The sequence below is a fragment of the Episyrphus balteatus genome, chromosome 4, assembly GCF_945859705.1.
Source record: "Episyrphus balteatus chromosome 4, idEpiBalt1.1, whole genome shotgun sequence".
NCBI lineage: Eukaryota > Metazoa > Arthropoda > Insecta > Diptera > Syrphidae > Episyrphus > Episyrphus balteatus.
In genome coordinates, this window is record NC_079137.1 from 35081766 (window position 1) to 35153854 (window position 72089).

At 30.5% G+C, this 72089-nt stretch overlaps 1 protein-coding gene across 1 annotated transcript; it reads right to left on the reverse strand.

The window, feature by feature from the left end:
- Nucleotides 1–13758: 13758 nt before the first annotated feature.
- Nucleotides 13759–51551, reverse strand: LOC129918633 (nephrin). Its single transcript, XM_055999259.1, has 19 exons — nt 51397–51551; nt 26968–27327; nt 25092–25244; nt 23115–23291; nt 22816–22969; nt 22610–22746; nt 22351–22518; nt 22133–22264; nt 18339–18475; nt 18111–18264; nt 17901–18038; nt 17587–17751; nt 17146–17445; nt 16698–16979; nt 16023–16446; nt 15492–15876; nt 14415–14541; nt 14066–14292; nt 13759–13929 (listed from the first exon to the last, which is right to left on the reverse strand). Exons 1-19 carry the CDS (start codon nt 51446–51448, stop codon nt 13921–13923), a joined length of 3681 nt encoding a protein of 1226 aa, XP_055855234.1. The 5' UTR covers nt 51449–51551; the 3' UTR covers nt 13759–13920.
- Nucleotides 51552–72089: the final 20538 nt, after the last annotated feature.

The following is a 72089-nucleotide window of genomic DNA, read 5'->3' on the forward strand; positions in this document are numbered from 1 at the left end:
TTTTTTTTTTGAATAAAAAGAAGAAGATTCATACTTTTTTTTTTCTTCATCTTCACAAAAATAACCCCATGGAGAAGAAGTTCAAAGTAATTATAGCAACGCAACGATATTGTATGTATGTTTGTGTGTGTGTGTTGGTTGTATTTATATCTTTTGTCGTCGTCGTCGTCGTCGTCGTCGTCTTGGCTTGGGAACATTCACATGATTTTATTTTTATTTTGATGTGTGTTTTGTTTTTGTTGTTGTTGGAAACACATATTTGCGGGATGAAAATGATTTCATAATCTTTTTCTTCTGGAAACTTATTAAAAGCTGATCAAGAAGTCACTCTGGGGGATCATCAGGGTTACAAGTTATATTGAAGACAAGTCTGGCATTTAATTTTTTTGGTTTTAAACTTTGAAATTTAAGCATAACCATTGTTTTAATTTGTTTTTATGTGATGCAAATTTAATTATAAAACCATTTAAGATTTTATTGAAGTTTCTAATCAGAGATAATTCAATTAACAAATACAATTATTCACAATCGTGTAAGGTCGTATCGAGCTTTTTTCATTAAATTTTCGTAAATTCCAAGAAAATCTTGAATTATATAAGATTTTAACTTAAAAAAATACCGTAATCCCAACTTTAAAAAAAAAAATTAAAACGCATTTTTGTTGTAATCACTGAGACCATTACCAATTTTGTAGAAATTGTTACAGCCGTTTTCGAGAACTTAGCAATACCTTAAAAACCTCATAGTAGTAGAGTGACTAATGCTAAAAAAATGCCAATATTAGGGAACCCGGCCAAACAGCTCTGATTTTGATGATCTTTTTTTTCAAACGTCGGTAATTAAAAATACTTTAAAGTCTATAGATTAAAATTTGCCGCTGTTGCCGTTTTGATTTTTTAAATTTAATTGAAGATTTTTGTGAACAAAAAAAAATTTGTTTCCAAAAATTTTGCTTAAATTTCATACATTTACTAATGCCAAAAGATTGTCTAGGCAATTTAAGGAAAACAACTATATGGAAGTGTAAAGTGTAAAGTAAATTGAGTAAAGGGTTTCTGAAAAAACGTTAACAAAACTCAGATTTTTGAAAAAAAAAAAATTATTGAAAAAATTTAACATGTCCTTTTTAAAACTGTTTCGTAACATAAAATGCATTTGTTTTTCAAATTATTTAGGCCACATTTATAATGATATTTAATTATAAAAGAAATGTCAATATGTATTAGGGCGTTCGTTATTTAGGTATATTTCGGGAATCAAGTTCCTAAGTGAAAACACTGTTTTTAAATAATAAAAAAAAAATCCCCTAATTTTTTTAAGATTTTTATTTTGACCTAGATGGCGCCCCAAGAGGGTTAAAGTTTTTCCCATTTTTTTTAGATACCCAAAAAAGACATACCTACATGTCATGGCTAAACCCCTAGTCCTAGAAATATGGTTTATACCTTTTTGAAAAGGGTGTTCATTCAGTAGCCCTTATTGTCGAAAATTAAATAGCAAAATTTTAAAGTTCTTATTTGCCAAAGTCTTTGAGAAAATCAATTATTTCTATGCATAAATTCAGTTTTTATCGAAAAATCCAATGAAATTGGAGTAATTTTTTTTTTTTTTTTTTTCAAAACTATCATACATATTACCTTTTCTTCTTCGGAATTTAACTAATCATATCTATGGCCAAAATATTTTTAAAAATAAAATCATATTTTATTACGAAAAAGTTTGAAAAAAAGTCATTTAAATTTTTTTTAATGAAATTTTTTTTCAAAATTCTGAGTTTAAGAACCATTTTTTTAAAAACTATTCATTAAATTTGTGGATTTAAATTTTGTAGATTGTGTTGTGTTGTGTTGTGTTGTGCTGTGTTGTGTTGTGTTGTGTTGTGTTGTGTTTTGTTGTGTTGTGTTGTGTTGTGTTGTGTTGTGTTGTGTTGTGTTGTGTTGTGTTGTGTTGTGTTGTGTTGTGTTGTGTTGTGTTGTGTTGTGTTGTGTTGTGCTGTGTTGTGTTGTGTTGTGTTGTGTTGTGTTGTGTTGTGTTGTGTTGTGTTGTGTTGTGTTGTGTTGTGTTGTGTTGTGTTGTGTTGTGTTGTGTTGTGTTGTGTTGTGTTGTGTTGTGTTGTGTTGTGTTGTGTTGTGTTGTGTTGTGTTGTGTTGTGTTGTGTTGTGTTGTGTTGTGTTGTGTTGTGTTGTAGACTGTGTAGATTGTGTTTTTTAATATTGTAAGTGTTGCCGTTGTGTTCAAAATAATTTTTTTTGTGTTTAAAGTCAGTTTGTTAGAAAATTCCATTTATCGCTTAAACGATGGAAGATTGTCTGTTACTTCCATATATATTTTTTCCTTAGAATAGAAACTTAGAGAATATTTTGGTACCTATTATTTACTTTATGAAATTTAAGCAAAACAAAAATGATTTTGTAAAAAAAATTTAATTTTAATTTAAAAAACAATACGGCAATTTTTAACCTATAGACTTTAAAGTATTTTTAATTACCTCAAACGTCGGTAATTAAAAATACTTTAAAGTCTATAGGTTAAAAAAAAAAATCATCAAAATCAGAGCTGTTCGGCCGGGTTCCCTAATAATTTGCTTTAGTTACTGCACTACAGTGAGATATACGTTTAAAAGAAGACATTGAAAAAAGTAAACCAACAAAAAACAGACAGACAAACAATCAGAAGTAGGAAACAGTTACTAAACAGAAAAATGACTTCAGACAGCAGTATGGCTATTTATGTCCAAAGTAATCACTTTACTCAATAGAAAACCATAAAACAATTTACTGATCAAAGTCTATATGTAATTAGATCAATATTTTTGTACCTATTTCCGACTGAAAGTTATTGTAGGTACTTTTACCTACCCACGTTTCCTGAACTTACTCTAGGTATATCTATATTTAATTTTTAAACTCTCATTCATCAATAGCTTAGAACGAAAGTTAAAAAAAAATTCAATTACTGGTTTTATTAAAACATTTTAAGTTAGAGTTTTGGTATGTTCTAATTGGCGTTTTCAATGCAATTGATATTAAAGCTGTTAAAAGCCTTTTTGACTTAAAAACTTCAAATGGTTAAATATTAATACAGTAATTTGCATATTCATAATTTAAATTTAAATTAAAGTGCACTGGTAACGAATTTCATATCCATTTGCAAAGTTTAAACCAGGTCACTGGGGTGTATGAGTAATATTTCGTAAAACATTTTTCTTATGATAAAAAATTTTTTGCCACTAATAATTTTAAAATGTTGTTATTTTGTAATATTTGTATTAACATAAGCAAATGATATTTAAAATATGAAATGATGGTTATTGAAGACTTTTCAGACTTAGGGCCACGTATCAATTTACACACTATTATATCAATAAACAACCTCATTTATTAAGTTACTCAAAAATATTATTTTTTTAATAGGTAGTGAATTCATAGAAGCACTTGAAAACTTAAAAACCTAATTAGCGCAATTATTTCTTGCTATTTTTTTTAGAACTAACTTCTTACAATTAGCTATTATAAAATCCTCCATCAAACCATTGAATCAATTCATAGAAAAAAAAAAAATAAAAAACTGATGCAATATTATATAACTGTTATCACTATGGTCGATAAATTTCCAGCGAAAGACTCGCCAATTAATTTATAATAATAAAACAAATGTAGAAAGTTTTTCCTTTATTATGTGGCAGAACAATTCATCAAGTTAGAATGTCAAATGTTTTAATTAATTTCCGATAAAGTAAAATTTGTTGTGCGGCAAAGAGCCACCATATTTGGTGCAGTTCAATAAAATACAAAAATGAATATATTTTTTTATTTTTTTTTTTTTTTAGTTTTCATCTATTGATGAAAAAATTTCCATGAAAATGACTATACTGAATAAACTTTTCATACAAAATACAATCTACCTACTTTTCCTCTAATATTTCAGAATGAGTATTTTTGGTATTGTTTAACAAGAATAAAAATTCCAACTATTTGCCGACGCAATGTTTTGTTTTTTTTTTTTTTTTTTGTATGTTTTAAGCCAAATCCTATTTTTTGGTGGGAGATGAAAGGAGTTTGAAGAAGAAGAGTGGTGTTACACTAAAGTAAACACTAAATACCTCTGTGATTTCTGATGTTTCGGAGTTCGAGTTTCACAGTTCAACTGGCGGAAGAACTACGACGACGATACTAAATGTGTAACTGTATATATGTAGGTATTTGTATGACATTTCCCTCCCAAAACTATGCACATTCTCTGGAGCAAAAACTATACACATTTATAGCTACAAGCAAAAACAACTATACTATAACGTGCGTTTGTTCAGTGCTTTAGACTTATGCTTGTTTGCATGGATTAATTCAAAGCTGTCGTACAAATTGGCACAGATGCAGGAAGCATACCGTTTCAATAGCGGTTAGCCAATAAGCATAGTAGAATGCCATCATAAGCTTACTCTGAATTCGGAGGATCTCGCATTGGTTGTATATAGACTTTTGCAAACCGCCATTAGATTAGCTTACCTTTAGTTGTACCTATATGTAGTAGAGTCGTCATCGGCAACATAACAAGACGTTTTGTCGATTTTTGGGGGCAAAAATTGACCAAATTCGCCAAACGACAGTCAGTTTGTCAGATGGGTGTCGTTCTCGTCCTGAATGTTACGTTTAATTAAAATCCACTATCAACAAGTGACAAAAAATAAAGTGTTATAGTTTGAGAAATCCTGTTGTAAGCCCAACTGACAAATTTTAAGAACTTTAGAACAAAATGTGTCCCTCAATTATATTTAAGAATTTAAAGGAAATAAAGTAAAAAAAAAAGTTGTATTAATCTGGTCTGGAAATTCTGGCCATAAATTCTATAGAACTCTTTTGAAATTTCTCGTGAGAAAAGTTGCTGAAAACCTTATGACAGTCAAAAATTAGCTGCTGCATAAAGAGTGAGCGCTTAAACAATATAAGCAAAAAAGCAAAAAGTGTCACAAAAAAGTACTAAAAATGTTCTAAAAAAGCAAATAAGTTTACTGTTTTCAGCCAATTTTTATTTTTATTAGATCGAATGAAGTTTTTTTTTTCTTTTCATTTTGATTATGTATAAAATATTTGATTCGGATTATAAAATAGTTTAATTCTGTGCGTGGTGGAATCAAATCTTATAAATATTGCTTGCGTGGTGGAATCATGAAAAAAAAATAATAGAAAAAATGTTTAAATTAGTGATGGGAACTATCGAATAAAAAGTATAAAACTATCGATAGTTGTAAAATATTCATTCATTCGATAGTTTGAAATCATTCATTCATTTAGTTACTATTTTCATTCGAATAGTTTTTTCATTCGATAGTTTAGTTACTATTTTCATTCCAATAGTTTTTTTATATGATAGTTTTTTTCATTCAAATAATTTTCTTAAACGATAGTTTTTTCATTCAAATAATTTTCTTAAACGATAGTTTTTTTATTTGAATAGTTTTCTTAAACGATAGTTATTTTATTTGAATAGTCTTTTTATACGATAGTTTTTATTCGATAGTTTATTCGATAGTTTGTTCGATAGTTTTTATTCGATAGTTTTTATTCGAATGGATGAATGAATGAACTATTCGATAGTTCAAATCATTGGATAGTTCCCATCACTAGCTTTAAATATGTTTTTAAATTTATTTTTTGATTGATATTTCTTTGTTGTTTTTTATACTGATTGACATTTGAGAGTGCACGAGTGTATTTGTTTCATTAAAATAAAACGTCCTGTCTTTTTTACACAACCGTCCGATTTTTCAAATTAAAAGAGTAAAAAAAAAGAAGTATTATACAGGCTTTACAACTTTAATTTAATTACATATGTTTAAAAAGTATACCTTGAAGAATAAAGGTGTTTATTGCAGTAAAACGGAAATCTTCAAAATTTCCAAAAAAAAAATGTGGGATCCAAATTTTCTGTGTTATTCTATCAATTTGTTTGTTTTACTTTTTGGATTTAATTCGTAATTATGTATATGATTAAACAAAAATTTTAATTTTTTTAAGTCATAAATTCAAACATTTTTATCAATAGAAATGTATACAAAAAGTGAAAGAAAAACATTATTTTTTGTTGAAGGTTATGACAGTTTAAACTTTAAAAGTCAAAATCGTGATAGATAGCTACCTTAATTTTTTTTCAATCGAATTAATTGCAAATCAACGGTTTCTGAAAGTTTATTTTCCATTCAAAGTTCGATAACTCAACGGTGAAGTATTTGAACAAGTTATAGGATCCAAATAGTGTTAGGTAAACACATGTTTTACAAGTTTTTAGAAAAAAAAAAAATCATGTGTGGAATTCACACGTGGTTGAAGTTAAACCTTAAAAATCATTTTTCTTGCAAAAAAAAAAATCGAAAAAATATCACTTTTTTGTATTCCATCACTTTTTTTATTATGACAACTTACAATACATTTTATACCATTTGAAAGCTTTATGTTTCAGCTCAAAATATTTATATCGACCATGTCTATACAACATCTACAAAAAAAGCTAGAATTTTTCTAACCCAATTAGTTTTCATAAAAAAAGCAAAACAATCAATCTCTTTTCTCTTCTAACGCCATTTAATCCATTTTTTAAATGACAACCTATAACACATTTTATATCATAATTATTTCACCTTTTTTGTGAGTCTTCAATCATATTTCTACCATGCCTACCAAAAAAGTAAGAATTTTTTAAACCCAACCATGTCGAAATTTAAAACCGAGATTACGGTACTTCCTACACTGGTGGTGACTGGTCATCGGCAACAGATCTTCACAAGTTTTTTGAGGTATTTTTCAAGTTTTTCAATTAAAGATTATATAACTTGTAGAGCACTTACCATTATGTGTGATATATCAAATGAAAGGTAATATTATCAGCATGCTTATTAAAGTTAAATAAATTTGTTCTGTGCTCTAAATCAAAAGATATAACGTTTTTAGAAAAAGAAAATCTTTCATCACTGTTATCTCAGAATTTTGAATATGAAATTAATTGAAATTTTGCATAATTTTTTTGATCACCTATCTACTGTATAATGTTCATTCATTTATCTATTAAAACAAAAAAGTTATGATCAATTGATTTTTCATGTCGCTTTTTCGTTTCATCTTGATTCAAATCACTACGATACTAAAGAAGTTTTCACTTCAAAGAGAACCAAAAAAATGTCATTATTCAATAGGATTGAGTGCATCAATTAAGATGGAACTTGAAAAATGCTTCATAGTAAGAAACATTAGGAAAATTCGAAGATATAACGAGTGTGAAACAATTACTTGTTTTTTTACTTGCGATATAGGTACTATAGGGCAAGTTTAGGATTCGTAAAAAAAATCGAACTCGAGATAACAATTTTACATGACATTACGATGATGGAGAATGCCAAAGTAGGTCCGGCAATTCTGTCTGTCTGTCTGTCTGTCTGTCTGTCTGTCTGTCTGTCTGTCTGTCTGTCTGTCTGTCTGTCTGTCTGTCTGTCTGTCTGTCTGTCTGTCTGTCTGTCTGTCTGTCTGTCTGTCTGTCTGTCTGTCTGTGTGTCTGTCTCTATCTGGAGCTGCAGCCTAAACGAGTGAAGTGATTTTCTTCAAACTTGATAGTTAGCAGTTTTTGGTGATTCCCTAGAGGGGAAATTGAATTTTTTTTTTTATGACCAAAACTAACGGTACCTGCCATATAACGGAAATAGAAAAGTTAATTTTTTTCAAAAACGGCTCTAACGATTTTGATTAAAATTTTTGTGTGTAGTACAACACATAAGAGCCAACTTTTTAAATAAAAAAAATATTTTTTGTACCGTTATTAACGGTACCTGTCATAGAACGGTTTTTTTCGTTTCAGAATATCTCGTACAACATTAACCCGATTCAAATGAAAATTTTTATACAAAAGTGTGTAAGTAAAGATAATATTAAAATTTTAGAAAATTTTCAAAAAACGCATTTTTGGTTTTTTAAAAAATATTTCAAAATTTTTTTTTGAAAAATCAATTTTTTGAAAACGGATTAATGAAAAATTTTGAAATTTAGTTTTAATGTGTAAATTAATTATTTCTTCAAAATGGCATTCCAACTTTTTTTTTGAAAAATGTTAAAAAATTTTTATATATAAAAAACTATTTTTTTAAAAAACGGCTCCTACAATTTTCGAAAAATTTTTTCTAAAAATACCTTTTTATACAAGAAATAAAATGGCATATTTTTTTTTATTTTAAGATAATTTAAAACGGAGTTTAATTAACTATAAAAACAGATTTAATTTTTTTATACTACTGATGAAATTTCTTCAAAATATCAAATTTTAAATTTCTTGAATAAAAAGCTTTAACATTATAGTTACTTTAAGCATAAGAGCAAGTACGTGTGACCCCAGTCGTGCAATTTATTTTATTTCTGATTTGTGTAGGTACTATTCACTTAATAAGGTATTCAATAGCTTCAATTCATATTTAACTGTTAAAATATTTATTAAATTGCATTTTGTTAACCAGTTTTGTAACGTCACAATCTTTTAAGATTAAGTGTAACGGGTGTGACACTAGAAAATCGATTCAGTCTTAATCGGCGACTTTTAGAAGTCAATGTGATAAGCATTTTTTGAAGGAAGTTGTATTTTTCTAATAATTTAAAAAATGTAACAGAATGTGACATATTTTTGTAATGGGTGTGACATTGTGTGAAAAATGTTTTTATACACTTCTTGATTTGATGACTTTTTTTTACACTTAATATTTTTTCTATTATGTATTTAAAAAAGTAAAACAAATATTTAATCTACAAAATAATTTTAAGGAAAAGAAACATTATTTTTATTGTCCAATAAAATTTAATTTACCTTAGGAATCATTTAAAATCTTTAATTACTAGGTTGAAGAAGTTTTCGCATTCTTTATCATCTAAATTCTGGCCCCCCTAATACCTATTTTACGTTGCATTTTTCCGTTCAGTGCACCTATTATAAATAAATTAAATTAAATCTGACCATAACTTCAAAAAGAATAAAAAACACGTTTGTAAATATTGTTTATAGTGCTAGCATAAAATCCTTAATTAAACGAAAAAGTCCTGCTCCCTTTCAAAATAACTAGTTAAAGTATTATCTTGTTCATTTCTAATTCGTTGTAGGTATGTGATAATTCACTTATCAATTAGCAACGTCAGTTCCTGGACTAGTTTGCACAAAAATATTTTATTCTAAAATTATACTAAAAGCCAAAAAAAAAAAAAAACAAAGTTCCAAAACATGAAATTGCAATCATAGTATACTTTTTATTAATATCTCTGTGCTTCCCGGAAAAAGGTGAAAACCAAGTTAAAAAAATTCTTCTGCTATTTCTAGAGCGAGAGTTTGAAGCATGAGCATGACTTTGAATTTGAGTTTTTGGTTTGGTTTATATTGCAGCAGGTCACATCTCAGATCTCAGTCCAAGTCCAACATATTGCACGCATTCGGGGAGAAAATAATTGGACTGAAGTTTTTATCATCCCTCGCGCCCTTGGAATTCTGTCTCTTGGAGCAGAGCCATTGCATACACTATATACACATAGCTTTGACAGTGGAACTATTGCTGGACGTAAAACATCTGTTGGCCACATTTTATGTGTTTGTGATGTTTTACTTTTTCATCTTTTTTTTCTGTTTTTTAATCTCGAAAAATCTTCTTTTCTGTGAAGTGACATTTTTGTGGATATTCTTTTTTTTACTCCATTTTGCATGAAGCATGAGATGCAACAGCAATAGTTCCAGCTACCAGAAGCAGTGGCAGAAAGCAAAACACATACTATAACTTGGGGAAGAGAGGAAGCTTGAGATGTTTTGATGTTGATGGCCTCGGCTAAATCGTGGGAAAGTGAATTACAGTTTTTTACTTGGGTTCGTGTCAGAGTCATTTTTATATATCACAAGGACTTTTATATTTTGTAATTTTTTTTTTTTTTTTTTTTTTTTAATTCTCGTATATATGAAATTTACCTAATTGAGAGTGTTGGCAGTACTGCTTTCGAGTTGGTTGAGTTTTTGAGCTAGTAGTGTATTTGTTTAATTGAAAATTTATACGAAACTCCCTTTTTTGTTTGTAAACAAACAGAGTAGAACATTTTAATTACTTGTTAGACGAAAAAAAAAAACACATAGAAGATTGCTTTTACAAAGCTTATTCGTCAAATTCATTTTTAGTTTATTACCTTGGGAAGAAATTTAGTTTTCAGTTTTTTTTGTGAGGTTTTTGGATGCAATGTAGAGAGTTTTTGTTTTTGAATTTTTTTTTATTTTTGAAAAGTTATTCTCACGTTTCTGTTATTATGAATAGTTTCTCTTAGGATGAACATGTTTTTGTTGAAAATTTGTCACACATTTTGTGAATTGACAAAGTAGATTTTACTACTTTGTAAAAGAAATTTGAACTCGTACATTTGGTTTTGATTTGTTTTGAAAGTTTAAAGGATGGAAAATAAAAAAAAATTATACTGTAATTGCCATCATCAATATTGATCAATATTGGGAGATGTCTCATGGGAAATGTCTCATGGGAAATGTATCAAGGAAATGTCTCATGAGACATGTCTCATGAGAAATGTCTCATGGGACATGTCTCATGGATATGCCTCATGGTAAATGTCTCATGAGACTAGTTTATGAGACATGTCTCATGGGACATCTCTCATGAAAAATGTCTCATGAGACATGCCTCATTTGAAATTTCTCATGAGAGATGTCTCATGAAATATGTCACGTGATACATATCTCATGGGACATTTCCCATGAGACATGTCTGATGGGATTAAAGTAAAACATTAATGCATAAAAATAACTGAAGAAACGTATTGAGGTCTTTTCAATATGAAGATGTCTAACATGACAATCTTAAAATTTCGAAGAGGCAATTTTGTCTCATTTTTGGAAACTCAAAAAATATTTCTTCCTGTTTTCGACATGGTTATAGATTTAGGTATTTGGAAAAACTATCTAATAAAACTTCTTTCGATGCGTGGGCAAAAGATTTAATTTTAGGTATATCATCAAAATTCATAGATTTGTTTTTATTAAAAAATTATTGTTGAATTATATTAAATATGCTAAGTCATAAACAAATTATATCATATATGTTAAAAATTCAAAATTTGAACCCAAATTTTAAGATTCCTTACCTTATACACATCATATAATCTAAACAATTTGCATGATTATCCAATTATGATTCTAGTTCTAAGTAAGAATTGAGTTTATTTTAATATATTTGTTTAAAATAAAACCATAAAATTTATTGTTATGCTAGGTCAAATATTTTTTACGATTTTTTTTTTGTTTAACTGTTGATAAATACAGAAACTGAGAAAAAAAACATAAATGGCAATAAGATTTCTTTCAGATTTTAATTGGACAATTTTATGATGCCTGTCACGACTCCTACGCGCATGTGTGATGAAGATGTTAACTTAAAAGTTTTTGATTAATAAACACGATGTTTTTTTGTTTTTATTTTTTTATTTATTTTTTTGGTTATGACTGCCACCGCTTTTGAATATGATTTGTGTTATTTTTTTGCGAAATGAAAATTAGAGTTGTCAAGTCGTTCCAATCAGCAGCGGATTAGGATTGGAACTTCGTTTGTTGAAGTTATCAATATTTGAATCATGCATATGGCATATATCCAAGTCTCATTTATGATTTCCTGTCTTGTTTCCAGTCCAAAAACATGGTAGTTAAAGAATTTTATTTTAAATAATTGCTTTAATGGACTACACATACACAGTGGAAATTTTGCACTATCGGATTGCTTGTCTTGTGAAGCGTACATACCATTGGGGAAATCGAGTGTCTCACTCGATGGGTTTAGAAGAAATTTTTGTAAATACTAACACTTTTTCGACATATTTGCCGAGCTTTAACTTTTTTCGGAAATTCAAAACAATGGTTTTTGTAATTCAAGATTAATGTCTAAGACTTAGGGAAAATGACACAGCAAGAAAAAACAATGCGTTTTGGGAGGTTTGTGGACGCGTTTCGGACGCGTTTTGAATACGTTTTTGAGGCGTTTCGGAAGCATTTTGGACGCGTTTTTGACGCGTTTAGGACGCGTTTCAGACGCGTTGTGGACGGGTTTCGGACGGGTTTCGGACGGGTTTCAGACGCGTTTATGACGCATTTTGGTCACGTTTTAGACGCGTTTTCTACACGTTTTGGACGCGTTTTGGATGCATTTCGGACGCGTTTTGGACGCGTTTTGGGCGCTTTTTGACGCGTTTTGGGAGCGTTTTGGGCGCGTTTTGGACGCGTTTTGGACGTGTTTCGGACGGGTTTATTAATTACGTTATACTTTTCCTCAAAAAATGTATGTTTCAGAAACAAATGAAATGCTAAAACTCCGATTTGGAACACTGATTTGTTTTCTATTAAATCGGTATAAGTTAATCTGCAAACAGATTTTTAGAATTTTGAATTTTTTCCTAATTTGAAAGTTAAATTTTTGAACTAACTTGCATTTACAACACATTGAATATTTTAAAAAGTGTTGAGCTGCAAATTGCGGTTCTTACGCCTAAAAAACTACAATTCCGGGCAGAATAAAAAAATATATTTAACAAAAACTCTAAAAATTTTTCCACTTTCTGAGCAAACCAGAAATGCATTTTTTTTAGTTCAAAATTGAAATATAGGATATAAAAAATTGGTTATTGTTCTTTAAATCAGCATTTCACTAACGTAATAATTTAGCAAGTTATCTTATGGAATAATTATGTGGATCTTAGATTTTAAGCCACAGTTAAGTTTGGAACATACTTTTTACACTATGAAAGCTTCGAAGTATCCAAGTGTTTACTACATTTTTTACACTCGTTATGTTGGTCTTGATACACAGAAACAAAAAACTATCGCAGAATGCACAAAAAATGGTATTCAGCAAAATTTTTAATAATACACATTTTTGGGGGCACCTTTATTTCAAGGCCCTGCTTTTCAACTTTATCAATAAAGCCTAAAGAGTCTCTTTTGATGTCTCACTCAATGGATTTTGGCAAGGGGTCCAGGAACTCTGGCAACTCAACTTCCGCCTGGTTTTTTAATTTATATTAGGCACAGGAGAAACGAGGTAAAAGGTATCGAAGAATTAAAGTTCGATTTCAGATAAAAAAAAACCGCTTACCATTCTCTTTTAATTTTACCAAACTTTTGTTCTAGTAATTTTGTCATCTTTTTTTAGTTCAGAAAATTGAAAAAAAAAACTCAATGAATTTTACTCATTATACATATATTTTTTTTATTCAATAAAAAAAGTCTTAAATATATTATTCATAGATAAAAAAATGTCGTATCGCTATTTTTTTTCTTTTTGCAATATAAACATGCAAGCTTATTTTTTGTTTATTATTTAATTAGAATTACATTTTTTGTTTTTTAAATATTTCGAATATGAGAAATGTATTTATTTTTAACTTATTGTCGTTACATATATATATTTTTTTCTTTTTAAAAGCTTAATGTTAAAAATTTTAATTATTTCGATTTAAAATACGTTTTACGCACTAAATAATAACTATTAATTAAAAAATATTTAAAATATTTAAAAAAAAGATTGATATCGGAAAGATAATTAAATGTACAAAGAATTAAAAAAATGTTCGTCGTATCGAATGGAATCGAATGTGAGTATTAATTTTTTTTTTTATTTTTTAATAATAAATAAATATTGTATCAATGATATCATATAACAGGTACATATCACAGCCTTTTGCACAGAACTTCTCTTAACGATTGTTTTTTTTTTTTATTAAATCTTCTCTGAATCTGTGCATCCAAGGGCAATTTTCTTTTTCGTTTTTTTTTTTATTTGTGTTTGTCAGTCTCTTCTTCAAATTAAAATGCTCATTCGCATGACACCCTTTGTTTAAACGTTTATTTTGTGGTTCTGACATAATTATTTTAATAAACCTGAAATGACAAAAAAAAAAAAAGAACACACAAAAATATGAAAAAAAAGGAAACAATTATGATTGATTTTGTTAAAGTTCTGTTTTTTTTTTTTTTTTTTTGTTAGATTGAATAAAAATTATGACATCACCCTTACCACTGGTGGATACGATAAGTATTTATCGCTCATGTTAAAATATGATCCATCAGGCGGTGGCGCCGGTGACGGCGAAGAGATATAACTCCCTTTGATGACCAATGACGAAGCTGGTGATGGCGAAGGAATATATAATCCATTGGACACCAACATGTGATCATCCTTTGATCGATTGTCATTCATAATCTTAGCATGACGCTTTGGATTTGGCAGTGTTTTGGTATAATCTGTAAATGAATTGGTTCAATGTTGTTGTGTTTGACGAAGCAAAATGATGGTTTATATGTGTGTTGTTGTTTTGACTTTAGATTTGAGGTTTTTCAGGGATAGCTAAAGACTTTTAAGTTACCTGCATTAATGGTGTAGGGGGGAGAACTTAAAGAACTCTCTTGATATTTTGGTGGAAATGATGCTGATTGAATGATGTCCACATTTTCTACTAAATATGTTGAGGCAGCTTTTTTGTGATTTTCACCCTGAAATCGGAGAAAAAAAATTAAAACAATTTTATTAGCGTTACAGAATTTTGGAATAATTTGAGCGTGACTCAAAGTTTAGAATGTAATTAAATTTTTGATAAAATTAACCCAAAAATTTAAATGAATGGACTGATTGGACAAAAATTTGTAGTCTCAATTTAACCTGAATTGTTTTTTAGAGCGTTACTCAAAGTTTAGAGTGTAACTCAATTTTTGATAAAGTTAACACGAATGGCGCGATTGGACAAAAATCATTTGTACCAAATTAATTCAACTCTGAATGGTTTTTGTCTTCAGCCCTTCATATAAGAAAAGTTTAGAGCGTTACTCAAAGTTTAGAATGTAACTCAATTTTTTGGTAAAGTTAACGCGAATGGCGCGATTGGGCTAAAAACAGTTATCCCAAAATGACTCTACGGTGAATGGTTTTTGTCTTTAGCCCTTCATAAGAAAAAGTTTAGAGCGTTACTCAAAGTTTAGAATGTTACTCAATTGTTGGTAAAATTAACGGGAATCGCCAGATTGTTAAAAATCTGCATAGTCCCAAATTAACTAAGCGCTGAATGGTTTTTTCTTTAGCCCTTCATATAAGAAAAGTTTAGAGCGTTACTCAAAGTTAAGAATGTTACTCAATTTATGGTAAAATTAACGCGAATGGCGTGATTGGATAAAATGAATGGCGCGTTTGGGCTAAAAATCAGCTGTCCCAAATTGACAATGGCTATTTGTTTTTTGTTTTTAGCCTTTCTTTTTAAAAAAATTTAGAGCGTAACTCAAAATTTACAGTGTAACTCAATTTGATCTATGTCTCGATTGGAAGTAAAAAATGCACTTCACCCGTTTGAAAATTAAATTGTTTGTACAAAAACTATTAGCACGATTCGACAGCAAAAATGCACTCGACAGCTTACCTAAGATAAAAACCCATTTCACCCAATTTCACCTACCTTATAATCCGACTGGTTGTCATCCTTTGAATATGCATCATCCGTCTGATGTTCACTTTCCGATGAATCCTTATTCTGTCGTCTAATCACAAACCATGCCACCAATGCAGCATTCAAGATAAGCAAAATCATTGCTGCCGACGTAATACCAATGATAACCAAATTGGGCATTTCACTTTTCTCCGTAGTTTCTGTTGCCGTAATAGCTTCTGATTTATTAACAGAAATAGTGACTTTCATATCTGGCAAGAACTTTGATCCACCAGCTTCATTGGCAGCCATAACCGAAAAGACATAAACCGTATTCGATTGAAGTCCAGAGATGGTAGCGTTTAGGAAATTTGGTCTAGCTTCAACGTACTTGTATTTATCCTCATCCAATTGCCTGTGACGAAAACATGAATTCAAAGAAAAAAAAAAAAAAGAAAAAACTTTATAACGAACTCCACTTCAAAGGATCAAGAGGATATTCTCTCGATGACGACACAAAGACACAAAACAAATGACTCTCTAAAAATATTCCAAACTCACCTATATCGTATGCGATAGTAAACAGGCAAACCACCATCGAAACCAGCAATCCATGATAGCACAACACTATTATCGGTCACGTTATTAATCATCAACTTCTGAGGACTTTCGGGTCGCGATGGCTTGTTCAACTGTATTGCAGCACTTGACTCGCCATGCATGTTCTTTGCCACACATTCGTACACACCGTAATCGTCGTTCAGCACCGACTCAATAAACAACCTTGATCCAGATGATAGTTTGTCAATTTGAAATTCTTCACTCCTAAACTTGTTCCGGCGATACATCTTAATTTCTTTGCCGTTTTTCCGCCAAACGAACATGGGTGCTGGAGCACCTTGAGCCGTACATTGCAGTATACCACGTTCGCCTAAACCTGCCGCAAACCGCGTTGCTGACGGAAATTTATCGACTTTTGGAGCAGCTATATATATATATAGGTAGAAGAAGATAGAGAGAAAGGACCAAAAAGGTTCATTACACACACTGAACGATACACGATTGGGAAAACTCATGAATTCATGCTTCCTAGGAATTGGAGAAATATAGGTATAGTATAGAACTGGAGGGGGTTTTTGTGTGAGAGATTGAACCGAAACCCAATCCCAAACGAAAAACCAATCCAAACCGAAACCATACCATACCATATCACACCACAGAGCCATTGATACTCACATTCAACAATTAGTAGGACATCCCGCTGTGCCATAGCACCCCTCTGATTGTCAACCATGCACGTAAAGTTGCCAACGTCAGAGTGTTGGACATTTTTGATGTGCAAATACGAGGTTCCGTTGACGAAAGCTGCCGTAGTTCGAGTAGCCATATCGTAGCCAGATCTCTCCCATCTGACATGGTCTTCGGTTAATGGTTTGCCATTAATCGAACACGAAAGTACTGCATCCTGTCCGGGAGCAAAAATGTTTCCATCCGATATTGATTCGATGTCTGGTGCATCTAAAGTGATAAAGTACAAAAAAAAAGAGGGGGAAGGAAAAAGAGGTGTGAGTGAGGCCATTATATACAATTTGATTTTTATTTTTTTTTTGTTATGTCCTTTTTATGATAAAAAAAACAACAAAAACAAAACTATACTGCATGTGGAAGTGGATGGTATCCTTACATTCGACAATCACATGGACACCCATTGTCGTTGTTCCCTGTGAGTTCATAGCTTCGCAGGTATATCTGCCGGCATCGGTTCTCTCCAATTTGATTATGTTTAGAACAGGTCCTTCCGCAAGAATTCTCTCATTGCTATTGCTAGCAATTCTGTTGTTGTTCGATGAAATCGGAAAGCCATCCTTAGTCCAGGTGAATGACATTGTCATTGGATTAGCAGTTGCCACTAATGGGATTTGTAGTGGTTCGCCTTCCACCCCCGTAAATGTCACTGGCTGAGATGTGGCAAATTTAGGAGGATCTAAATATATAATAGAGAGAGAGAGAGAAATGTAGAATAAAAAAACGAAGAAGAAGAAGGTAAAGAGAAAGTCTTTATGATATTAGGAAAAAAGTGAAAAAATGAAACGTTTTTTTTTTTAAAACCTATATTGACACTAACATAAAATGTCCAGGGAAATTGTTTCATGCACGCTACGCTGCAATGCTTCATTTATACTCTGGCAGGTGTATATCGAGTCGTGCATCTCTTGTGTGATATTAATGAATAATTCCAGCGTCGACACTGCGCCACCCCATAAACCGGAACGATTTGAAGGATTTGCTCCTATAGAAATGGTCATGGTCAGGATACATAGACAACGACGACGATGAAAAATAAAAACAAAAATACAAAATTGTACGTGTGAGTAAGATTTTGTCCTTTGTATGGCGCATATTTTCAGAAAGATAGAGAGTGTAATGAAATTATTTTACCATTAACAGGTATTCCATCCTTCCACCAGGACACCATTGCTGGGGGATTGCTAGAACTGGAGTCACAAATCAATTTGGCTGTTGTTCCCGGATGGAGATCTTTTGGTTCGATTCGGATTTTGACGGTTTCAGGTGGAACTGTTTGAATGATAAGAATATAATTTTTTTTTTGTTGAAAAAGAAAAGAAAAAGTTTGTTTTAAGAACTCACAGTAAACTTGTAAGGTTTTCTCTTCAAATAATGGAATATCACTAGCTGGGCTTTCTACGTGACATTTGTAACGAGCTTGGTTATCTGATGCGTTAGCCAATATTGTCAATTCGGAGATAACTGTATTTCCATTCAATTTAGATGCAGAGTTTAACTATTGGAAGAGGGAAGGGATAGAATTTGACTTTATGCGTGACTTTTTAAATTATAAAGTTTTATAACTTTTACCTTTTTATCATTTTTATACCAAATTAAGGATGGCGGTGGATTGCCACCAGATGACGCACAGGTGAGCTTTTGAATTGATCCGGCGACGATTATTTGGCCTTCGGTGTATCCTGTTAGTGATGGGGCTGATGGTGGATCTGAAGAAAGAAGTGAATATCAAATGGTTATCTGATTGAATGTCTAAGGACTCTTATAAACAATAGAATTAACGAATTCGAGTTGACTTAGCTTAATTTAAGATTTGCAGAAAGATTAGAAGTTTAATGGAACCCGGGTGAAAACTAAGCACAAAAAAGGAATCAAATGGAGGAATGAAATGAAAATAAAAAAATAAACTGGCGCCCGGTTGAAAACTTTTTTTTTCAAAATGCACTTTTTTTCATTAAAAATGGCGATGATTCTTCATCTAAGAATTAAGGGTCGAAAATACTTCTTTTAATTTAGATCAAAGTTGAAGAAAAAAATGGCGCCCGGGTAGAAATTTTTCTTTTAATATTAATTTTTTTTTTTTTATAAAACCAGCACTCATAATTGGTCCTTAAAGTGAATTTTAAGATAAATGGTGCCCAGTAATAAGCCTTTTATTACAAAAAATAACGTTTTGTATATTTAAGGTGCCAAAAATATTTCATTCTAGAATCATAGGGTCAAAAAGAAAAAAACTGTTTGTCAAACAAATCTTAAATAGAATTTAATTTTTGGGTTGTGGAAAAAAAAATAATAGAAAAGTGGCGCCCGGGTAAAGTTCAACTTATTCAAATTTTTATTTTTAAGCATAAATTCGAACTTTTTCTTAAATTTTGAAAGGCTATGAAATTTTTCGAAAATGGCGCCCGGGTAAGGGGAATATTTTTTTAATCAAAAATTGACAATTGGTGGGATTAAATTATTATTATTATTTTTTTTTTAATGCGTTTTACTATCCCAAAGCAAAAGACAATTTTTTCTTTCATACCAGAAGACAAAAATTTAATAAAAAATTGTTCAAAAATGGCTCAAAGGTAGGATTTTTTTTAAATCAAAATATTTCAACTAACAAAATCAAGAAGTAAGTATACATATATCTCTCGTACTAAACCATTTTTTAATCGATTTAAGAAGCATTGAGCAAATAAAAAAAAATACAAAAAAAAAATTCAGAAAATGTTTGAACGAACTTTATTAAACAATGAACTTAAAAATGCCCAATTTCCGTTCTGTTTTGCCCTTCCGAAGCATAAATTAAGTATTTTGTTTTTCTTTTCTCGATGAATTGGTGAAAATAATTTATGTATTTTGCATTTTTAATCTGTATAAAAAAAAAATAATTGCGTAGTTCTTCCTCTATAAATTGTGATTAAAATTTTAATCCAGCTTCATTCAACCACAAAACAAAACTTTAACCGGTTACCAATACCAACATTTTTATTCACAAAAGAAACCTCTATACAATTGATTTGGACTACTTTCCACAAAGAACATAACTCTCAATATTTCTTCCTTTTTTTTGCATCAATTAAACTTTCATGTGTGTCGCCCCTTTAGTAGGATTGTGCATTTATATTTATATTATCTTTATTAAAGGCAGAAAAATCGAGATCATTTCCAGTGGGGACTCTTAAATTCTACAAAAGCCTTTCAAAATTGTATGACCGTATTTTTTTAACCAATTTTTTAATATAATTTTGCACTGCCAATTTTTCAAAGTGATACAACGGAAATTCAGATTTCCCTGGTGAGTAATCCACTGAAGCAGCCTAGAATTTCAGTACAAAAATAAAAATACTAATTAAATAAAAAAAAAAAAAAAAAAAAAAAATACAACAAGCATAAATCTTTATCATGTTCATATCTCCAATTCTCACAAATAGCCACTCTACCTCCTTCTATACCCACTTTTTTTTTAACAATCCATACGTGTCGTAAGCGTTCAAACATACCCTTATATCAATCTGTTAATAGCTTTTATTCTATCTAAATAAATATATTCTTCGGTCAAACGATGCTGAAAGATTTTTTTTTTTTTTTTCAAAAATACATAAATGTGTGAATGACTGTGTGTTTGTGTATGTGTTGAAGGATGTACTAGTTTTTTATGCAATCAGTCAAAACAAACAAGTAAAAAAAAAACATACCTGCATTTATTATAGAAGCTTAAATGGTTTTTATTTCCTCTTAACAAAAAACTGAAAAAAAAAAAAAATATCCCAAAAAAAAAACCGATAACGACTATCGAAAGAACTCTATCTCTACCATCTGCATTATATAGAAATACATCAGACATATCACTCTTCACTCTCAGCAATATCCGATTCGCCTTTTTACAGATTTTTATTGTAATTTTATAGTAGAACGCTTTCACAGGTCATGTTATCTGGCACTGATTTCGATTTTTGTGTGTATGTATATGTTTGATCAGATACTTTTACTTCGTTTAAAACCCTAAAGGCTTTATTTTTTCAAAAAACAAAAAAAAGATATTCTCCAACTACCCCTTCATTTTTTTTTTTTTTTTTAATTTAATATTTGCATTCTACACCCCCTCTTTCGTTTGTTGACTATATGACAGAAACAGAACCCTAAAAAAAAACAAAAAAAAAAAACCCGAATTAAATGTCAACGAAAGCTGAACGATTGATTAATCACAATCCGTCGTTTTTATTGATGAGCACGCTTACTGGAAGTTTAATTATTGCATTAATTGCATAGTCCATATCTCTCTCTTCATATTGTTTCAGAGCAAACTATATAGGGTATATATTTCCCTCTCCGACAAAAAAAAAAGAACATGACTACCCGACAATGTTTTCCCTACATTAGAGCGTGCACTGCATCACAGATTTTCATCGAAATTCCATGCAAACACTGAATCAGAATTTAACAAAAAAAAAAAAAAAAATAAAAGAAAATCAACTCAACTAAAAAAAAAAAAACATATAAAAATAAAACGAAAAAAAAGACACCCTGTCAGCTTCAGCGACAACATTTTCACTTCAATTAGCGTGACGGGTATATTGCTGTTAAATTTCCGCATCCAGGAGACACGGGCGGACATTGCTGCTCGGTTCGCTTTTCGCTTTTAATCTCGATGTGTATGTATGCGCCTCCTATAATGTCCGTCCGGTTAACGTTCATATAGGTTTGTTTTATAAGATTTATAGACTCATGTATAGTTTGAGTGGTCAAGTTATCAAAATATGTAATTTAGTAGTAGTTATTAGAGTGTTCATTCTGAATCTCTATCGTCAAAATCAAAATAAAAGATGAAATTAAAAAATTGGCGCCCGGGTGGGGACTATTTATGTTTTTTTTCTTTCTATTACTTTACGGTCTTATACGTTGTCAAAAGACATAATTCTGTAGAAGTTATTAGAGTGTTCATTCTCAATCTCTATCATCAAACTCAAAATAAAAGATAAAATTAAAAAAGTGGCGCCCGGGTGGGGACCATTTTTGTTCTTTTTTCTATTACTTTAAAGTTTTACATATTTTTTTTTCTTGCTAATAGGAAAACTTAAACCTAAAAATGGTCAAAAGGTACTAAACCTTAGAGACCTCAGTAGGATAGGGTGAATGCTTGGCCAAACCAAGAACCGTTTTCAAAAAAAAAAAAAAATCAAATTTATCGAATTTGAATAGTTCCATAGATTTTTTTAAAATCAGAACGATTATAACTTAGATCCAAAATGGCAGCCATGTATTTTTTTTTTTCACCAATCAAAAATACAACACTAATTCTCAGACTATCAAAACGTATGTTAGCCCCATAATAGTATACAAAACAAAAGAGAGCATACCGAGATGATAATACTTACGCAAAATATTTATTGTATGCGTTGCCACCACTGCTTCTGTCAAGGCTGCATTAAATCCATGACACACGGCAACCAGGAATCTTTTATTTGAGCCAATGGTCACTGATAAGTTTGATACTGTTATCCAACCACCTGAAATGGATGAATGATTGATTGCCATTTTGTTCCCTATGATGGTTGTTGTTTTGTTCCCTTTTTCCCCCCACTCTTCTACTTACCTTCAGGGCTTTGTTGGCTTTTCGAATTGGTGGCATTCATTTGCTGTCCATCTACACTCCAACTTACCTCTGCAATTGGATTCGATGGTGCAGAAGAGCACGATAGCTGAACCGTTTGTTCGGCTAAGGCTTCTGTGGGACCCGAAATAGTCACTTCAGCTGGAGAAACTACATATACAAATGGAAAATGGAAATAATTAGCATTTCTGGATGTGTGTGTGGGTGTGACAAGTTGTGGGATTTTTCTTAATTAACTCACATGTCACAGACAGTTCAAGATCGGCCTTTAGGGCCTTTTCCGAAAGAATATTTTTCGCCTCACAACTTAATTTCGCTCCATTGTCACTTGAGTCGGCTACAAATTTATAGACATTCTCCGATAGACGTCCCATGTTCCTATATTCAAATTATTTCATCATTAATTTTATTTTCTATGTATTGGTAGGTATATTCATTCATTCATACTTTTGTGGTGAAACAATTGGCTGGCCATTTTTATACCACAACAATTGGGCAGGCGGATTGCCACCTCGACTGCGACAAGCAATTTCGACATTTTGTCCTCGTCTCAAGTTTTCCCCAGTGGAATAGCCTTCGAAAAATGGTGCCCCTGGAGGATCTGTGGAATTTTTTTTGTATTTTCAATTAAAAACAACCAACAAAAGTAGTAGGTATATTCAAGAGTCAAACAGAAAATCATGGAGGATGAAAAAAATCAATTTTTGTGATTTCAATAAAATAAAAAAAAAAAAAAATCAACATACACAGAACAGATAGATGAATATTGGCACGCATCGGGACATCTGGGGGTAGAGCGCGGTGTTTTGCTTGACAGGAAAAATCCTTGTAGTCATCGTCGGCACTTGGACGAATGGTAATTGTCGAAGTGGTGGTAAAAGTTTTCAATTGTGTTTCTTTCACTTGCACTTCCGGTTCATAAGCTATGAAATTAATTTACATTCATTATATTACTCTTGTATATAATATTGGTTTTACAACAGGGTGATTCTTGATATAGTGATGCAATAACAATAACAAGAAGGCTGATAGTATTTTTATTGCAGGATTGTAATGTGTTTTACATTTTATGAGATTTTTCACTCATGGTCAGAATTCCGTATACAGAACAAATAACAAACATGAATATAAAACATTATGGAACGTATTTTTTCTATTTTACGAGTGGTATTTGAACAAATATTTAGAAAAATTTTGATTGAATCAAAGCTTTCTACAAAATATAATTTGAAACGCAGACTTGGATAGAAAATGGAATTTAAATTAATGAAAGTAGTACCTAGGTATTAAAATTTACAATCCACAATGTTAATTTTGAAGGAAAAAATTGATGAAAAGAACAAAACATATTTATCTTACGCGGTGTGTTTTATCTTAAAAAAAAAAATTGATAAATTTCCAAACCGAAAAATTTAAATAACATTTTCTCAAATGTGTGATATATTAAGTTTTTCTACTATAGGATTTTTGTTTTCAGGCGTTTTTTCGATGAATTTTATGTAAATGAAAATTACATTCCACAAAAATTTTGAAGAATTTTTAATATTAACTGCTTTAGTTTTTCTCCGAAAAAAAGTAAAACATAAAATCTACAAGTTTGTGGAAGGTATTTGTCATATTCATATTAGGAAAATAATCAGTTTTATAGCTTATTTTTTTTTTGATAGATTTCTGATTCATTTTTAATTGGTTTTTGTATGTGGAACTTGTTAATTTTTTCTTTTCACATAGGTACCTCGGAAAAGCTTTGTGTGTGATTTCTCAATCTAAAAGTGTTATGCAAACAATTTTAATGAATGTTTCATTTTCACTTAAAATTAAAACCTATTAAACACTATACCTAGGTATAGTGATAACAAAAATAAAAAATACATCATTTACATTCCACATGTTCTACAAATGAATTTTTTTTTTTGCAAGCTTTCCAATATTATCATGAACTTTTTCTCTTCCAATTACAAAATCAGAAATTACGAGTTCAATCGTGACACATTGTGGAATGCATTCAGTTCTTGAAAATTTCACGTTGATCTGTTTCTGTGAAAATTTTCAATTTTATCAGAATTTTTAGAACTTTTCACATGAGCCCAGTTGGTACTAGTTTGAAAGTAAATATTAACGAGCAACAAGCTCGATATACGATTTTTTTTTGTTGGAATAGAATATGTGGAACCTAAGTGTTTTTTTACACGTTTTTTTTTTTTTTTAATATGAGAGTTTCAGGGTAAAAATGAGAGTATCACGCCGACGAATTTTTGCAAAAATTACATATTCGATATGACTTTCTTTGAAAACTTAATTTGAAAAGTAAGCCTAATACGTCCCACAACAAGTTTTAAGAATAATTAACATGTTTTCGAAATAGAAATAGAAATTTCAAGCCGATTTTCTATGAGTTCTTTAGCTTCAACGCTTTTTATCACGAACAAAATTTTCTAGCAGCTACACTGGGAGAAAATATCTTAAAATTAGGATCCACAAGGCTTTTTCACTGGATGTTGTGAATTTTTCAATAATTTATTTGTTTCGCTTATCTTGTTTATATAACAAGATTTAGTATCTTATTATTTTTAGTATTGTTGTTTTTTTTTTCCACAATTTTAAGCCGTGTGATATTTCAGATTCTAATATTCTCAATTTTCTTTAAATCTTGAATCCATCTAATTCGAATCACCCTGTTATTTATATCCAAAAACAACAACTTAAAAAAATAAAATCCATACCACTATTATATTCGATATTTCCTCGATACCAAACAATTTCAGCGGCAGGTTTGGCATTTTCCACTATGCACTTCAAAGTCAAATTTTGCTTTTCAATAACCTCAACTCGAGAATTTGAACCATAACCATCTAATTGAATTGATGTGGGCGCAGCTGAAAAATATAATAATACACACAAACATTCATATAATATTATATAGAGAAAAATAGAAAACAAAAATGAAAAAAAAAATTAGAATAGAAGATCTAATGATAGGAACGTGAGTTGCATTATAAGTGCCAACATTTTTGACACCATCCAATCCAAGCCGCCAGAGAAAAGACTCTATGTGCTGTGCACACGCCAAAATCCTTTTTCGCTCCTTTTGTATGATGATTTGCATATCATACTCATCTCTCCCAAGAAGAAAATATTTAACCACCTTCTATATATCTATAATAATAATAACTGGATGGCAAAGGACTCTAAGGATGAGTATAAGAATAATCAGAGTTAAATCAAAAGAGACTTTCAAAGTTTCTTCACTTCGCTATCTCTTAAGAAAAAATAATAAAGGCTACAAAAAAAAAACTAAAACGTAGGAGGTCTTCGACGGAAAATCGAATGGAAAATTTTCAAAATCTATGCTAATTCACCCGCAAAACAAACATCATTAAGGCCTCCCATAACAACGCACCACTCTCTTTCATCCACATGATGGCGCTGCTAACTGCTAGAGAGAATATGATACTGCAAAGATATAAAAGAGTGGGTGTGGAACAGAGATGGAGCATCTTGTTTACCCTTACGCTTTTAATAGACGAAAATAATAATGTGTATATGGGGGATAGCTCTGTGGCTGCTTGCTGCAATGAAGGAAAAGGAACAGGAACCATGGGATAAGGTATAAGGATATTCTTATATATAGAAGAACAAAGCTTTGCTTTGGCAAACCATTATCATCGTCTTTCGTCGTTGTCGTTGGCGTTGTCGTCATCATAGTCGGTATTAATCGTCATCTCTTCTTCATCTCAGCTGTATAATATGTCGTCAGGTTTGTCTCTATGTCTTCTCTAGAAGATACCTCCACCCCCAAAGGTACATATCGTATATCCTTATCCTATCCATCCTCTTTACAAAACAACCCTTCCGTCTTTCAAATTCATACAAGACACGATGAAGGACTTTATATTCTTCGTCATATATATATATATTCACCAAAGGAAGAAAATATAAGATACGACCAAGATGTCGAAAGAGGTGTGTGAATAGAATAACCAGAAAGACGTTGAATGAAGAACTCCGCACCAGAGCTATAGAGCTGGCTTTCGCCTTGGAGAATATAATTTTCTTTATGTTAAATAGTTTTAATTGCATAACTTTAAATCCTTTTGCCAGAGGCTTAATCACGAGAGCGATTGTATGATGAAACTCTTAGCATAACAATGATTATACCTAGCTTAGAGACTCTCTTGTAGGAAATTCGTATACCATCTCTCGAATGCAATACAACCCTATTAACGACTGAATTTATATAGAGAGAGACTGAGTTGGCAATTATATTAACTCTATGTGTGTGTGTGTGTGTGTTTTATTCTTTTATATTAGTCAGTCAAGTCAGTGTATACACAGGATAAGGAAGTCGATGAAAAAGGATTTAGCAAAAGAGCTTATCCTTCTGATAAGACATTGATAATGATTTTTCTTTTTTGTTTGTTGTCTTTCATCCTTTTTCTATTCATTTTCTATATTTTTTTTTTTTATATATTGTTTTTTGGTGACAAGAAAAGACGAAAAAGGACTTTGGCGGTGGTGGCTTATTCGTCTTCTTCTAAAGTTCTTGGAGGATTACTAATTAAAAAAATAAGAAAAAAAAAAAAATTTTGTTCAACTTACCGATTATATTGAGCTTTGCATTGGCCCGTATAGCTGGATTACCTTTTGCTGGGCCAACTTGACATTGATATTCAGCATCGTCCTCCAAAGTTGTATTCGATATTTGTAAATTGTAGACTCCTTGATTAAAATCACCAATAACCGAATATCGTGGATAACCGGGGATGATGGTGGAAAATCCCAATGCAAATCCGTCTTTTGTCCATTGAACTTTTCCGACTCGGTTGGATATTTCACAACGTAGCAGGGTGTCGGTACCTTCGAGGATGTGTACATCGTGGGGGGTAATACGGAAAGATTGTATGGCGTAGTTAATTTGTTGTTGTTGTTGTCCTGTGACGATATTAATTGGAAAGTGCGCTGCAATTAAAGAAAAGAAAAAAAAAAAAAAACAAAATAAGAAATTATTTTCTGTTGTTGTGTTTGGTTGTTTTTTGTTGTTGTGTTGAGAATAAATAAGGATAATTATCATGCTTATAAAGGTAAAGGTCCTTAATGTCGTCGTCTTTCTCTCTACTATGGTGAATGAGTGTGTGATTTCTCTGACAAATCATCATCATCATCATCCCTTTTTTTTTCAAATATAAAGTCGTCTCATATGAAGGAAGATAGGTATATACGACCATCATGTACAAGTACTTATATGCCTAAAATTTATTCCCCGGGCAGTATTTTGAAGTGAGACAATAAATAAAATAAGTACCCTACCTACCAACCCGGCAAAACACACACATATCCCAAACACGTCAGGCAATATTCTTCTCTCCTGATTGTAGGCAATTATTTCTTGGGCTCGTTTGAGGCATGCAAACATGAGGCCACGTAAGATGCTTAAATTTGATTTAAGGAATTATTTGCACGTATTTCGAGGTAAATATTGTTTTACATTCAAGATATTAGGTTATTTAGCAGCAAAACGAAAAAGAAGTAAAATAAAAAAGGTGTTTTTGTTTTTTTTTTTTCGGAGGTTTTCTTTGGATTCGTTTTGTATCTGAGAAAAAGAAAAGTCGACATGTAAGGAAGATTTCAATTGTGTGGTGGATTTCTTGATTTGTGGTTTTGATCTTTTTTTTTTGTTTGCTGTTTATCTTGGTGTTAAAGTGGAAGTATAAACTTAAATTGTTCTTGGTTTCTGTAAATTAAATTCTAAAGAGGTTTTATGGTGACATAAAGATAGAATGATTGGAATTATTACAGTAAATTTATTCATATAGGTATCTTTCAATTTTTTTCAGTGATATTGTTTTGAATTGATTGACACAGAAGTGTACCAACAACTTTTTTCTACCTACTAAATGATACATTTTTGGTCCCAAATTGTTGTTCTAGTAATTCTTTTTTGGTGATATTCTCTAAAATAAATATTTTTCGTTCAGAAAAAAGTTAAAAGTGATTTGTGAATAAAAAAATTATTTTCTTGTCTAGGAATTTGGAATTTTTTTTAACTAAAACGTTATATGGATCTCATAACTTCTTCTTTTACCTTAAATTTTTTTTTTTTTTTAAGTTCTATAGATACGACCGGCCCTTTTTTCTGAAAAATCAAACTTTGAATTGAAAATGATTTTTTATATTTGACCATCAAAACCTCAGCAACTGCTGCGCTGATTGCACATGAAAGCTAAAGAGGTTTTGTTTTGAAATCTCAAATTAATTTCTCACAATAATTGTGTATGTTTTTTTTGTAAAATATTTTTTTTTTATTTTGTGCCTACTTTAATATAAAAAAATCAACTGGCTTTTTTGATAATCAGAAGCCTAGATTTAATATGTCCACAAAAACCCTACGATGTTACGATTCAATTTATCGAGCCATTTTTTGATTAATTCTATCGATTATTGCAAAAAATCACGATTTTGACTTTAAATGAATTTTAAAAAAACGCAAAAAAAAAGTTTTTTTGTAATTTTTGAATTAAGTTATGGTTAAAAAAAAAACATTTAAAACAATTTTTTTTTATCAAAAAATTTAATGACTCCACACAATTTAAAAGAACAATGTTTGAGATTTTCAACGCGATTCCGGCGGTTCAAGTTTTTTTTTTGAATAATTTACATACCTAATAAAAAAAATTCCAAAAATTTTTGAAAACATATTTTTTTGTTTTGCGTTAGGATTGAGCGGAATGCGTTCCTTGATCATTTTTTTTTTTCATGCTAAGATCTCAAAACTAGAAAATTCGAGCTTTAAAATCCTTTTTTTATTTTCACAAGAAATTACAACACAAAATTTAAGTTTTACCTTCTACACTTAAACAATTTTTTAATACAAACATCCAGTTTTCATAAAGCATTCTTGAAAACTTGTTTCATTGCTTTCAAACCACAAGGTAATATTTATAAGGTAAATAAAATTTAACATTTGTTTTTAGAAGGCTTATAGAAAAACATTGAAATATCTCTTTTTCTATGTAGCTTTAAGTTAGATAAGGGGTACGAGTAGTTTTGTAAGTAATAAATAGAGCTATTTTAATCTCATATTGATGCATATGGTACGTTTCTCATAAGACTTTGAAAGATACAAAGCCGCATAACAATCTTCTTTAACAATTTTCTTCTACGTAAAATATTAAGGATTATTTGTAAGATTCAAGAAAATCGTCATTATCTAACATTTATTATCAAGAAACTTGAAATTAAATTCCCAAAAAACCTTTATACCTAGATAGATTAATATTCTGCACCAAAAAATATATTAATTGGAAATCTTATGTTTTTGATGATATACTACGTAGTTCATCTAAGTATAAGAAAGGATACCTTAATTTAAGCAAAAATTTGCAGAAATTCCCTTTGGAATCTAGGTTGGTACCTATATAGCCTACAAGATTCCAATCTATTATTTTACCTATATAATATATCAAAATAATTCTCTTACAAACACACACACACACACATTTAATTTCTAATTTCAATCAATGGAAGGTGTTTAACCAGAGAATTTTGAGATACAATTATGTATTATGAATAGAATGAATTGTCCAAACCACGAACGTGACAAAAATTAAATATTACCTTTTAACCAAAACATGATTTATTAGAAAAAGAGAGAGAGAGAGAGAGAGACGAGAGACCTACTGGGCTGGATAATCATTTCTTAGTTTGTTTTTCCATATTAAACTAACCATCCTTTAGATACATATATATATATGAATTATATGTATAGAAAAGGGATACGAGTTTATTGTAGAATAATAAGCTCTGTTTCATGGTGAAAATGTAATCGTGACTATGAACGGTACCTACTAATCTAATTATTATTTACCTATGAATTATAATTACCCTGATAAGCTTAACAGCATTAAATTTATAATACTTATATATGTACATATATATTTGTATAATTAATATCCCCCCCCCTTAAAAAAATATTCAAAATTTTATAAAATATCTAAAACCACACACATGTGTTTCAGCCATCAAGAGTTTTAGGCGCACCAACAAACGATATCGTGACTATATGACTTTATGTAGGTAATGACTGAATTTAAGGTTAAAATGTTAAAGCCACATTTAAGCTTAAAACCCTTTAATGGTTGGTATTAATTTATAGAATAATAAACGGAACTTCAAATATATAGGTATTTTACATTATTTACTGAATTTCCTACTTTAGATTTAAATATATTTTAGAGAAACATTTATACCATTTGTACCTAAAACAGCCGACAAAAAAAAAGGAAAAAAAAAAGGTTCTATAATCCCACTTCCATGCCCTGGAAAATTGTGTCAACCTCATTTCTCCATTATGTTTGTATATTTTAAACAACAACGTCTTTTTGTGTGCCTGCCTATACATTTTCTACTATCTTTTTCAAGGCTTTTGGCTTTTCTCTTATAAACAAAAAAAAAAAGGTAGGTAGGTGTTTTTTTCTTCTCTCTTAGTTGTACCTTTAAACCTACGCTTTACGCCCTCCCGCGCGCCATCTATCGCATCGTCGGCGCGCGGCATCACCTTTCTTTATATATATACGCACTTCCATATATTAACTTTAACAAATTCAAATTTTGTCTGTTTTGTTTGGATTTCATGAATTAGAATGAGATTGACGGAAATGAATACCGTTACGGAAGTATATATCTATACGCATCTTCTTCTTATATGTAATTGGTTTTTATTGTGTAATCTTTTTCTGTGTATTTTTTTTTTTTTCTTTTGTCGACTGAATGTTTCATATTAATAAGTCATGAAAAAAACACAACTCATACCTAGGTACACATAAATTGTATATAAGTAGGTAAACAGACAGCAAAAAAAATAATCACCTTGAAGCTTCAAATTTATATCATATTTCTTATTTTCAAGGAAAAAAAAAAAACGCATATTTTCTTGAGTAAATATTAAACAACAAAATAGGGGAGAATTCGGAAGGATTTTTTTGAAATTTTTTAACAATACGAGAGTATACTGAGACAGGCACGCTTTTCAGACATTAAAGTTTAAATCCAAAAAGGATATTGTTTGTATGTATGTGGGTCCTTAGGTATTTTACTGGTAACCACCCTTAAATTGAAGTATCCACACGTTTTAAGGAAGTTAAACATATTGCGCTTTCAGCTGTAGACAATGGACGTAATAGTTTTCAAAATAGCTTTATCAATTCTTATTTTTATTGTAGAAAAACACACCTACTGTGAATTATAAAGATAAACAAAATAATATTAAATGAAAAACCAATTATTTAAGCATCAAATCTTCAATATAGTTTTTAAAATTTTGTCGATTATTCATAAATAAGTTCATTAAAATGAAAAACTTCATAACTATTGCTTTTAAAGGCCTTTATAACTAATTTAAAGTGATGCCAAATAGAATATAACTAGCGCACAAACAAGATGCTTCTTACAATAGCTCATTTGTCAAAATACAACAAGTAGTTTAGGAGTTATGATGGAACAGATGAACAATGAACATAGGTACACAGAGAAAAATAGACCACATAAAATAGAACAAAAACAATAAGATTTCTCTATGATTTTCATCCAAGAAGGAAACCTTATTAAAACAATCGGGTTTTCCTTATTGTTTTAAAATCTGCAAAAAAATAAAAGAAAAGATGACCAGGCTGGGAATCGAACTGGAGACTTCAAATCATTAGTCGTCTACCTTACCACCTGAACCAACCTGCCATGAAAATATTGATCGCGATTTTTGTTCTAGTGCTAAGTTGCAAAAAAAATCAACTTTTCAGTCAAATTTTAATAAGATTTTCTCTATAAAAATAATAAGAAATCTCCTTAAAAAAACCTTATTAATCGTTGATTTTAATAAGATTTCCTTATGAAATGTATGGACGGTAAAACAATATGGCAATCTGTTAGTTTTTAGCGGGTCATATTTTTTTCTGTGTACTTGCATATTTTTTGGATTCTTAAGCTCATTTTCGGAATTGTTGCGTTAAGTCTTCTAGCAAAAAAGTGATGGGGGATAGATTCCTACACCCCCTTAACACATCACCCCCCACCCCCCTTCAAAACTTTTTTTTTTTATAATATCACAAAGTGAACACTCGAAAAATATGGCCGATCAGAAAATAAATTACAGTTTTCACAGAAAAATGAGTCGAAGTTTAAATTGATTTCTAAATTCTTTTTCAAAACAAAGTATTTGATTCTTTTATTTAGTTTGCTTTTGAATAATAGTACCTCTCTAAAGAGTTGTTTGTTGTCATTGATAAAAAATGACACTAGTGTCAGTTTTTTTTTTTTTTTGTTTCCAAACAAAGAAACAAATTTGTTTATTATTTTGTGTCCATTTTGATTGAAAATACATAAAAAAAATTTGAACTGGCTGCACTTTATATCTACTGAATTCAATGAGATTTTTTGCCTCTAAAACATGTATCTCTTTTTAATTAAATTCTGGTTAACAATGTAAAAAAGTTACAGTTTTTCAATACAAATGAAAACCTATTTTTTTTTTTAGAATACAAAAAAGGGACACACAATCCATTGAGCTAAATACGTTGTTTTAAAATAAAAAAGGAAAAATTCCTACTGTTTTTTTTTATTTTGTATTAATCATTACAATATAGCACCTAACCAATGTTCAATGTCAAAGCCAGATAAAAAAAAACATGTATTTCATTGGAATTTTTGTCAGTTGGGTGTGATTTAAAATTATATATGTACCTACAAGGATATCATCAAAAAATTTGTTTGTATTTTTATTATTTGCCCTACTGCCCTTCCAATGAAATTCATATTAAAAAAAAAAATATGTAATTAGTTCATCAATAAACTTTTTGGCAAAAATTGGAATTTATTTTTTTTTTTTTACTAAATTCAATGCTTTAATTAATGGAAATACTTTTCAAACTAAATAAATGTCAAAAACTTTGAATAAATTGTATTCTATTTGAAATATGAAAATTCCTCGTAGAGAATAATTATGTGAGTGTATATATTAATTTTAGGTTAAATTAAAATTAAAAAAAACTTTATTGAAAGCATCAATCAACAAAAAAGAAAATCATAAAAGTTTGATTTAAAAGTTATAATCAATCACAAATGATAAATACATATGTAGGTACATAAAGAATGTGGTTCAATAGAAGCGAAATAGTTTTCTGATTAAACCTGTTTTTCTTTTGAATTTAATACGCTTTCAGTCTGATAAAGGGTTGAATGGCGCCCAACGTGGGATTAATTTCTTTTGTAATTCAATATTTTTAAAAAATACCATGTACCTACTATCATTTATGTTTTCTATCTAAATATAGTATAATACTAATTTCTTTGAATTTGCCTATGCTATTAGCCTGAAAAAGCAATTATTTTATCGACCTGGCGCCCAACGTGAGATATATTTCCTTTGAAAACTATATACTTATCAAAATAAAAATCTTATATTAATATTTGTATGGCTAATTAAAGTTTAATAACAGTTTCGTTAGGTTCGACAGAATTTTAATAAACAATTAATTGGCGCCCAACACAGGACCATTGTACTTCTTTTTTAATCTATTATTTCTAAGTATGCACCATGTGAGTGTAAATTATTATTTATTAAGGTTTTCCACGTCATTTTTTACCATCAATATACACGATTTTCCACTAAAAGATTTGTTATGTGTCATTATGAATGAACAAAGGCACTTTAACAATTTCGTCCCTTTTCAATTAGTTAAGTGAAGATTAAAAATATTGCACATTGTTAACTCATAAATCTCTTTGCCAAACATGCAATATTGTGTCTGGATGAATTTTTTACTTTGTCTTTTCACCTGAGTCATAAGAATAGTCACGAGATTTAACAATTGCAAAGAAATAGTCTTTTCCTACAAACTCATAAAAAAAAAAAAAAAAAAATATTGTACAATTTTCTTTAAAAACAAAATTAAATGGCGCCCAACGTAGACAACATTGTTGTCAATGAATAAGTATAATATATCTTCGCCCATTTAAATCATATTTCATCCATAAAAAAAAATTATTTAAACTTAGTAAAATCAAATGACCATCACAATAACAATAAGTTAAATTCCATATAAGAGTATCTGTAACCTTTGATCTATCCAAATGGATTCAAGAATCTAAAAGAAAAATATGTTGTTTTTTTTTTTTTGTTTACTTCTTGGCCACGGTTTTGGCATGGTGTAAATACCTCTACTTTCCGTTTCATTGTAAAGTAGAGCAAAAGAAGCCTTTTTTATAACCATTGTTTTATAATCCACCACTTTACTTTAAGCCACATAAAGTCAACTTTATCGACATCTCGATGCTCGTAAAAAAAAACTATTTTTTTTTTTTTTTTTTGTTTTTGACTGTTGACTCCCGATTTGCAGATACTTTCGAATACAGAGAACCCGACAAGCGCCATACACGACGAGAGTTGGCCAAACATTCTTAAAATTGATGACACACCAGATAAGCGATAAAAGTTTTTTTTTCGTTTTTTTTTTTTTGAAAAATTTATTTTTGCAGAATTTCTCTGGCTCTGAGGCTTTGATTGGGGTGGACTGGTCGTGTCGATCCAGAGCTACATAATAGTGGTATGTATGTATGTATATGATTTCACTATGGGCTATATGGTTGATATATGTAAGCTGCAGAAGGAATTTATTTATTTTTTTTTTTTAAGTGAGAGGAGGATTTGTAAATTTATTATGAATTGCTCATCACAATTTATATGGTGAAGTCACAGTCAGCTAAATAAGTTTCCCAAATGGTAATGATGATGATGTTGATGGTGACCCCCGCATCTTTGTATAATTTAATTTAATTAGTTCCCGTGACCAGCAAAAGTCAATTGTAGGAGGCCTTTGGTGTTAATTATTCGTTTTCTTGGAACTTTAACGCCACGCAAACTCAAGTTGATGGTTTTTATTATTATTATTATTTTTTTTGTACTTCTTTGACTTCTCTCAGTCAGTCTTTTTCAGTCGACATAAAAGATCTTTAAAAATGAAATTTTTACGATTTCAATTTCAAATTCAATTCATTTGATTAAGATGATGAGGGTCAGATTATTTTTTTAGTTAAATTTAATTACAGTAAAATTCCTCTAAGGCGAATATTGAGATTAGACGAGTACATTACGCATGCGTATGAAGACATTTATTCATACAAAGAAACTGTTGTGCATTTCTTTTGTTTGCTTCAGTTCGTACGTAACGTATAGTTAATGAACGTAATGTAACGTTACGTATATTGAGTTATTATTGGTTATTATTACGTGTAATATAATTTTTTTAAATTTTTAATTGAAAAGTTAAAAGTTATGCATTCAAGTTCGAAACTTTCCACAACTAATCGCTTATTTTTTTGTAGATGCCAAACACACTTATATGCCTGTTTTCTACACTTTGGAAATGTAAGAAACGATTTCCATCATGCTCGTAAATGTATTTGCCGTGGAATGACGAATTAACGTTCCACAAATGTATGATATTAATAATTTTTTTCTATGCGTTACGCAAAGAAGTATATTCCTTACTTCCAACTGACTTCTAAGATCTGAAAACTAAAAAACAAATAAGTTCTAAAATTATTTGTATGTGTTTTTGTTAATTTTTCATCAATTTTTTTTTTCTCAGTCTAGTCTTATGAACCGTTAAATGTTGTGGAACACGTTCAGATTACTCTTCAAAAGATATCATAAGAATTTTCAATGTCAGGTTTATCTATGATTTCACTTTTCACAAATTTCCAAACTTATTTTCTTCGTATAAAGTTCTGTGGAATGAAGAAAAATACGTTCCACAAGCACTTTAACGCTCTGTTTTGCATGATTAAAAGATAGAAAATGCTGAACTAAACATTGTGAGATTATATTGTAAGGTATTAAGTGAGGTGGAACGTATTCCCACAATTGCTCCAACTTTTTACTGAACGTCAACAAAAGACAAATTCTTAACACTTATCATGAATTGAAAAACTATCGCGTCCTAAAACTTGCAACGACTCATAAAATCTTTTTCACCATAAGTGGAAAGTAGATTATGTGAAACATAAAATTGAGAATTCCACGAAAAAAATTTTCTTTCATGATTTCATTTGAATTAACTTATTTGAAGGCTAGTAATCACCTCTCGTAAATGAAGAATTGAAGAATGAATACGTTCCACAATGCTTAACCAGCTATATTAACAATTTCTGAGTACGTCACTAGAAAGAAAACCGACTAAAAATTTTTCAGTTTGCAGTTTATTTTCCACTCGTGAAATGAAAAACTAATGCAACCCACAACATGCTTAAAGTCGTAAGTCGAATTTCTAGATATATGATTGAAAGAAAAACATCAATTGCAGTGATGTAGAACTTGAAATTGGCAATAAAAACAATTTAAACACAAAATAAAGGCTGTGGAATGTAATAAAAATTTCAACGCAATTCCAAATTTATTACAACGTTAACGGAGACTCCACTGTAAATTCGTATATTTTTCTTGTCCAAATTTCAACAATTTTTCATTTTTTATTTAATTTTTGTCTTTGTATCTTTTGTTCCACAAAAACATCAGAAATGAATGATGAAGATCATCATGGATGATGATGCCATAGGTAAAGTAAGTGCTTATAACCCAGCCCATAGTGGGTGTCTTATATTCAGTCTTCTTTGCATAATATACAAAAAAAAACTTTCACTGCATAAAATAAAATTGATTGATTTCACTTGATAAAACCAACACGATATTTTCATATAAGTGTCTTGCTGTAGGTAGGTATATCTTCCGGATGGGTTTTTCCTCAAAATTTACGACAACTCATTATATTACATGATGTGGTCCACATATTTAGCCTCGAACTAAAAAAGAACTCAAGAAAAGTAAAAAAAAAACAGACCCTAAAGTGAAAATTAACACATGAGAAGACACACTCATTCACAGAGGCTAACAGGTAACCAGTGTGTGACATCCGGTCAGTATAATATACTTTTGCTTGTCAATGTTAAAAGTCCTTTAACCATACCTATAACGTAATGCTATGACTTTTCGCCGGACCCTCAAACAACAACAAACCCTTGAAAAACATTCTGCAAAAGTAAAACCAGTTTTACTTTTTTTTCTTTTTTGTTTGTTATTTTTTGGTCACACTTCAAGGATTTCCCGAGTGCGGTCACACAAAAGACAAAAAGTGCTTCCTTGTAGATTATTTCATATAAATTTTAAAAGTGCACTTAAAATAAAATGAAAAAAGACAGAAGACACAAAAAAAAAAAAAAAACAAGAAGAAAAAGAGCACTTCCTATGTCAGAGAGAGGTTACCTTAATTTAGATTGTAACATGCACCACTACGGCTATTATAAAGAAAAGTAGAGTATGGTGGGATGCGTTTATTACATTCAGTATCTTCTTTTGTCGTAGTTCGTCGTTGAATATAAATTTTCTTAGTCATTGGGTCACTTATACAGGTCTTTACTTAGTCATCGAACTGCCACACAGAGAACTAATTTAAACCGTTTTTCTTCCGTTGAGTCTTAACGTAATCTTACTCACCCTCGCCTGGATCTTTGTTTTCAGTATAAGACCGACGACGACGACTTTCCTTATGAGGGCACACCATTCCACCACCACCATCATTATAAGAAACTTCTACCTACCACCAGTAGATATAGGTACCAGTTACTCCAGGCAAACCTAATTAACATCCGACATCCATTTTAAAAATTTTGTATTACTTCGAAGAAATGTATAGGAACTCAGAGGGAAAACATCCGAAAAATGTTTCAATCCAAGAACAACAAGAACAAAAAAAAAAAAAGTTCAACGTTATTACATTTTCATAATTGGTACATAATTATATGCTTCCCAGTTTTTGAAAAGAGGGGAATCTAATCAATTTTTTTTTGAACTTTTTCGGTTTTTTTTTTGTATTTTAGGTACAAAAGTTTTGATAATAATATAGAAATGATGTCCAGGTAGAAAATTTTCAAATTTAAGGCCATTGACTTTCATTTCTTTTGTTTTGTTGTGGGAGAAAAATAAATGTGTAACAAATATACATTAGGGAAGAAATTAGGGACAGGTTGTTTTCTTTTTCTTATCCACAACAGTTTCGGATTTTAATGTTAAGTTAAAACAATAAATATGATTATATTTTTGAGAATTTAAGAAAATTGGATTGTTTTCTTAGAACAAAAAAGCATTTTGTTCTTTTATATTGATATCTTTTATTTGGGTCATATTTTATCATTTTCAGGGGGTTAAGAGAGTTTGACCGCCTTTAATATAGCGCACATGCCACTGTAATAATAAAGATTCTTTTTTCGTTATCATGGTTGTATGTTACCTTAGGCGTTATTTTTATTTTATTTTGTTTTTTAAACTCTGGGGTGGGCTTAAAGAGATTGAAGATGATTCACTTACAAATGGGACAGTTTTTTTTTAGGAATTCTTTTGATGTTACCGTATTATAGGCAGCTAAAATTGAAGAACGATTTTCCTGAAACCAATTCTAGTAAATTGTTTTTATCCGGGTTCAAAGAATCAATAAAGGAATAAGCCTATGATAAAGTAATGGAAGGTGTCTGGTCACTGATGAAATATTCTTCACAAAACATATTTGGTCTTCTTTTTGCCGGCAGGCTTTGGAGTGTTACATACAGTTATATGAACGTTATGAGTTGTATCGTGATATCAGTCTAGTTTAGACCCTTTGATCTGATAGCAAGAACTGCAAAAAGAAACCAATTTTCGGTCTCTGAACGACATATCTTAGAAGACGACCTGGAGGACAAAAAAGTAACAGAAATTTTACTGACAGTGGTCAATAGTAACGCTTGCTATCTCAGACTGTTGTCATAAGTAACTCAATCTATCTCAGTTTGTGGTCAATAGTAACACCTGTTATCTCACAAAGTGGTCAATAGTAACGCAAGCTATCTCCAGACAGTGGTCAATAGTAACGCAAGCTATCTCAGACAGTGGTCAATAGTAACGCAAGCTATCTCAGATTGTAGTCAATAGTAACGCCTGTTATCTCAGATTGTGGTCAATAGTAACGCTTGCTATTTCAGACTATTGTCATTAGAAACTCAAGCTATCTCAGATTGTGGTCAATAGTATCGCCTGCTATCTCAGAAAGTGGCCAATAGTAACGCAATATATCTTCAATTGTGGTCAATAATAACGCCTATTGTTAGACTTTTTCCAAATTTTAGTCAATAGTAACGTCTGCGGTCTCAGAACGTGGTCAACAGTAACGTATGCGAAGTTTTCGATTTTAAGCAAACAACTTAATTTCCTTCTTAAGAATATTCCAGCTAGGTGCTCATGGTAACATTTTTTGTACCTTCTTTTCATGGTAAAGGATTTTAAATCCTCAATTTAAAGGTTTTATGAACTACAAGATAAAAAATCAGGCTATTAAACTACAATTTCATTTCCAGTTCCAAGAATTTTGTTCATTGATACTAAAAATTTCGTAGAATTCATTAAAAACAAGAAAAAAAATTGATGTTTGAAATCTATAAAACTTCCTGCCAAACAAATAAACAAAACATTAAAAAAAGGAAAAATTGAAGGTATCCTCTTCCTCATCGTCTTGTTATTAACTATTTCCATTAAGTGTTTCCAAAACCTTCATCCGATTCACACAATGACTTTACGCTCCATAAAAATCACACTTAATTGGACGGGGCTCTCGAACTGTGACGATATGATATACTACACATACAATATCACAGTGTAACATGGACACATGGACAGCTACCAAAAAAAATACAGAAACAAAAAAAAAAAAAATTGTGTACTTCAATTGATACACAAGTGTACCAGAGTAATCCTAACTAACGAAACAAATAAAAAAAAAATACTCACAACACTCCAACAGAAAAGTTCACAGGAGGTAGTTAACTAAAATACAAAAAAAAAAAAAAAAACAGAAAGAAAGGCAAAATAAAAAAAAATTCATACAAAAACAACAACAACAATATTGACGAAAAAAACACTTTCCCAAGGAAGTCATTGTTCCCCCTTTTCAGACGAAGCCTTCTGCCAATATGCCGGTTAAAGAGCACAGACCTGAGAGCACCCAGAAAACAGAAACACACTCAGCAGCAGAACACACACATAGTCAGAAGCAGAAGCACCAGCAGGAGCACCATCATCGCATCCAAAAACCCAACAACAACAATAACGAACAACAGCAACCCATCATCATGGCAGCATGGAAATCGAGCAGGTGCACATAAAGTCGCGTCTGCTTTTTTTTGGGGGGGCTTGGAAGCACCCCCTCCCGCTCTCTGCTCCGGGTCTTGGTGATGGTTGAGCGGTTATATCTGCTTCTGTTGCCTCTGTGTGTTATGTGTTGGTACACACATCATGAATGGCGGACCATCAGAGAGAACCCACCATCAGCCACCTGTATCCATCCAGAGATCCCAGACGATGACGACGACGACAGGCACAGCACATATGCATCCTTGTTTCTGTTTAAAAAAAAAAAAAAAATTCGCAACAAATATCTGTACACAGGAATTGATGTTCCGTTGCAACGGCAAACATGCATATATAAGGAGTTAAGTGAAGAATGGAGTTTTGTCGCAGGATAGCAAGGAGTAATGAGTAATGATGCAAGGTATATGGCTTAAGGAATAGCCTTACAGCATACACATATGAAACAGTACTGTGTAGAATATCAATCTTTAGGGTAGAATTGCAGGAACATTACCTTAGAAGCATAAGCCTAAGAAGAAGTTACACATTTGTTACAAAATGTCTGAAAATATTACTCCTGCTGAAATATTAATAGGTTTTGATATTAATTTCTATGAAAAGTCGTCGATCAGCCATGTTATCGAAATTTTTTTTAGGTTTAAAAATATCAATAATTTATTTCTAAGTTTTACTTATACCAATAATCTGCTTGGTAAAGAATTATTAAAAAAAAAACTTATTAAAATATTCTGTTATCGATTACAGTTGTTATCGATAATTTCTGTAATCGATACTTTTTTTTCTAAATGTTCATCTATACATCTAAGTTAAGAAATATGGAAACTGCTATTGTTACCCAAAAATATCAATATCGATTTAAAAAAAAATCGATTTTCAATTTTTTTAAATCGATTGTTTCCAATTACTAGTTATTAATTTCCCATTAGAAGTGAGACAAAACATTGCAAAAACTATGAAAATGTGATGTGTGATGTTAGTCATAAGTCCATCAGTAGAATATCATAATTACAATAGAATAGATTCATAAGAATTTATCAACTGACATTTTGGCTTAGGTACATATTAAATGAAACTAATATCGAAAATATATTAAAAAAGAAACACGTATGTTCGGATCTAAGTATTTAGACTCTAACAAGGTTTGGAATGAAAGCATACCTGTTGCAAAAGCCTTTATACCCAAGCGTTACACATACCTTGTTGTTAGCAACGAACTGAACCGCTAATTCCAGCCTAGTGTGATGTCAAAAATTTGGTTCTGACACCAGTGTATTTTCAAAAAATTAAATAAAAACAAATTTCAATTAGAGAGTAGTGATGAATCAGTGGCAAGTTCTAGCTAGGTGTGACCCGTAAATTATATTTTTTTGTAATATTGCTGAGAAAAGATCCCAATATTTGTTTATGTTGGGCACCATATTGCATAATGTTACATTGCTTATAACCATGGTAAAAGCAAGACGCTTTCAATGAACTTTCATTCGTCAATTTCGGATAATTAGTTCAGAAGTTATGGAAGAATATACATCAGGCGATTTTTTTTTTCTACCGGATGACTAGTAATAGGTGGCAAAACTGGCTCTAGCTAAGTCCGACCCGAATCAATTCATTAAAGAATTATGTGACATCAGTCCTTTCCACTAAGGATCCTAAAGTCGACTTCTTTAAATAAAGCTCTCCTAACAAGTTCCGAAAAGTTTTTTCTCCAAATTTTTTTCAAGCACAATGGTTTTTCTTCAAAGATTTCTTAAGGAATTACTCTAGAATGTCTTTTAAAGCTGTTTCGTGTTTAAGTCGTTTAAGGATTCATCACGCGTTTTTTTCGGAATGACCTCTAAGACCCAAATTTAAAGCCGTACCACGATATTATTTTTTTTCGACAGCACTGTTCTGCCATCAGAAGCATGTATTGTACTTCAAGAGTATAGAAATGTATATGTACATTGTACATGCAAAAGGATCCTTTATCCGTCATATTGATTTTTTGATTTTTTTTCTTCTTGCTCGTTTTTCTTTACTTTTTTTTCGTCATATTCAAAACTCAAGGGACCATTACAGTAACTTTATTGAATGTCAGAATGATAAACGGAGAGAATAGCCTGTTATATTTTTTTGTGGTATTTCCTGCGTTAGCCGCATTCTGTCGTCTGGGATGGACGAAGTATAAAGTATAACTTCTTATAACCACCACGATGGCGTCCAGATGAACAGATGAAGAATCAAAACAACCAAAAAAAACTGTTACAAAAAAATAACAAAAAAAATCAGTGAACCTTCCCCCTTATGTTTCATTTTAAGCCCCCATCATCATCATCAACATCATCATCATTCTCGCCCCCTGGATGTTTCGGACTGTTAGAGTTGCGAAGAGGTAATTGATTTCAGGTTATTTCGTCTACGTTTCGTTGGGCTCCAAAAGAGCGTTGGCTTATTAAATTAATCAAGTGGAATATTGGAAAAGTTGTTTTTTTTTTTTTTTTTGTATTTTTGTTATTTTTTTTTTTTTTGTGTTTTTGCCCTTTATTCTCTCAGCTTCCACATGGGTATATTGGTAATACCTATGCCTTACATATATAATTTTTTTTTCTTCCTTATATTATTTTCCTGTGTTTAACTTTTTGGAATAACAGGTGATTTAGAAGATGAAGTAAGAAAAAAACGATTTACTTGTATGACAAAAAGTCTTCATCGCAGAGAATTCTCCCAAACGAACCGTATAAGTGCGTGAAAAAAAAAAATAATATCAGACCGACAAAATCAAAAAAAAATCACAACCACTTCATGCAAAGTTAAGCGGAAATGGGAATGCCATTAAAAAAAAAAAAAACATGAATAAAAAAAAACTTTTTTAGTGAGATCCAAAAATTATGAATGGACTGCTGAGCGGCAATGAACAATCTATACCTACTACAACTATTAGGTCGTCGAATCGAAGATATTGTAGCTATAACTATGTAAGGTATCTTTATGTTTTTCGGAGATAAACAGCATTCGTACGCGTTGCATATATTAATATTTTTTTTTTTTTTAATTTTGTGTTTTCATTACAGAAACTAAACTAGAAAAACACGTTTATTTTTTTTTTCTGTGTATGTAAGTTTAGTTCGCTATGGTCCCACGGTTTTTTTTTTTTTGTCTTTTTGGTTGGAAATGTCAGTGGGAACAGAGAATTACCCAATCTTTTACAGTGTATGTAGGTACGCGCGAGATACTATTTATTAAAGAGACACAAGGGTACCAACACTCCGGTTTAATTGATTATATTTATTATAATGTTTACAAAAATGAAAATGTTGAAGGATGTCCCAAAAAAAATATACATTTAGGTACTGTGGAAAAAAAAACATTCAAGTGAAATTTTTAATTATACATAACTGATGGTTTTGAAGGTATGGCTAAACCTAAAAAAAACTCATGTGTGCAATTCACACGTGGTTGAAGTGAAACCTTAAAAAATCATTTTTCTTGAAAAAAATTGCACCATTAAAAAGCTAACAAATTTTCATGAAGAATAAAGCCATACTTAAATTTTTACAATGCGCAAAAACTATAAAAATAATTTATTCAAAAAAATTATTTTTCATGAAAAAAGCAAAAAAAAAATCTTTTTTTTCTTTTAACACCATTTTTTAAAATGACAACCTATAATAAATTCTATATTATTTGAAAGGTTATCATTTAACCTTTTATATGACGTTTCAATCATATTTCTACGATATCTACAAAAGAAGTAAGAGTTTTTTAAAGTCAACCAGGTCAAAATTTCAAACTGATATTACGTTACTTCCTACACTGGTGGCTAGTAATGGGCAACAGATCCCATAGGTGTTTTGAGGTATTTTTCAAGTTGTTCAATTTAAGATTGTGTAATTTGTGGAGCACATTCCGTTATGTCTGATAATATCAAATGAAAGGTAATATTGTCAGCATGCGTATTAAAGTTAATTCAAATTTGTATGTGCTCCAGATCAAAAGATAAAACGAGTTTAGAAAAATAACATCTTTTCACCGTTATCTTAGGATTTTCAATTTGAAATTAATTGAAATTTTGTAAAATAATAGTTTATTTTATTACCTACCTGCAGTATAAATTTCATTCATCTATGTGTTAAAACAAAAAAAGTTATAATCGATTAATTTTTCATGTCGCTTTTTCGTTTCATCTTGTTTCAAATCACTACGATACTAAAGAAGTTTTTACTTCAAAAATCTTAGAAAATTCAAGTTCGTGAATGACGGTTTTTACTCATATAACAATTTAATCTAATAATTTGGGTGAAGGAAAAAGAAACTTTGACATTTTTTGATCAACATCTTTTACAGTTTTTTTTTTTTTTGTGTTTAACTAAAATACAGTCGACTCTCTTTAAGTCGAACTTCCTCAAAGTCGAATTTTCACAATTTTTAATGAATAATTTTAAGGAGAAAATATTACCTATATTAATCCTTCTAACTCGAACCAATTTTGGTATCCAGTGAAAATTCGACATTGGGGGAGTCGACTGTACTTCAAAGATATCTGCAATTTATCAATATTTTGTACGGAAACATTCAAAATTAACCCTCTGTCGGCACACGGGTGCGTATTTGGCAGGACAAAAATAAAAAAATTACGATTTTTCAAAAAAGTGGTCACAAAAAAGTCTAGGAATATTCTTCATCAATTTCATACTTGATTCTCTATAAAATATTGTGACCGAAAAAAGTTCTAGCGACATGAAAAAGTATAAACCAAATTCGCACCCGTGTGCCTATCACGTCACAAAAAAGAGGTGTGCCTACAGAGGGTTAAGTCAGCACTCGTAGATAGAGTTTTATGGATAGAGCCTATGGATTTTGTTTTTCAATTTATTGAAAAACTTAAAAGTTTGTACGCGTATTGAAACTCAAAATTTTGAAAATCTGTCAATCTAATGAGGGTACATACATATTCTTTAATTTTCGACTTCTAATATGCACACAGAAAAATAATCGGTTAAAAACAACGTAAAACTCTTGTAAAATTAAAAGAGAAGATTGTTAATATAGCACCTGCGAACTTATCCAGGTTAAAATTACACGAAGCGACTCGATTATTTTAAAATTTTTTGATTTTACACACTTTTTCGATTAAATTTTACTAAAATCTCAAATTTTAACCGATTTTCTTGGTCAATATAAACCAGTTGATCGGTTAAAATAATTTTCTAAAATGGTAATTTTAAACAATTTAACTTAACCGAGGCGACTATGTTGGTTAGTAGTTTCTAACCAAGACTGGGTAGATCCATTATTTTTCTGCGTGTGGTGGAACTATTTCAACTATTTTTATTTTGTCACAAAAAAGGTCTCAAAAGATTTAATCTTATTTTTTGTTCACATGAATAACATGAAAAAAACTCGACCTGCAAAAGGTGAATTTAGTTTGCAAAGGGTTGAATTTGGTTTAAAATAGACGCAGTTTGATTTGCATGAAGCTGTTTTTATTTTGAAAGAAACTAGTTTAATTTGTAAGAGAGGGAACTTAATTAAAAAAATCTGTACCGTTGCGTGGGTCAGCATTATATCGCGATTGAATATGCAATTCCATCAGTTTGTACAAAACATCGAAAAGAGATAGGAAAATCATATTTAGTAAATTCTCAAAATAATTTAAATCCAGAATAATTGGAAACAATTTTGTTTTGGTATAGGTAACTGGAAATCAAAATTGAAGTTAAACAAAATTTTCCAGGAATTTAATCTGGTTTTATCTTTTTAATTGAGATAACTTTAGATTTCGACTTAAAAACGAAGTGTTCTCTGAATATCTCGAAGTTCAATTAAGTTATTCTACTAAGCTCAACTATGTTTTAGTAACGAGAAAACATTGAATAATAAAAACCCTTAAATGCAATTAAATATTCCTTTGCTATCCTGGTTTTCGATGAAAAAGATTATTATTTGTTTGTTTAGTAGATTTTTATTTAATTTATATTTTTTCAATCTTCATTATAGTGTGTCTAACCCATTGAACCGTAATGTAAAAAAAAAAAAAAACTATCGACAACTTATTCTCGTAGGCTTAAGACACCTAATTTAAATTTTAAATTAATATAAAAAAAACCATCTGCATTGAGAAAAAATGAAAAACACAAAAGCCACCACAAACACAAAACAAAAACTCATTTAAAATCGGTTAATTATTATATGTGTAGAACACACCTTGGTCACACATCTCAGGGCAATGCTGTTTGTGCTAATTTCACTAGGTATATACTATATAAGCCCTATTATTGGACAGGTTTATACACAGTCAACTCATTTTAAATCTGAATTAAAAAGTTAACCTATACCTTCTACAACCTACCATCCATCTAATAAAAATAGGACAGGAAATATCAGTATTCTTTCATTCAAGAAATCGAGAGATAGAGATTAAGTAAACGTTTTAGTATCTATTTATACAAAAAAAAAAAAAACTAAAAAAAACTAAAACTAAAAACCCATCAAACGACTTACAAACTAAGCCGTCTCTATCTATAAAGTCTGGTGCCTTCTAATGTAGGTAGAATTAGATATAAATATAGTTTGTATGTTGTCCAATTAAAAGTAACTTTTTTAAATTTGCTATATAGTCTGCTATACTAAGTTGGATTGATTGAGTTCTTTTTTGTATCTTTTATATACCTACTATTTAGCTAAAGCTATAAGCTACAAGTATGTTGAACTTTGCAATTATGTATCTAGAACGCACCTTTTGATGATAGATTTATTTAGCTAAGAAGAAGCCCATAGATGCTTCAATTAGTGAGGGAAGATGGCAAAGGGGGGTAAATGTGGGGGAAAGTGAGGAGGGTTATAATGCATAAGTTTTTTTCTGTTTGAATTTTTATGTGTGTACAAGATTGCTTGATTGATCAAACAAAGTTGTACCTGCTGCTGGGAACAAAGTTTTTCGAAAAGGTTAAAGGCTCTGCTTACACGTTTAACTACATTTTTTTTTTTTTTGCATCAAAGTTGTTAGGTATATGAAATTGAAGATGAAAACAATTTGGAAATTGTTAAAGATACTTTTTTTGGAAGATTTTTATTTTAAAAATCATTCAATTGAGTGTTTTTCTTTTTTTTTTGTATTAAATTTCCATTTGAATTTTATTTAAATTTGAGTAATATTACATTAATTTCATTGCTCAAGGAGAAGTTTCAATTTAAAATATTTATATTAGTATGCTTGGTTGGACATTTATTAGATTTTTCTCATGAAAATAAACCATCAAATTCCATCATTAACTTAATTTTTGTGTGTTTCGTTGTTAGCTGCTGGTCAAACAGAAAACAAATTTGTTTATCTTTTGCAATTTTTGTTATTCTTCAAGGCAATTTTCTTATTTTTTTTTTTGTAATTTTTTGGTTTTAAATTTCAATTATGAATAATTTGTTGTCTTTTTTTTTTATATAAAATATAGAAATTCGATGTAGGCATGATTGAAAGATGCTACTTGGAATCGTTATAAATCTTCAAATTAATGAATTGAATATTTTTGAAAGAAAAAAGTTTGAAACGTGCCATTGTTTATTAAGATGGAAGGAATGGTTTAGCGGTATTTGACAAGTTTTTTTTTTTCAAAAAAAAGAAAAAGAATTGTTTGGAAAGTATAAATTTTTACCCAAAAATTTAGTCCTAATGGAAAATATATTCTGAAATGAGTTTTTAAAGACAAGTTCAGAAATAGGCTTATCACGACTATGATACCTACATAAATGTTTTCTGATGACCTTTTTGAATGTTGGAACCATTTGGTACAAACACTTGTGGCTGCTTTTTGCCCCAATAACAATATTATTGTGGACTTCTTAGGGGTTGATTGTTCTTGGTTTTTTTCCGAAAGAAAATTATCTAGAAACGTCATATGACAAAATATTGAAGGCCAATTAAAAAGGTTCATCTTGTTAAAACCACATGTCTTCTATAATTGCATGTCATTCTTACCAGGGGAACGAAATAATCATTCTGAAAAACGATATCATTGACCGCAACATGCTTGTTATTCTTATTATAGTAGTCCTATGATTACAATAGGACTACATAATTTCAGAACTTTTTTATTTTCATGTATATTTATATTTCCTTCAAATACCACAAATTTTGTTTACTGAACAAACTGTGAGAAAAATCTTCATGTTTTGAATAATTGAGACGATGAATCGATAAATTTGGATCTAGGACAGCTTGCGTCTTTCAAGGAGTAGGTAGGTAACCATAGAGATTGAATTTAAAAAAATAAACGATATTTTTTTTAAAGCCGAAACACCTCCGTTTGAATAAAAAAATTGCGGTTCATCGAAGAAGTAATTCTTCGGATTCTTTTTTTAATTAAGTAATCTGATTGCGAGTGTCGTTTTCGAAAAAGTGACCAACAAAACAAAATTTACGACTAGATTTACTGATCTAGATAGTTTTTTACAATATATTTTATGCATTTCTTGTGTGACAAAGAAATTTAATATTTGGAATTAGTAATATTAATCCAGCTCGATACTGACAGCTAAAGGAATAAAAAAAAAAGTTTGAAATTGAAAGAAAAATTTCTTGGTGAAGGAATAAAAACAAATTAATTTTTGATTTTCATACTTTATGATTTTTGAAAACGAATGTTTCAGTAAAAAAAAAAACCAACCCATTTAGGTATCTAAAAAAGTTGCTTAGTATGACTTTGATTTTCATACGAGTGGTCTTTATACGAGTTATAAGATAGGTATTCTTTTGCATTGTAAAAATATGGAAAATCGAATCCTCTTAATTTTTGTAGTAGATTTCGGGTGGGAGGACATTTTTTATCGTAAGGATTTTTATTATGTATACATAAAGCTTTCCCATTATTCAATTACTTTTCTTTTTTTCCACATTATCATATTTTTTGATTATTAAATTTAATTAATTTCTTATTTGCGAACAAAATTTGTATGAGAATTGAATTTAGTTTCAAAAGATATGTTTTTGTGTGAATATGTAAGTAAAACCTTTATGTACTTGAAACCTATTATTGCAAGAGCTTAAGAATTTGTTAGTTATATGTGTTTGTATTATAAACGTATTAAAAGTTGAGTCCCAAGAATGATAATTGTTTTTGAGTTTTATTAAATGCACATTTAAAGCAATAATAATTCCTCTTAAAAACCTCAAAGTTAAAAAAATGTATGGCTATTTTAATTGCCAAATGCCAAAAAATCCACTGATAAATATTTAAATTTTTAATTTAAGAAACAAGAATGTTTTTAGGAAGGGTTTTTGTTTGGCTATGGCTGAGTTCGAATTTGAGCTGCGACTAGCTTCAAAACGTCCGAATTGTAAACAAAAATTACATTTGAAGAAGGCTCGAAGGTAATAAATTGGTGAAAATTTAACCGATACGAAAGCGAATATAATTATTCACGAATTGAGTCAAATATGTTTTTGTAAAAAAAAAATGTAAACAAATTATTTTATTAAATTTGTTTATATTTTTGTTGTTGTATTACAGAATTTTTATTTTATTATTATTTTTTCAAATAATATTTCGTAGTAATTATTTGTATGTTTTCTATTCTTAATATGAACCTAGACCGATATTTAATTTATGTATTTTGTTTCACTTTTCTAATTTTGTTCTTAACATTTTGCCAACTGGTTAATATCTAGTCTTTCAAAATATTTGATGTTATTTCATAAAGGGGAAAATTAAATATATTTGTGCAAAAATGAAAAGTGGTCACAGAAAAGTGTCTTTAAAAGGGTGAAAATACATTTTTTTGGAATTGTGAATACAATATTCGAATTCCTCGGAAAATTCTACATCAATTTCATATATGATTCTCCATAAAATAGTGAGATCGAAAAAACTTCTAGCGCCATTAAAAGGTATAAACCAAATTCGCGAAAAAGAGGTATGTCTACAGAGGGATAACCACGGACAGGCTTCACACAAAAATAAATTAAGTGACCAATATAAAATGATGACTTTATTAATTTATAGGAACTTGTACGAAATGTATGAATACATTTATGTACAAATTATGTGCACTTTTATTGTATAAGTATGTGAAAGGGAAAGCTAAATAAACAGTGCGCAGAAGCGAAGACATTTCAGGACGAAAACGAAATTATATTTTGGAAATTGAAAAATTGCAAAAATGAAATTAGTACTTAACCGCAAGAGATCTTCTCTTCTAAAATTTAAAAAATGTACCTACCTATACATTATTCTAAAAAAGATCAAATTTAAGAATAAGTATTCTCAAACTGGACTTAAATAAGCAAATACCTAAATGTAATTTTTGTCCTCAAACACAAAAAATAAAAAAATTTTTTAAAATTAAAGTAAAATTCAAAAATTCAAAAAAAAATTGAAAAATTAAAAAATGTATGGAAAAATAAAATATTTTTTTTTTTCAAGTAACTATTACCTAAATTTGTACAAAACTATTATTATTTTTTTTAGACTATTTTTTATTTAATAAATTTAGTTTTAATTTTTAATTTTGTAAGTATTTTATTTTCAAAACCCCAGAACTATGGTAACTTTACATTTTTTTTTTTTATTATTGAAAATGTTTCCTTTAACAACTTAACTAACCTCAAAAACCATATTTTTATCAGCTTTCATTCCGATATATTATAAAAGCCGATAAAATTCCCAAAAAACACCTGTTATAAATATCTCATACTAAATAGTTAGGTATCTATTTACTGTTCAAACTATCCAACATGAGAAGATCTCTAATATGCAGTTGATAATCCAACACATTTACACTATGGTTCAAAAGTCCCAATAAAAAAATCCTAAAAATGTTAAAAATTATCCACTTACCTAATAGAAGTCCAAAAAATATGCATAATCCTTGCCGACTTAAGTTAGCCATTGTGTATCCTTTTTTATTTTACACCACAAACTGTTTTTGAAATTTTTTCTAATCACACAATTCACACTCAGTTTAAACTGTTGTTTCAGAATTCAAATTTTAAAATAAATTAAAATAAAATCACCACTATTTTCTTTTGAAATTGAAACATTTTGTAAAAAATATTTTGTATTTTTGTATAAAATCACAATTTTTGGAATGTAATATATTTTAACTTAATATTTCGTTTTAAAACATTTGGTATTTAAAAAAAATTTTTTTAATTGTAATTTTTTTTCGTTGACATTAAAATATCAGTAAAAATCCAATCGAACTCAATCTATAAATATTGGTAAATGTATCTATCTATCTTATAGATACAAATCTATCTATTCACAACATTCAATCATAGAAGCAAACACCACAAAAATGTATCTTCACTCTATAATACTGCACACACCGGGTGCATTTGCCGTTCGTTTTTCAAGCTTATACTAGCTTAATGTTTCCTTTGGAAAATATTTCTTCTTCTTCTTCCTTATTTTTTTATACTACTAATTTACCAAAGTCTCAGAAAAACCGCTTTTTCTGTGTTTTTTTATAAATGTTTGTCGAGTGAAATATCGAGAAAGAACCGACGACTCAACCACACCACAGACGAATTAAAACTGATTATTGGTGCCGCAACACATAATGTTAGCTTCTAAGAAGGTTTGTGTCGTTTCGTTCGTCGTCGTCAAAACCAAGCTCAGTCCCCGGCTCGCATTCATTTAGTATGTGTTTTTTTATTTTTCCATTTTTTTTTTTCTTCTTCTTATAATGAACCACTGTAGGTGTATTATACGAGTGTGTAGCGCAAAAACAGGCTCAGAAAAGAGGTTTTTCTTTATGTCATTTTTCTCCTCATATAAATTTTCTTGTGTGTTGACGAAAAGAAACAAAGAAAACGAAGGCAAAACAAAAAACACAACACACCAAATGTCATCACATGCATGCAATTTGTACGAAAGACACGAACACAACAAAATGTTGGTTAAAATCCCAAACAACCAGATCTACGAAACTCCAGAAAATTGAGATTGAGATACCTACTCTGAGACGAGAGATACGAATATCGAAACCAAGGCTGAATAAAGAGATTGAATGAACGAAAATCTCGGATATCTTACCTACTACACTTTGTCTTCGGTTTCGTCTCGTTAACGTAGGTTATTTCGAAGTCGAAAAAAATAAATGCTCTTGGATGAGGGAAAGATACACTTGTCGAAGAACTTCCTGCCTTCCTCTACCATCTGTCGTTATTGCGCAGGTTTTTTTTCGTTCAATTCTCTTTTTTTTTTTGCTCTCACTTTTGGGAATGGCCGTTTTCGAAAAAGTAGCGACTAACGAGCGAATAGATATAAAAGAGTTTTAGATACTCTTTTTTTGTTCTCTGAAACCTGCTCTGATGATAATGGACCACAGAAACTGTGTGTGCGCGTACCGTGGAATCTTATAAGATAAACTTAACGAAGAAATGGTTGGGATGCATTTTTAATGCGTAGTGTGACCACCCCCTGCTAACGTCGCTGCTTCTGCCGACAACGACAAGTTCCCTTGATGATATAGCCCTGGCGCAATGTATAGTTAAGAAGCCCCCATCATCAGCTCACATCTCACTTTGAAATCCAAGTAGAGAAAACGTATGTGCGGCGGCAAGTGTTGGCTTTCGGTTACGCTCTGGTGCTGGAGTTCTTCAGTTTCTTTCGTTTTTTTTTTTGATTGACCGTTTTTTTATTTTTATTCTTCTGTTTGTTTTTATGTGTTTAACATTTCACACAGAGATTGGATGAAACTGGAAGTCTAGAAAGATGCAGCATCGCGTTGAGGAGTTTGAGCATCTTCTGGCACTGAAATTACTTTATATGAGTGTATGGATTGGCGACGGATATAAAAATATAGTAGATTTTTTTTTTTTGTTTGATATAATTCACACACATGTGTGTGATGCGATGCCACTCAGTTCGGTTATAATGTCCGGCCATGACATTTTTTGATATAAAAATTTTATATTATATTATTTTTTCTCTCTCACAATTTATTAGAGGTGCACTTTCGCACACTTGTTGTTCAACGCAATTCAATTATATTCGTTGAGTTTGCGCTTCGCCAAAAATTTTGATAATAATTGCAACGCAACGCAATGTTTTTTTTTTTGTTTGTTTGTCCTTTTGGGTGCGGATATATATACACAAACTTAGTTTTCCTTCTATTGTCTCGCGGAGAAAAAGTATCAAGGACATTATTCAATTAGAGCAAACTGTTTTTTTTTCTTCAAGTTTTATTTTTTTTTTTTTTCAACAACAAAAGTTAGGATAGACCTTTAGTTGAAACTGGCTTCGTTGTGGGTTTGACATGGGGACATTTTGTTTTATATTGGATGTCAATTTGGTTAGAAAGATTTATTGCAGTATTCTTCTTTATTGGGTACCTACTTTAATTTAACTAAACGTCTATCTATGTACAATGTACTTACCTATGTGTTATGTACCTGTATATAGCTATATAGGCTTAGATTGTATGTAGATTTATTCAAGTTGTTCTAAGAAAACTACGAGTAGTTGTTAAATTCTCTCTAGATTGGCTCTGTACTTATAAGTAAACAAGATTTATCGATTAAATTCCTAGAAACATCAATTCAGATATTGGCCTACCACAGTTATCATATACCCAGGTCAATTTTATGATGAATTTTGATCGAATTTGAGGTAGACCTGTCGTGTCCAGGGTCGATTGCAAAGAAAGTTAATGAAACTTGGCATTACGCTGCAAAACCGCTGCACCACGTCCGCACCATGATCAAATATTCTTAAACCGCCGCACCACCGCTACACAACGTCCGCACTGTTTCATTTTGAAAAAATATGAAAACAAATCGCTGTACCACCGCCGCACCACGACTGCACCACGTCCGCACTATTTCTGAGCTATTGTGGTTAAGAAAAGAATAAATAGATGAAGCTTAGTTCGAAAACGGAAACGGAATTATTTTTTCAACTCAAAAATCACAAAAAAATAATTCTTTTTGTTCAGTGTAAAAATTTTTGGTTTTGCACTGTGATTCGTTTGCCGAAGATAGCCCATTATTATAACGGAATTATTTTTTTCACCTCAAAAATCACAAAAAAATAATTCTTTTTGTTCAGTGTAAAAATTGTTGGTTTTGCACTGTGATTCGTTTGCCGAAGATAGCCCAACTTTTTGTTTTCTTTATTTTTTTCATAAAATACAACAAAAAAAAACTTTTTTTGATATCAGAAACCGAAAAAACTGTGATTTTTTTTTTCCTGTGAAAAAATCGTTTGTTTTAAACTATGGTTTGTTTGTCCAAGATTAGCCCAGGATAGCCAAACTTTTATTTTCGCTATCCTATGCCAGTTGAAAAATTATAGAAGAATTCGTTTTTATATTCACCACACCAGAAAAAAAATAGTACGCATACACCACAGTGAACTTTTTTAATTTATAAAACAACAATTAAATCCACTAATGTTTGCATTGCGCCTAAAATGTTATTTATTTGATTTAAAATTTTTAATTGATTGAATGTAGTCCAGACGTTTTATTGTATGTTGTCATTTCGAAAACATTGCCAAAGTGTTGGAGGTATAAGGAAAATAAGTTATTTTTTCGCTGTTAGTAGTATTTTAGTACATATTTTCAAAAAATCATTATTATATTTTTTTTTTTTTTTCAAAACATACATATGTAGGTACATAATATAGATTTGAATATAGTTTCATTCCTTAGAAAAAACATTGGCTTTTAAGCAAATATTTTTTTGTACCTAATCTTTTCAAAAATATAAAACATAAAAAAAGTATTTTTTTCGCTTTTTTTGTAATATATGATTGCCTTCAAAAAATTGTTCCTCTTTTCTACAAAACAGATGTAGACCGACTCAGGACAACACGACTTTGTACAACCCGACTCAGACCACTCGACTCAACCTCATCGCAACTCGACTCAGGTAAGATTTTTAACCCTTTCGAACCCAAGCTATGAAAATCAATATTAAAAACGTTTTTTCGGTATTATCGGGTCAAATACATCACAACTAAGAATTATGAATAGCAAAAAGTTATTTTCCAAAATAATAAATAGCAAAACTAATGTGTTTTTCTCATGTTACATGTAAGTAACATGCATTGCCTTTGACCACCAAAAAAAAGTCGGAGAACTGAGAAAATAACTTTTTATGAAACTATAATGTATGCTACTTCTTCTAAGCAAAAAAAAAAAACAAAACACTTTCTGCATTAACATTTTTTATATCTTTTTTTCAAAATTATGACCATATATAAAAAAAATTTTTTTTGCAAAAAAAAAAAAATGTGAATTTCAGTCCCTTTCTCAATAAAAAAAAAATAAAAGTATGAAATTTGACTAACTTTTTGTAATAATCCAGTAACTAGGCATTATTATCTTTCAATTAAGCCATCGTAACCTAAAAAATTGTTTAATTTAATATTTTTTATGCATTTAAAAAAAAATGTTACATGAGAGTAACGCTGGGTCCGAAAGGGTTAAGGAGAGTAAAGATTATATACACGCCTCCATTAGTCAAGTTGCGGGCTATCTTGAGTTGGGCTATGGGTTTAGTCGGGTTGTCTGAGTCGGGGTGTACAAAGTCGTGTTGTCCTGAGTCGGGCTATACCGTTCCACAAAAAAATATCAACAGTGCCTGATAATAGGAAAATATAAAGGAATTTTTAGAATTCGGCTATTAATTCTTAAAGAACCCTGTTCGTATAAATCCAAAACCTTAAAGAAACTACAAATTTTTTTTACCATTTTTATGTTTTTATTTTAATACGCTTTTTCTTCAAAAAGCACTATCAATTCAATAATTTCTTAAAATAAAAACGATTGTTTCGAATTAAAAAAAAAAAGAACATATGTATGCATATTTGTTATTACTAGTAACCATAACCATTAACATGATATCAACCTTAAAACATTTTTGGGACCTTTTAATCACCATAAAAATTAACGGCACCACCCATGTATCGGTCAGAGGGCAGTCATATAGATACTGCTATCTATAACATGTTGATAACTGTATTGAAAGAAAGAAATCTTGTTTGTATGAATTTTCGAAGACTTGTTTCGTCAAAAATTAGCTATAACAATTCTTTTAAATTCAAAAATTCAGAAGTTTAAACATGTGTCAGCTTCAATAACGATATAATTCTAACGTTAGGCTATTAACGGATTAAGAGCCGATTTTTCCATCTTCTAATAAACAGTCAGTTAACTGTTCGACGAATAAATTTATTAGGCTCATAAACAATCGGATAACAACATTGAATTTTTCAATTAAAAATAATTTATTATACAGAATAACAAAAAAAAAAATTGTCAAATTCAATAGTATTCAAAACTAAACGTCTTTTTTATTTATAATTGTTTTTGTTTTCTTGTGTTCCTCTGTATTCTTTGTCAAAATTATTTCAAAGCAGCTTTGACAATTGACACAGTATTTTTATTGATATTATTCCTTAGAATAATTTTTATTCGTCTCTGAAAGAAGCAGATAGTTTTATTCATAGGAATAAGCTATATCTGAATGTTGAAAAAATGATTTTTTCTCTATCAGGAGAATAAGTACTAACTGACTGTTTAACTGACTGTTGAAAAATTGGCCCTAAATAAAATAAATAAATAAATAAATAAATAATTATTGCATAAACTCAGTGAGTCCAATTTTTGTTAAATTTTATATTCCTCCTTGAATTTTGTTAAAAATAACACTAAGTTGATGAAACTATAGCAGGAACCTGTTACCAAAAACGAAAAAAGTAATAAATTGATCTCCTTGCCACTTTCTTCCAATCTCGGGTGGTTCCTTTACACCTCCTGTCCTCCTGTACTCTCGTGCAGACGTATATTTGCTCGTGTATTATGTACCCACATGTGTAGAGAGTTGAGTACTTGGGGTTAACGAATTAATATTCAGAAGCAACTAACTAGCATTGATTGTCAATAAACCCTCAATTTATACACCAAAGTAGTTATTACTCAAACTAGTTCTCTTTTCCCGATTAAGATACTCGTCGTTGTACTCGTACCAACTCTCGAGATACGAGAAGTCTTCTTTTCCTTTTACACACGATTTCATTCAGGTTATGTGAGTTAGCAGCAACAGCATCCAGCATCGCATTTCGCATCGACATCATCGGCCAGGAGTAAGAGATGAAGAAGTGGAAGCCATTGTAGATTATGTACATACAAGCTTCCCGAGGACATGTTTGCTTTAGGAATCGCGTACCTACTCCATTTGGCTGGCTGGCTGGCTGGTTTGGACTAGCAGCTAGCACTGGTTGTGTATAGTGCGAGTGTGCAATTGTGGGTACACTGCATTAGTGCACGTCTTGAGAGCGAAGCCTTTATTTATTTCGCTGCACAAAGTGCTGATTGCCCTTTTCCGGTCCATCGGCAGCGGTGGCGGCCAGCATTCAACATGGGGCAGTTATATTTTTTTTTATTTGTATTTTATCTCCTCGTATTCCTTTCTTCATTTTTATTGAACCAGGCAAGAAACGAAGGATATCTCGAATATAAGACACTATTAGCGCTTCTATTTCATTCATAAAAATACACAACTCTGCTGACTGCTTCGACTTGCCCTCTGTTGACTTGTGCGATTTTTAAATTGACTTTTTGTACTTGTCTTATGTATGTAGATACAATATCTATAGGTACGATGTTTTGTTAGAAAAAAAAAAATAAGAAAATATAAATAATAATACTCGACTACGTTATAAGATCGAAACAGTACACAGGGGACACGTGTTCGTGGCGCCGGAAATTAATCGGTTTTTTTTTTCTTCTGCTTCCATTATTTTTTTTTTTTTATTCTGCGTTATGTTTCGTTTTCGTTCCTAGTTTGTTACTGGGTTGCGTTTTTATATACTGTTTGTGTTGTCTTATCGGTCGAGATACATTATTATAGCTTAGTACATATATTTTTTTGAGCTGGGAAGACCAGGAATAATATATCACCTTACCGACCGAACCTGAATTGATATTGCATGGTTATAGTTATTATTATTATTTCCAGGAGCATTGAATTTCAGCAATATATCTCCACTTAGATACTTAGATACCCTGTTGGCGTTAATGTTTTTGTGTTTTTTGGAGAAAGAGTAAGAAAAAAGAAGAGAGTTCGATTCGGTATGCCGGACGACCAAGATGAGAAAAGATATCAATTTCTTAGTAACTGGCACGGTTTTTTTTTTTGTTTTTTTTCTTTTCCGTTCGATATTATATTGATACATCAAGAGTTCAGGTCAGACAGCTTCAAGGTGTGAAGTGGATACTGTGTTATTTTTTTTTTGGAGGGATGCAGAAGAAAAATTTGAATGAATGAACAATGGCAGCAGGGGGACTAACAATTTGTTTTTGTTTTTTTTTTTTCTTTCTAAGCTGCAATGGAGATAGGGTTGTGTTGCTGTATTGAGACCTGCACTTGTTTGCTATGGAAGTTTGTTAACTTATTAAGCTAAGTAGAGTCATCACTCAACTATTGAATTTAAAAACGTTTTAAATGGCGTTAATATTACAGAGATTGATAAGGTAAACTCTTGTGATTTTAAGGTTTTTAAAATATTTAAAGAATACAACTTAAAAAGAGGACTTTTAAATTTGGTATGTGTATTTATGACCCTCATTTGTGGAACGATCACATGATGCACCGAAGGTTTTTAAAATTTAGGTATCTAATTTATTTTTTTTTTTATGAAGATGATCCACATCCACCCATCAATAAATGAATCAACTTATGACAATGCAGCGACCAAACCACTATGTCAACTTAGATGGTAAAGAAGCTCCGCGAAAACTCTTATTAATTTTATGATTTTTGATGTCCAAGAGAACACGATATAACTTTATTTATTTTTTTCACTTGTACATAGTTGCAAAAAATATGTATTTCCTTAGAATATGGACTAGTATTCAATATTTTTAAAATATAAAAAAAAAATTCACTGGGGTGTATGCGTAATTTTTTTTTTATTAAAAAGTAATAAATGTTTTAATAGAAAGTAAATACAAGCTAATATAAATTAATTGAAGAATATTATTCAATAATATTTATTTTTACCAATAACCATAGACGGGTTACCTAATTAAAGTAAATGAAAAAAAAAAAACAAATATCGATTCATAAAACTATTGATTTTTCTCGATTGGAACTATATGGATATCATGAAAAATGTCTGGTTTTATTTTTTTCATTAAAAGTTTATATTCCAAAAAACCTACTACTTTGGAAATAAAAGTAACTTTCAATATTATTTGGTATTTTTTCCGTGATCGAAATCGTGAAAATTTTCTCCCTTTCCACCTGAGACCTGAGTTTTTTTAAATCCATTGATAAATTTGTTACAAGAATGGCATAGGTAGTGAAAAAGTTCTAAAAAATTTCAAAACCAAGTTATGAAAGGTATTCTAAGACGAAGCATTAGGTAAGCCTTCGAAAAAGTGATAATACGTAATGGAAAGTATTACGACAGTTTGAATTTTACCAATAGAAAGTCTATAAAGACGAAATTAGATGTCTTATGCGGATTTTGAAATATGATTTTTTGAAGAATATTTCGAATCATCAAGAATATTGAGAACTCGAGAAGTACAACGAGAAGTTTTAATTTAGACATGGTTGGCTAAAAAAGAATGGTTTTTAGGCGTCGTAAATTTATGATCGACCTGAAGTAATAAGTTATTTAAGAAAGTTGATAGAAGAAAGGTTTGTATTTTTTACTTGCGACTAGGGTAAGTTTAGGATACCTACGTAAACAAATCAGACTCGAAATAACAATGAGACATGACATTGCGATGATGGAGAATGCCAAAAAAGTATGTCCTGCCATTCTGTTTATCTGTCCTCGAGCTACAGCTAGAACTATTAGAGCTATTTTCTTCAAACTTGGTAGTAAACAGTTTAAGGTGATTCCCTAGAGGGGAAATTGAATTTTTTCAGGACCAAAACTAACGTTACCTATCATAAAACGAAATTATAAATGTAATTTTTTTTTTTTTTTTCAAAAAATGCTTTAACGATTTTAATTAAAATTTGTGTGTGTCATTTTACAGATAAAACCCAACCTTTGAAATAAAATTTTTGTATATAAAAAATTAATCAAAAAAAAAAACGGCTCTGACGATTTTAAAATTTTTTTTCTAAAAATTCCTTTCCATACAAGAAATCAGATTGCATACTTCATTTTGTGTGAAAATGGTGTGTTTTATTAATTATAAAAACAGATTTTATGTAATTTTTTTACATTATCAGAAATATGCTTTTTTTAAATCAAATTATTACTTTCCCTTATTTTCTTTCATAAAAACTTTTAAATCTCTGTCGGCACACAGGTGCGAATTTTGCAGGACAAAAATTAAAAGTGGTCACATGAGGCTGAAAATACATTTTTTTTGAATTGTGAATACAATATTCGAATTCCTCGGAATATTCTACATCAAATTCATACATGATTCTCTATAAAATAGTGAGACCGAAAAAAGTTCTAGCGACATGAAAAAGTATAAACCAAATTCGCAAAAAAGAGGTGTGTCTACAGAGGGTTAAGATTAGTGCCACTTTTACCATAAGAGAAAGTATAGGTGTTTCCCAGTCTTGAATTTAATTTTTTATGAACACTGATTGCATTCAAAAAATTTCAGCTCCTTTTGTAGCGTACCTACGCATATGATTTTAGTAAATTTTGTTAGCCGAAATTATAAGCTTTCAGATAGTATAAAATTTGTACTATATTTTTAGGTGAAAACACTGTCAAAATGTTGTGCGAAGAAAAATAATAATTTTTTTTTTACTTTTTTCATGAAAAAATCATTATTATTTATTCCTTAGAAAAAATATTAGGCTTTAAGATGGTTTAATTTTTTGTAAACTTTTCATACAGATATTTGAGAAAATAATAAAGGAAAAATAAAAATTTGTTTGCCTTTTTTTGTTAAAATATGATTTTGTTTCAAAAAATTTTCCATTTTTTTTTACATAACATAATGAACGATGAAACCCGCGTGGCAGCTTTAGGAGAGGAGCTAGTATAACGGTTTCTTCTAGATAATTTTGATAACCTGTCCCTTTCTGATAAATTTCTTCTTCTATTTCATATTCTTTGCGAAAGAGATCGGTTTTATGGAAGAAAAAATATGTGGTTCATATTGAATTATTTTCCAGTTTCCAAACAAAACTTGATTTTCAAAAAAAAAAATTAGTTCACTTAATTTTTACAACTAACAAACATATTATTAAAACACAAAATAATGTAGGTACATCATTAACATGAAAAAAAAAAAAACAAAAAACAAAACCATTTTAACCACTTTAACGCTTACCCTGTTTTAATAGGGATATCAAAAAACCCACTTAATAATATTAATAATAATGTACCAATACAATGGTCGTGCATGCTATTTAACGCTTTGATTGCATATAAATATGCAAATTATTATTGCTCAAACAAAACCTGCTAAGAAATTCCATACGTCACCTCTCTACTATCGCCGCCGCCGCCTTCACCAGAATTCCAGAACATACAACATTAACATGCACACTCAGCGCAAGCTTATCCTTCCAACAATTCCAGAAGTTGAAGCTGAAACCCAGAGAACCATCAGCTAAAACCCACGCGAATGAATATCCCACCCGGAGAAAATAAAACTTTTATTTTTTGATTTGAAGTCACCCTATCGAAATTGAAACCCTCGCACTGGCATACATAAGTCGCATCCAGTGTGCTGGCTGCTGCGCTACCACCATGTTCTGGGTCACGCGCGAATTCAGCACGTCAGTATTCAAAACAACACGTGATTCTTTTTGCATGTTTATGTACAACACTCTCTCTATAGATATAGTATCTTCATCTCCATTCAGAATATAAGTGTATGTGGGTTAGTAATCGCTAAGACTTAAAGGACAATTTATATGACTTTAATATCCTTCGAACCCTTGACAGTTAAAAAATATAAAAAAAAAAAACAAGGAAACCCAGTGAAAAAGTTTAAATGAAGACCCCCGTATTGTGTAAATGTTGTTGCTGACTCTAAACCCCATTTTGTGATACCCACAACAACAACAAAAAAGATATATACTTAAAGCCAACTTTATAACCTTTTCTCTCTATGGAAGAATTTTTAAATGGGTACTTTAAATCGAGTCTCCAACTGTGTTTATGTTGCAATTAAGTTCACATAAAGCAAAATGTATCTATAACCAAAGCACTTAGCGTTAAGTATACGACATGCTCCCAGACATGTTAGCGAATACTATGCTTCTAAATTAACATTGCCATAAACGCTTGACATACCGACATTTTGATCAAAATAGCGTTCAGTATAGACGTTACACACATACATACATGCATAGCAATTTTCAAGCGATGGATGAAAATTTTCCAAACAATACCCTCGACTCGACTTGGCTCGACTTTCTATTTGACTGAGAAAATTCAAAAATAATAGTCCTTCAGTTGGCTTTTTTTTGAAAAAAAAAAATAAATATAGAAAAGTATTATTCAGGCACTAGAGAAGAAGGAGGCAGAAACTTCCCCCTTTAATTTTTCGCAACAGATGCATGGAAATAACAATAATAATAATCGTGTTCTCATTTTTTTTTCTCTTTCAGATGGGTACTTGGATATGTCTGCATAAAAAATAACAAAAAAAAAAAAAAATTCTTATTCCCATCTCCCCAGGAAGAAAAGATTAAAAAATACACAAAAAAAAAAACTACTTAACTAGATTACTTGAAATGCAATAATGACGTATAGCTAGCAAGCGTGTGTTTTTAGGGTGGAAATGATGGTGGAGTCTTAGAAGTGAGGAAACACTTCTTTTTTATTTCTTCGAGAGAGAAATCAACGACATACAATTGAGAAAATACTCCCAGTCATGATTCAATCAGCAAGTCACTTTGGCCATCGTCGTCGTCGTCGTTGACTTCAATGCAGCAGATAGTCACAAAAGTCGTTTACCTATAAGATATTCTATATAACATCCAGACAAGCCTCTAATATGTTTTACAAGCAGCGGAAACTCTCTTGGCAAAACAATGGAAGAAGTCCAAAAATCTTCCCACTATTGTCTCGTGTGGGAATAATTAAATATTCCTAAATGGTCGGCGTGTGGTGTAAGTGTAGTTTTTTTTTTGATTTTTTTCTGGGAGTTCATCGTGTCGGCGACACGGCTGTTGTGCGAAATCTTAAACACATTATATTATTATTTTTTACAATACAGAGTCGAAGTTGAAGTTTGGTCGGTTAAATGAGACAGAGGCCCTTCAAGTACTTTAGCTTTCGATTATTTGAAAAATGGTACCGAGTAACTTTACGGTTGTAAATGAAAGTTTGAGCTAGAGGACGCTAGAACTCCACTACTTAGGATTTCAAACTTTTTTTAAACATGTGTACTATAACAAATCACTGTAAAAACCGTATGATTTAGAACAGTCCATAAGGGAAAAATTATATTATGTGGAAACATTTCATTACAAATTCACATTCTGGATTTAGGTTTAGTTTAGATTTAGTAAGGAAACGTATTTTTGTTTTACCTTCAGCTATTGCAAAAGTTCTAGCGTCGTCAATTTTCATCGTTTAGAATTTTTTCTTTTAGTAAATTCTCAACCGATTTTCACAAAAAAAACACCTCGTTGAACTTGGAAATAATTCTACACAACAATATTTTATAAATTATTGAGACTATGAATTGGTTGAAGTTGAATTTTGACAATGGTTGAAAGTTTAAAAAAAATGTTTTTTTTTTCCTAATTCCACATTTTTAAATTTTACTATCTCCAACAAGACCTAAAAGATCTTGAAAAGTAAAGATTTTTTTTTAAAGTAAGTTTTTGTATCACAGTGCAGTTGCTTCAACCGGCAGGAAGAGATTCAATATAGAGAAAATTATTTTCACATATTTTAACAAATCCAAAAAAGCCAAAATCCAGAGAATCCAACAACCACAACCAACCAAAATTAGCCCTTTGTTTAGTGCAGGTATCATGTTATGTATGTTATAAATAAGCTTGTTTTTAAAATGGTTATTTTTTAACGTACCCGTTTTCCATTAAAAGTTAACAAAAAATATTTATCCAAACTTCGTGACCTTTTCTTTTTAAATTCGAATTCAATCCTAAGTTAAAAAATTATTTATTTGCAACTTAAAATATTTTGCACCAAAAAAATTTTATTCCAATTGAAAAATTGAGAATAAAATTTTTATTGCAAATAAATATTTTGCATTAAAAAAAAAAAACGTTATGGCAAATAAAATATTTTCTGCATTGAAAAAAAAATCGATAAAAAATGTGTCCATTAATTTTTTTTTTAGTATTGTTCAAATTTCTTACAATTTCACCACACATTAGGTTCAATATTATATTTGAAAAAAACTAATGTATTGCCAAATAGCCAAAATTGGAAGAAATTCGATGAAATTCTTTAAAAAAAATTTTAGTGCCCACATTTTGCATTGTAATGCAGTAAATATCTATTTTATTTTTAAATGCAAAATATTTTTATTTCAAATAAAATCTTTTTTTAATACAAATATTTTTTCAGTTACAATAAGTTTTTTTTAATGCAAATATTTTTCAGTTGGAACGAAAATACATAATAACAATAAAAAATGAATAAATAAAAATAAATAAGATATGATGGCAGAGTCATTAAATTTGAAAGAATTTGGATGACCAATAGGGTGGGTCAAAATACAATTTTTTGGATTTTCAAAGAGGCTCAGCGATTAAAAGGTGCTAAATGGTTCGGTTAGCTTATAAGTAAAATTTCATTTCATTATTTTAAGCCTAAGTGCCTCCGGATTGTGGTTTCATTTTTGAAAAAAACTGATTTTTGCCTAAAAACCACATACGCTTTGCTTAATTTATTATTATCTCATTTCTTATACAAGCTAATTCAAAAGGATGTGCCAAAAAGCTTAAGCGTGTAGGTTGGGTCGGGACAAGAAAAAAATCGTTTTGGAGGGGGTTAATATTCTCCCCCGTTTAGCCAAGAGGGACAATTTTCTAAAAAAATGATTTAATTAGGAAAAATATTATTAAAAATCAACCGTTATACCTACAACAACATGTTATACCTTTTTGTTGAGCCCAAAATCTCTTTTTTATTTTGCTTTCAAATAAAGCTGTTTTATAAAACAGTTTTTGAAAAATTAATTTTTAAAATCAAAATTTTGAAAAAAAAAATTTTATTTTGCGAACTAATTTTTTTTCAAAATTTTATGTGATTAAGTACTATTTAAGTTTTCAAAATTCAATGCTCTTATTTGTTTTCAAGCGAAAACAGAAAATTGGATGCAAAAATGTTTTGTCGCTTTTGAGAAATTAAAAAAAACCAAAACTACATTTTTCTTAGACTTGTTAATTAATTTATGAAATATTATATATATCTTTTATTATTTTTAAGGGGATACCACGCCTCCAAGGCAGACAATCTGAAGTTTGAATATGTTTCCTTTGCATTAACTAAAATTCTACCATGTTTCAAGATTTTAGGGAATTCAAAAGTATACTTTTTAATAATTGATATTAATTCTACCAAAATGGGCGGTTACTACGCCCCCTGAATGTAAAATCTCAATTTTTCGATTTTTTTTTCTTTGTATGTACTTCAAGATCCATGACCATAACAAGTTTCTATGAAAACTAGAAGTTTGCCATAATTTTAATCATTTGTTAGTTAGTATGTTAGTGATCTCATTCTCTATTATTTTATCTCTGTTTAAATTCTAGACCAAAACATACTTTTGAATCGTCTACCAAATACATTACTTGAATATTCTTAAATAAAAATTCTCTGCAAGCAAATCACATATGTACCTTTTTCCAAATTATTACGGCCACCATGACAAATTTTGTATTTCTTAGTGTTATTCTTAATACCAGAAATAATGAACAAGACCAGTACCGCTCACTTTGGCCTTGTTGCTTGATTAAAGTCGTTGGACCTATTTCTGGAATATCTTTTTGACATTTAGGGACTATCAATTGCTTAATTGTATCGACCAAAATAGCAGAAGTCTACGTGACAGGCTGCTGCCCTTAACTTTGGTTCCTATTCAGCACAGCAGTTTTTGAGCAAGTTCTTCCAGTAGAATACCCCAGTGCGCTTAATCAAAAGCGTTTTTGTGACTTTCTTCGCTCATTTCCTATTTTCCGGTAGGTACATTATTAGCCCCCACTTTAATCAATTAGGTAATTCTAGAGGGACTTTTGTTAACAACTATTTGATATAACCTTAAGCTCTTCCAATGATACAGTCATTCTAATTATCTTCTCAATGGTCCATCTTTTAATGGGTCTCTCAATTTTGCGTAGATCTGAAATATTGACGGGATTAACATCTTTTAAGCTATGTTCGTGCTACAACCCTTCTGATCGAAACTAAGCAATTTCGGAATCAAACATATATATTGCTTTTTTAATATAACTATCGTATATCCTGATAGACCCCATTCTAATTGTTTATAGAGTTGAAGTTAGTTTAATCCCAATCGCCTATAATAATCGAATATGAAGTCTTTTCATTTCATACTACGTTTGTTTTCTGACTTAAAAACTGAAGCTGAGTACAAAGTTTAGTCTAAAGTAGGATTTTGCAATACGTACCTACTCGAAAGCTCCAGAATGATGAACTTATCATACAGCGGCTCTATGTGATGACGCTTTAATTGCTTTCGTAGTCCAAAAACTATCCTTTATCAAAATTGGCACTACACGTGATTTCAGTGCACATTGATTTATTTTATTTCCAGGGATTACTTTTGTGACCAGGTTAACTTTTGCCAAGTTCTTTGAACACTTTAATGTTATTGTTATTAGCTCTCACGAAAAAATGTATTGTTCTGAAATTTATTTTTGACATAAGGAATTTTTATCCTATGACAAGACGCCCTTTGTTTGCTTTCTTTTTATTTTCATTATTACAAATCCATTAGTAAAAAAGAATCAGTACCTACTCAATATCAACTTCGTAAGATGAAGGCGTAAAATTAGCATGGAATCTGTTTGCCCTTTGTGTTAACCCTCTGTCGGCACACGGGTGCGAATTTGGCACGCCAAAAATGAAAAAATTACAATTTTTCAAAAAGTGGGTCCAAAAAAAGTCTCTTTATAATGGTGTAAATACATTTTTCTTAAATTGTGAAAACAATATTCGAATTCCTCGGAAAATTCTACATCAATTTCATATACGTTTTCTCTATAAAATATGAGACATAAAAAAGTTCTAGCGACATGAAAAAGTAGAAGCCAAATTCGCACCCGTGTGCCTATCACGTCACAAAAAAGAGTTGTGCCTACAGAGGGTTAATATAAATTGTTAGTAGATTCCTGTAAGGTTTCACTATTTGGATTCCTTCGATCATACTTAGCAAAAGATCTTTCGAAGGAAGTCCAAGAAGGCGCCCAACTTAACAAGATAGTTTTGCCTTACTTAAAAATCCGTCAATGTATACTTATTCAGCACCTACTAACAACACCAAGAACCTCGTACAACCAAAAACAAAAGAAACAAAATCTAGCAAAAAAAAAAAAAAAGAAGAACGCCTTCCTTCCTCTTTGGGCTAAGTAAAATAATATTGAATCACAAATTAAGCCATGCTATTAGGTGGAACAAAGTGCATGGCATATGTTGTTTCCACATAGAAGAAAGAAAAGAAACTCGCACTTGCCCCATTCACATCGCATCACATCACATCACATAAGTATTAAGTAAGTAAGCTCTCAGGGCTGTTATATTGCTATATGGTGGGTGCTCTGGCTCTGGAGCTTCTACTTGTGCTGGGTGATGATAACGATAGAGACATTCGACCTCTCTGCCTCTCTAAAACCTCTTTTGCATTTAGAAGTTTTCACATCCTTTTGACATAGCAAAAACAGTCTGTGAAAAAAATATCACTATCTTCTCCTCTTTTCCGTTTCGTGTGCCAAGTGAGCAGAAAAATGATCTCCCCAACTATACCTACCTACACTCTTCTACACTCATGGAAAAGATACGATATTAAGATGGAACGTTATTCGAATGAAATTCATATAAATATCAACATATCACACTCATTGAACAAAGAAAAGAACAACGAAATGAAAAAAAAAAAAAAAAAAATAGGAAAGGATTTCCCACACATACTCGTACACCTACCATTCGCATAGACCCAGCGAAAACACACACTAAACATCGTCATCATCGCACAGATACAAAATAAATCTAAGATTTCAATTATAGATAAATCATCATTGGTCAAAAACTTCCATAGGGATCCTGTCTAATCCCGATTGAATGAATGATTTTTCGGTCAATTTAACCTTAGTGAGAGAGCGAAGGACGATGGAGCGTTCCGTAATGAAGTGGAGAAATTCAACAGGACACATTATCCAAGCACGAACACACTATCGAATTTTCTTTCCATCTGTCAGCAAATTCAATTAATGAGTCAGCAATCAAAGCACTAACACAGCCAACAAAAAAAAAATAGAAATAGATGAAGAGCTAGAACGAGCACTAAATAGATGGGATAAGAGGTCCTTTTGCTCCTGATATAGACGTACTATATGCGATTTATATAGCGACGACGTTGTAGGCGATGTCAATGGCAATGCTTTTCTAATGTTTATGCTATGCGATGCGATGATGATGAATGATATTTGTTTTGTATCTTAGTTTATATTTATTTATGTGTATAAATTTTTCTTCTATAAGTTGACACATGAAATAATAATGTCATTGTATCCAGATATTGGGATAATGTTGTATTAAAAAAAAACAACTGAATGAAAAAAAAGAGAGAAAAAAAACAACATTTTTTTGGACAAGAAGCGAAATTTCAATTAAAGAAGCAAGAAGCGAGGACATCTTTATCCGCTTATGTAGCAACCGAAAGCGAACTCTTAAGTTAGTAAGCCACCACCACACCCAGTGATTTGGATACTTGCCAGGGTGGATAGGGGATATTAAATACGAGATATGCAGCAATATTTTTTTTTTTTTTGCTTTCTGTGTTGCATACTTCTATGCGCCACATTGTCATGTCCCATGTATTATACAGTAATGTGCAGTTTTGGTTGGAATGTTTTTTTAGTATTTTGTAAGTTCATTCAATTTGATGAGAATTGGTTGCGAAATATTGGAAGGAATATAAATTAAATTATTTAAATGGTAATTTCTTAAGAGTGTCCCAGTTTGAAATATGTTTCGATTTAGTGAACTCCCAATTAAGGCTAGGCGCACACATGCGATTTTGGTCGCGCGATTATTCAGTCGCAAAAATGGATCACAAGGATTTCAATGGCTGTGAACACACATGCTTTCCGCGATTAAAAATTTGAAAATTGTGTTTACAGTCATTGAAATTGTTGTCATCTAATTTGCGACTGAATAATCGCGCGATCAAAATCGCATGTGTGCGCCTAGCCTAACACCAACTCTCTGATGGTAAAATTTGTATAGAATTATTGTGTAATTTTGGCAATCAAATACACAAAATGTCAACTGCTTTCACTATTAAGTCAGAAATTAAATGCTTTTCATTACTTGCTGCGTATTTACGAAGTGGGTCACTATGGTGTATGCGCAACTTTTTTTTATAGAAACAAAATTTGCTCTAAAATCTTATCTACCTTTTATTTGAACATGTGAAATTCCTGATAAGTGGTTTTCATAATACCGTCCGTCGGTTTGTCGCATTCATCTGTACAACAAGTTAGGACCTAAAACGGTTAATGGACTTTCATGAAACTTGGTTCAAATTATTTATTTTTTTCATTTCTATGGTTAGTTTTTTTTTTTTGGTTTTTAGTAAATTTATTCGAACGAATAACTTAAATATTACGGTTTTGCAAATTTCTCGAAAACAGCTCTTACGATTTCAATTAAATTTGGTGCATTAATGCTCTAAGCAATTCTTACAAAACTGCTTTTTTAGTTTTTTCTCAAAATTTTCGGATATTATGTATCTATGTATGGCGTTTTTTATAGAAACTGACATTTATTATTAGCCTGTAATTCCTTAAAATCTGGACCGATTTCAAATAGTAAGAATTTTGTATGAGCCATATTTTACTCAACCCATTAGACATTAAATAACACTAGTTTACCAAAAAATAAAAATTTTTTGGACACCAAGTGCCGTTATACTTTTCGTTTAGATTTGAGCCCAGAAAACTCGAAAATCTTATCTAAAAAAATATTTATGGATACGTTTTCGAGATATGATTTTTCAAAGTTTTTTGTCGTTGTTTTTTCCAGCCTACTTAGTATTCAGGCTATATCTTGAGTAATAAACGACTAATCTGAACAGAATTTGAGCATTTATAGATATTGAACATGTAAAGGAGAAAAGAAGATACTTTATATTTCAACAAAAAATTAAGAAATAAAAAACTCCTAATTACATCTTCTAGAATGTGTTAAGGAAAAATGGTTCAAAAAGACTAAAAACAATAGATTTTGAAAGTACATATTTTATCCAATTTTAGCCGTATTCAAAAGTTTTGTGACCATTATTTTGAAAGATAAAGTATCTATTTTTTTCCTTAACATGTTAAATATCTATAAATGCTCAAATGATAAAAATAGACCATTTAGTAAAAACATCAAAAATTTCATTTTTTTTTTTTTCTCTTTTATGAATAGTTTTTCTTAAGTTTTTGAGAATATTTCAATTTTAAATTTTTTTTGAAAGCATACACATCGATTGGAAATTTGATTATCTACAAAAAATTACTTAATAAAAATTTTCAAATTCAGCTTGCTTTTCAAGTTATAGACAAAAACTCAAAAAGTAACAGAAAAAGGTGAAAATATTGATCGTTACAAAAATGATCATATCTTTATAATTCATCCAGAGATTTTAAAGAAAATTATACACAAAAAATTTAAAACTATGGGGATTCGAAAGATTTTGATTTGTTTTTTTTTTAGTGATAGAGTTTTTTTGCAGAAATTTCCTTTGCAAACTCTATTTTTTTTTTAAATGCTTTAATACATTGCACTTAAACATCTGGAGTGACCCAGAAAAAATGTTCTAGTGTTTGTTGGTTATTTACTCAGCTTTCAGGCGCCGGCTTTTCTGTTCAGATTACTCGTTTATTACCCAAGATAAAGCCCGAATACTAAGTAGGATGGAAAAAACAAAGACAAAAAACTTTGAAAAATTATATCTCGAAAACGTATTCATCGTATTTTTTTTATAGTGATTTCCGAGTCATGTAATCATTGTAATGTAATGTAATCATTTTTATCAAAAAAACAAAACCGACTTCCACGGATTAAAACTGGGTCTTATGGTTTTTCTCATAGTTTCTGTAGCTAGAACCTTAGTTCAATGAGATCTGACCTAAATAATAAAAATTATACTAAAAATAGTGGGGAAAATGCATAGTATAGATCACGAAGGCCATGCTAAAAATGACTTGAAAAAAACACAATTTAACTTGAATGAGAAAAGCTTTTTTTTCAAAATTAGGTCTTCCCTTGATGTCACATGTTTATGTAAAACCTTTAGTAGCCGCTACTCTTGTTTATTCATAATTTTAAAAATGATATAGGTAATTTTGTTGGTTTATTCTTAAGAAATTTGT

Coding starts and splice junctions, on each gene's coding strand:
- LOC129918633 (XM_055999259.1), bottom strand. CDS start 51,448: ATGGCTAACTTAAGTCGGCAAGGATTATGCATATTTTTTGGACTTCTA. Junction 23,292..25,091: donor AAATATCGAATATAATAGTG/GTATGGATTTTA, acceptor TTAATTTCATAG/CTTATGAACCGGAAGTGCAA. Junction 15,877..16,022: donor TACTATCGCATACGATATAG/GTGAGTTTGGAA, acceptor TTTTCGTCACAG/GCAATTGGATGAGGATAAAT.